Here is a 68,563-nt window from a genome sequence, read left to right on the forward strand (position 1 = left end):
ACTGAGCCGGCTGGACCACCCCTTAAGAACTCGCTTCTCCCTGCCCTTAGAAGGCCTTTATAGCCCCTCCCACCAGGAAGTTGAGCCCCGCCCACCAGGGGGAGGGGCGTGTGGTCGGGTAAGTCCCGCCTCCACGAGCAAGCTCTCCATCCTTACTGGCTGATGGGAAGGGACGCCCCTTCATCACAGTGCTGTCCCCGCCTCCGCCCGAATCCCGGGTTGGGGGTACTGCGCCTGCGTGGTGGAGCTCGCGTTTAGCGCCTCTGCGCGGTCCGGGTGGCTGGCGGAGACTCTATGGCGGACACCCGGGAAGAATCGGAACCCCTTCTGAACCGGGCCCGCGGCGGCAGCGGCCGCGACTGCCCAAGGGGCGTGCCCACTTGCAGCAACGTCCAAGAGGGCCCTGGTGAGCCACGGCCTGGGGAGGGGCCGGGCCGCGCGGGTGCGGCGCATCGGGGTCCCGGCGGCCGGTGTAGCGTCCCTGCTGTTGCTGAGGGCGCGTCCCCCTCCCCCGGCCGGGGTCCGATCGGGCCTTGCGGAGGGCTGGACGGCTGCGCCCTGCGGACCCCGGTCCCGGCCTGGGCATGGAGCTGGGAGCGCGGGGTCGCTGGGGAGGGGGTGTCTCGCCCTGCTCCATCGACCGGCTGGACAGAGAGGCCTCTCTCAGCCCGGTGGCAGCCAGCCCAGTCCCCTCTGTGGGCCTGGGGCCTCGTACTTTCCGTGGATCGCCTTGTTGACTCCTAGGAGGAAGTACTTCTGTTCTCCCAAGTTCTTATCGGGGAAAGTGAGGCACAGAGAGGGGCGTTCCCCTACCCAAGGTCACACAGCCAGGAAGTGGCCGAGGTGAATTTCGAACCTAGCTGGGAGTGAACTGTGAGGCTTCCCAAACCGGCGCGGCTTCCTGCCTTTGCCCTCTGCAGCTCTGGCCTGCCCTTCCTGTTTATCCACAGAAAGACTGCTGATTCTTGGGGAGGCCTGGGAGGGTGGAGGCCTTCCGTCCCTGTTACATCCCAGGGGCATTGGGTGCTGGATTTGGGAGGGAAGGGCCTCAGCCTTTTATGGAGGGGGAAACCGAGGCCCCGAGAATGTCCACAACTGGTGCAAGATCACAGCCCCGGGACCTGTAGCAGCTGCTCCTGTCCTGCATGGGATGCTCGTTAAGGGGCCACCTGGGCTCCTGCCTGCGGGGAGTCTGTACTGTGTGCCCCACTGTTGGGGTGGGTGCCTGACTGGAGATAGGAAACATGCCCACCTGCCCATCTCAGAGCCTGTCCCAGGGCAGTTCTCCATCCAGCCTGTGCCAGGCCTCCCAGGGCCCTGGACAAGAGACATAGGACATGGTGGTGTCAGGGGGAGCAGACTTTGTGTCTGGAGGTCCGGGTGCCTTTCTGGTGCTGCCACTTCTCGGCTTTGTGACCTTGGCAGGTGTAACCTTTCTGTTGTTGTTCAGTTACTCAGTTGTGTCTGACTCTTTCTGACCCCATGGACTGCAGCACGCCAGGCTTCCCTGTCCTTCACTATCTCCTGGACTTGGCTCAAATTCACATCCATTGAATCGATGATGCCAACCTTTCTCAGTCTCAGTAAAACGGAGATGGTCATTAGGGCTGCCCTGGAGGGGGGCCTTGTGAGGATTCAGAGAGAGTCTAGGTGCCCGGCCACATGGCAGAGCTGGTGCTCACTGGTGCCGATAGCCGTTCTGGGCGGAGAACTATGATCACTGCAGGTCCAGCCCCGGGAGAACGCATGGCCAGGCAGATGAGACCCTTACTGTAGAGGCAAGAACTGAGGCAGGCAGTGTGGCTGGTGTGGGGGGCACTCTGGGGAAGGCTGTTTGTCCTGACCCTGTGGCCTTGGTGAGGGCTTCAGAGAACACAGACAAGACACTCTGTGTTCTGGATTTCCCTGGCCAGGCTGTCCAGCTAGGCTCTGGGGACCCTTGCTGAGTTTCCCCCCTGCTCCCGTGCGGGGCTGCTGGATAGCACCCTGAGCTCAGGGTCTGTCTGGCCCTCAGCTGGACTCTCCTAGGGACAAAGGTGGGGGCAGGCTGCTGCTGGGTGCCCCTCGGGCCCCAGTGGGGCCCTGTGGTCAGGTCCTGATGCAGCCCTTCCTCGTGGACCATGACTGCAGGGTTGGGGATAGTTGTTTCCTCTTCCCCTTCCTGGTCAGGGAATGACCTTCTTACTGGTTATGGAAAAGTCAGAGGACAAGGGATTGCTAGGCTGTAGAAGGAGCTTTCAGAAGAATACTGATAGCAAGTGTTGATGAAGGGCTTACTGTGCGTAGCATCTTAGCTACAGTAACCCATTCAGCCTGCACATCAGTTCTGTTGTGTAGGGCCTGCAGGAACTGAGGCACAGCGAGGTGAGGGGACTCGCCAAGGGTCACACAGGCCCAGCCAGGGAGTGAGGGGAGCTGGAGCCAGCGGGGAAGGGGATTTATTCTGGGATGTTGGGGAGGGGAGGCCTGGGGCAGGGGGACCAGCGCGGGGCTGACGTGAGACACAGTGTTTGAACCGTCTTGTCCTCTGTGCTCTGACATCCTACCCTGGTGTGCCCAGTGGGGAGACGGGGGTGTGGACAGGTGATTGCCCACCCCCCCAGCCTGGGGCAATGAGTCCCTAGACTGCTAAGCTGCAGGATGGCGCTCCTGGTAGGGCCGATGGGGCCTGGGCGAGGGCGAGGAGGCTTTGGAGAGCTTGGCCTTGGTGGAGCCAAGTTCAGGGTGAGTGGCGAGGAGGGCACAGGGTGGAGGAAGCGGCAGGGGAGGAGATGGGCGGGCGGAGCGTGGACTCTCTCCTGGGGCGGGGGACCCAGGGGAAGCTGCCAGGTGCAGGTGGAAGGCTGCTGCAGGGGGGACAGGGCGGGAGGAACCCCGGGTGGTCTGGCGCTTCGAGGGCCGGGCGGTCAGAGTTGAGCAAGCCCCTTCAGCGGCCCCCAGTCCAGGTCCTGGAGCAAGCTCCAGGGCCTCTGGCTGCCTGTCTTATGCAGGAAGCTTGTCTCCTTGGGTCCCCTCAGGCCAAGCTCTGTCGCTTACCTGGGTTTTCGTGACACGGGGCCCTCAGGCCGCTCTGCCTCCCTGGGCGCCCCTCGACTGTTCATTCATTCAGTGGGTCGACAGGCGTCCCCAGCCACTGTGTGCCGGGCCCCGTGCCGGCCTGGGCTCAGTGGACGCAGCAGGGAGCAAAACCGAGCGCCCTCAGATCGCAGCGTGCCCGGGAGGCTTTCCGGGGAAGCAGCAGTCACCGCCCTCAGAGCCTCCCTGGGGGAACTCCTGGGCCCCTGGGGGGGAGCGTGGAGGTTGTCTGTGGGGGGCCCTGAGATGCTGACGGCCATGGTGCTTGTTCTCGGTGACATGGGAAGGTGATGGCAGAGTCCCGTCCCCTGTCCATGGTCCCCCACTGGTCCCTGGACCCCGCTGCACAGGCCCGGAGGACAGTGGCATGGCCTCCCTGGGGACGGCAGACAAGAGTCGACAGTGGTCTGGAGCGCTGCCCGGGTGTCCAGTGTCCCCTTTTCCGGGCACCTCTCTGCCTGCCTGTCTTCTCTCGGTACCCGTGAAGGGTGGTTTTGGCAGCTGCTGACCTCCAGTGACCAGACGTGAGAGTAGAGTCTTCGGCAGGAACGGTGACGGGCCATTTCAGCTCATCTCAAAGCCCCGCGAGCCGCTGGGGGGCTGCGTGCCGGCTCTGCTGACCTGGGTACCCAGGCTGCACCCCGCCCGCCCCCCGCGGCCTCTCCGGGGGTCTCCCCGTCGCCCTGGGCTGCAGCTCCTCATGCCTTTCTCACTCCCCTCTGTCAGGGAGCGGTCCCGTGCAGAGTGGCAGCGGCGCCCATGCTCACCAGGCGGCAGGCAGCATGCCCGGCCAAGGGGACCGACCAGGTGCGCAGCCCGGAGCTCCCTGATGGGGGCCTGGGGTGCCAGGCTGAGGTTGGAGCCGCCCGACTCTTCCTGCCCGAAGGCTCCTTGTAGTCGGTCCTCCCTGGTCCCCGAGGACCCCCGTCTCGGCTGTGGCTGCCTGGGCCCGGCGGGCCTGTGACACAAGCCGGGGGTGGGGGACACGATGGCCCCAGAAGGCCCTTCTTAGGTCTCCGTATCTGGTGGAGGGTCAGGCAGCATCTTGGGCTTCTAGACGTGACGCTGATGCGTCAGTGTGAGACCCGTGCCCTTGTCTGGCGGAGGGCAGGCTGGGAGCACCACCCTGTCTCACAGTCGAGGCAGCTGGGCTGCGGTGTCCTGACAAAGGCCGCCCGGAGGCCCGCGGTGGGATGGGGCGGGGAGGGGGACCATGAACACAGTCCGTGCCTCAGGCCGGCCCTGGGAGTCCTGCACTCGCCTTGGGGGCCCAACGGGGCGGCTGTTAACACCCCCATTGGACAGAGGGTGATGGGCACAGTGGGGGCTGCTCCTGTCCTGGGGCTGGAGCCTGTCGTTCAGACCCTGCCCCACCCAGGGCACAGGCATCTCATTCCAGAGCCTCAGAAAGGTCGTAGCCAGGTCCTCGCCATGATCTCCCCAGGAGTCCTGGGGTGGGCGAGCGTCTCCCGATCCCACTCCTCACCTGCTGTGTCCCCTCTGCCCACAGGTGCCATGGCCAGGCGGGATCTGTGCTTGGACCAGGCTGTGGTCCTCATCGAAGACGCCATCCAGGTGGGTGGGCCTGCTCTTGCCCTGGGGCTCGTGGGGGCGGGGTGGGCACTCCCCGCTGGCCCCTTCACCCTGCCGTCCTGGGGCCAGGCTGCGGTTGCTGGGCTGTGTGGTCATCGTCCCCGTGCTGACCGGGATTTGGGGCTTGGTCCTCTCCAACCCTCCTTAGGAGATGTGTGCCAGGTGCCTTTCTGGGTCCCCGGTCACTCATTTCGCCGATTCACCATCTGCCCAGGGCCTGTCATGTGCTGTACTGTTGTGGGTTTTTAAAGATGTCCAGAGGTGGCACGACCTTCCTTCGCCTGCAGACGACTCCCCGGGTTAATCCGGGAGATAGACTGTGGAAGCCAGCAGTGCTCCATGTGGGGGATGAGGCTGGGGGCATCCTGCAGGGTGACCCAGCTGAGGTGGGGTGAGGTCGGCCTTGCACAGATGTGAGGTGAGCCTCACGGGCAGACACGGCTGTGTCCACAGCTGTGCGTCCAGCAGGCCGGGGTCCGTCCACCGCATGGCCCCGGGGTCCGGCCCCTGGGCGTTTTCCCTCTGCCGGGGAACCTCGGAGCTCGGAAGGATCCGACCTTGCTGGGTGGCCACGAGCCCGCAGTGCGCGTGGAGCTGACTCTGTGATCCCCGGGCCGTGTCCCTACTGTGGATGTGTCGTGGGGTGAGGGGCTGCCCTGCGCGGGCTGTCCTGGCACTGAGGGGGCCCTCACCGCCCCGCGTGGCCTCCACTCCAGTATCGCTCCATCAACCACCGCATGGACGCCCGGTCGCTGTGGCTCCACAGGCGCTACTATTCCAGCACCAGCCAGTGGTAAGCGGGCACGTGCCCCACGGGGCTCCTGCGGCCCCACTGGGGGGGTTTCGGGGGGCAGGCAGGCTCCGCTCCCTGGGGTGGACCAGGAGCTGCCGTCTCCCCTCCTTACCGGGGCAGAGGCAGGAAGGGCCCCTCTGTGGTGAGGGCTCCTTTCCAGACTCTTCCGGCCAGCCGTGGCACCTGAGTTTGGACCCGGCGTGTGTGGTCTGACCACACGCGGGTGGCCCCGGAGCGGGAGGTGTGGGCCTCGGCCTTTGGACCCGCAGAGTCTGCCTTGTTGCCTTCCAGGCATCCGCCTGTCGGTCTGCTCTTTGGGCCCCCGAGCGTGGCTGGTTCGTGCCTTGGCAGTTTCGGTTCCTTTTCCAGGATTCTGAGCTTCACCATTTTCTTGATCCTGGCTTTGGCCTTCGTTGAGACCCCTTCCTCGCTCACGCGCACCTCGGACGTGCGCTACCGCCCAGACCCCTGGGAGGCGCCCTGCGGCCTGACCGAGGGCATCGAGGCGCTCTGCCTGCTGGTCTTCGTGGCCGACGTCTCCGTGAAGGTGAGGGGGCACCTCGCCCACCTTGCCCTCCCGCCCGGCCGCGGCTTCCCGGGTTCATTCTTCTCCCTCCCGGAGCCAGCCGCCTGTCCCCACCATGCACTTTGACCCGCAGGGCACAGACCTGCCTCTTGGACGGCCCCCCTCTGGCCCCCGCCCAGACCATTGATGGGGGTCGGCTGAGCCATGGCGGGTGGGTGCATGGCCTCACAGGACCCGGGGAGGGCGCAGCTCAGAGTCCGCAGTGCCACCCTGGGGAGAGACCCCTGCTGGACAAGAGGGCGCTGGAGGGGTCTTTCCACAGCCCTCACTGCCCCCATCGACCGAGGAGAAGCCCAGAGGGGCGGGGCCGGTGTGGGGGCGGGGCAGCTGCCCCCCCACCCTCCCAGTGTGCCAGCCTGACTTCTGTGACCCAGATCCTTCCAGAAGCCGGGGGTGGGCCCTGATCTGACGAGCAAGCTGGGCTGTGCCAGGGCGTCAGAGCCGCAGGGACTTGCCGCTGCTGGCCACTGCCTCCCGTCACTTCTGATTAACAGCCGTGATGCTCCAGGGGCACGTCCAGGGCTGAGCCAGCTGCACCCTGCCTACGGGCCCTTCAGGGGGCAGTTCAGCTTCTGTGGTCTGACCCCGAGGGGCACGGGTGAGCCTCAGTGTGACCGAGAACCCTGGGCAGTGTCTTATTTCTCCTTTTTTAGCCTATAATGTGGTTAGGAGGTCTGGGGGTTTTAACCTGGAACTGAAACTGGTGAGTTTTCATTGGCCTTTTTTGAACAGCCGGTCTGTTTGGGAAGTCTCGGAAGGTGGGAGACGGCGTGGCTTTTATCTGCAAGTGGTGAACTCTGGGGGGGTCAGTGATAGAAAGTTAGGTGCCGGCCACCCAGATGGCAAACCCACCCTCCCAACCTGGGCCGCTGCTCTGGTTCCTGGTCTTTTCCGGAACTGTCCCCACGCACAAGCCGCAGTGGTGACAGGACAGGCTGGAGAGGGTCAGAGCCGCGCCCGTGGTCATGAGCAGGCGGGGTGAGGCGTGTGGCCTCCCGCCCGCTCGGCACCCAGCTTCCTGCTCCGAGTCACGTGGGGACCACGTGGCTGCCCGAGGCTGCCCAGCGCCCCCCGTGTCCACACAGCGCAGGCCCCGAACCGCTGCCCCCGCTCAGCTGCCCTCTGTCTTGCAGAGCTACCTGATCGGGTGGGCCCAGTTCCGGAGGAACCCCTGGCTGCTGGCTTACCTTGTGGTGCTGGTCGTGTCTCTCCTGGACTGGGTCGTGTCGCTGAGTCTCGTCTGCCAGGAGGTGGGTGGTCAGGCAGCTCCGAGGGGGGCGGGGAGCTCTGGAAGGGGGTGGGGGGTGCAGCTGAACCGTGTGGGGTGCGGGGAAGAGCCCTGGGGCCTGGCATCCCTCTGGCCCAGCTCTGCGCCATCCGGCCCACGTCAGTCACCCACAGGCCGGAGCCTTGTCCCCACCTTCAGGCCCAGGGAAGGCGTGAGGCCCTGGGGGCGACTTACAGGGTCCTGATCCGCCCTGCCATCAGCAGTCCCGCCCCCAGGCGCACTGCCTGCCCGGAACACTCAGAGGCAGCGCCCTGTGATTCGATAGATCCGAGCTCATAGATGTTGGTTTGGGGGCGTCTGTAGCCCTCAGGGCCGGTTGTGGGCACAGAAGCCCGGTCAGGTGCTTTGGTCGAGAGAATTTACCATAGGGGCTCAGACAGGGCTTGAGGAACCAAGAAAGCAAGAAGGGGACCGGCGACCCCAGCTCTGAAGGCAGCAGCCCCCCCCCCCCCCCCGCACTGGGGCGGGGGGAGTAAAGAAGAGACTGAGGCTGTGGCACTCGGCGGGGGGGGGCCCGCCCTCTGGGGGGTGCTGGTGCCTCCAAGAGGCGCGGCGGCGGCTTAGTGCTGGGGGGGCTGGAGGCTGACCCCAGGTGCTGCCAGTGGGAACGGCACGTGGATGGAGGCCAGCGGGCACCCCCCCCCCCGCCGCCCTCCCGCCCAGTGGAGCAGCCAATGCGGGTGTCAGGGGTGTCAGGGGGGGTCCCCAGCTAACAGCAGGGCTGCAGGGTGGGGGGGGCATGGTTCCCCCTGAAGCCCCCTCTGCGCCCCCTCCACGTCCCTGCACGAGGACCCTCCTCCCTCCTCCCTCCTCCTCCTCCCTGCCGCCCCCTCCCCACCAAGGAGAAGGCTCGCCTCCTCCCCAGGGGCAGAGGCCAGCCCAGTCGCCGCCGGCTCCATTTCTGAGCGATGGTCATTGTGTCTGTCAAGTGTCACCGAGCATTCTGGGTGAGGGTCTTCGGTGAAATCAGGAAAGAGATAGGCACGAGGGCCCTTACAGTGCACACCGTCCATGTGACCAGCGGGGAGGACCGCGCGGCTTGTGTGCTGGGGGGCCGGGGACCCGAACTCACACTTGCAGTCTCCCTGCCCCAGTCCCACATCCCTGGGCCGTGTACACAGGGACCTTCACTCCTAAGGGGCCCAAGTCCGTGGCGATCCTGCCTCTTTATTCCTGGAGTTTTGGGACAGTTGTTCATCCTGGATGTCCCTCGGGGGAGCCGACACAGACCTCCCTGTCCCTCTGGGCGGCAGCTCCCCAAGCCTGCCATAGTAACTGGAGCTCTGCGCCCTGCCCACCAGCCCCCAGTCCTCTTCACAGTTGTGGTTCAAAAACACCCTCCTCAGGGGTGGTCCTGGGAGAGGTGGGGGGGCAGGGTACAGAGTCCATGCCTGCCTGCCCGCCTGTCTGCTGAGGACAGCTGACTGCCTTGCTTGGGGAGGGGCTGGCAAGTCCCCCCAGGGGCCACATGGGGGCTGGCGCTGGGCTTTGCCAGTGGCCAGGGTGGGGGTTTCTGTATTGTTGGCCCCGAGCATGACCCCCATCCCCATCCACCCACGCTGCAGGGGGCAGGCGGCCAGCTGAGCAGAGGTGGGGGTGAGGGTGCCCAGCGTGGCTGCCAGCTGGAGGTGAGGGGTGGGTGCCTTGGGCTTCCGGGCGGCCGTGGAGGGCTTGGGCAGGGAGGGGAGGCCATCAGCTTTGTGTTTGTGAGACCAGCAGGTGCCTGCTAGGACATGTCTGGAGTTGACAGCTTGGGTTGTAGATTGAATGTGGAGGGGCTCTTAATACTGTAAGGATAGACCAGTTCCCTGGGCCGTGAGGCCAGCGAGACGGGAGGAGGGGCTCGGGGCGTCCAGCACGGGGTCGGGCAGAGAGCGGGTGGCCCCGGTGTCAGGTGGGGGAGGCGCCTGCCGGCCAGGCAGGAGGACAGGAGGTGATCTTGGGCTCAGAGACTCGATGGTCACCGCGGGCCGGTGCAGAGCCCTCGGGCAGGAGGGTGGGTCGGCCGGAACAGGAACTAGGAGCAGATGAGCAAAGGGGAGCGTGGCTTTTCTGTTGTGAGTGGAAGGTGTTGAAGCACGCGGTGTGTGTGCACGTGGGGAAGGGGTAAGAGCTTTGGGGGCTCCGAGGGGCCAGGGTCCTGAGCACAGGGACCCTGCCTCGGGTGTGACAGGACGGGGAGAGGAAGGGGTGGGTGTTGGTGTGCGTGTGTGCGTTTGTGAGTGTGGGGGTGTGGTGTGTGTGTGTGAGTGTGGGGGTCCAGAGTGTGTGTGTGAGCGTGGAGGTGCGGTGTGTGTGTGTGTGTGTGAGCGTGGAGGTGCGGTGTGTGTGTGTGTGTGAGCGTGGAGGTATGGGGGTGTGTGTGTGAGCATGGAGGTGTGGTGTGTGTGTGTGTGAGCGTGGAGGTCCAGAGTGTGTGTGTGAGCCTGGAGGTGCAGTGTGTGTGCGTGTGTGTGAGCGTGGAGGTATGGGGGTGTGTGTGTGAGCGTGGAGGTGCGGTGTGTGTGTGTGTGTGTGTGAGCGTGGAGGTATGGGGTGTGTGTGTGTGAGCTGGAGGTGCGGTGTGTGTGTGTGTGAGCGTGGAGGTGCAGTGTGTGCGTGTGTGAGAGCGTGGAGGTCCAGAGTGTGTGTGTGAGCATGGAGGTGCGGTGTGTGTGTGCGTGTGTGAGTGTGGAGGTGCGGTGTGTGCGTGTGTGAGAGCGTGGAGGTCCAGAGTGTGTGTGTGAGCATGGAGGTGCGGTGTGTGTGTGCGTGTGTGAGCGTGGAGGTCCAGAGTGTGTGTGTGAGCATGGAGGTGCAGTGTGTGTGCGTGTGTGAGCGTGGAGGTCCAGAGTGTGTGTGTGTGAGCGTGGGGGTATGGGGTGTGTGTGTGTGAGCGTGGGGGTATGGGGGTGTGTGTGTGTGTGAGCGTGGAGGTCCAGAGTGTGTGTGTGAGCATGGAGGTGTGGTGTGTGTGTGTGTGCGTGTGTGTGAGCGTGGAGGTCCAGAGTGTGTGTGTGAGCATGGAGGTGCAGTGTGTGTGCGTGTGTGAGCGTGGAGGTATGGGGTGTGTGTGTGAGCATGGAGGTGCGGTGTGTGCGTGTGTGAGCATGGGGGTATGGGGTGTGTGTGTGAGCATGGAGGTGCCATGTGTGTGTGTATGTGTGTGAGCGTGGAGGTATGGGTGTGTGTGTGTGTGTGAGCGTGGAGGTCCAGAGTGTGTGTGTGAGCATGGAGGTGCGGTGTGTCTGTGCGTGTGTGTGAGCGTGGAGGTCCAGAGTGTGTGTGTGAGCATGGAGGTGCAGTGTGTGTGCGTGTGTGAGCGTGGAGGTATGGGGTGTGTGTGTGAGCATGGAGGTGCGGTGTGTGTATGTGTGTGAGCGTGGAGGTATGGGGTGTGTGTGTGAGCATGGAGGTGCGGTGTGTGTCTGTATGTGTGTGAGCGTGGTGGTGCGGGGTTCCTGCTCAGCTTCTGTCTGTCTGGTCTATGTGGGAGGCTGTGACCCAGAGCATATGAGGGGCTGGGGGCCACAGATTGAGGAGGCCTGGGACAGCCCCCGGAGGGCACGACCGCGGCTTCCCAGGCAAATCCAGGGATGCCCGCCCTCTGTGAGAGCAGGGGTAGGGGGACTGGGGAGACAGGCTGGTCACCCCCGGCCCTGGTGCTGGCGCGTCTGGGGGCCTGGGGGCCCTGGGTTCCGACCTGGGCTTGGAGGGATGTGGAGGTCAAGGTCAGGCGAGCAGGCAGCCTGGGGACAACCAGGGCCGGGGCTGTCCTCACAGAGCGTCGGGTCTCTGGGCCCGTCCTGGGGCCGTGCTCAGGGTCGCGGGTGCGGGTCTCTTGCAGCCCCTGCGGGTGCGCCGTCTGCTGCGCCCCTTCTTCCTGATGCAGAATTCCTCCATGATGAAGAAGACGCTCAAGTGCATCAGGCGCTCACTGCCGGAGATGGCCAGGTGGGCGCTGGGCCATGTAGGCCCTGGGTCAGGTGGGCGCTGGGGGACAGGTGGGCGCTGGGTCAGGTGGGCGCTGGGGCCAGGTGGGCGCTGGGGCCAGGTGGGCGCTGGGGGACAGGTAGGCGCTGGGTCAGGTGGGCGCTGGGGCCAGGTGGGCGTTGGGGCCAGGTGGGTGCTGGGGCCAGGTGGGCCCTGGGGTCAGGGGGGCGCTGGGTCATGTGGGCGCTGGGGGGGTCAGGTGGGCGCTGGGTCAGGTGGGCTGACAGGGCGGGGTGGGGATTTCTGCTACCTGCTGGGGGCTGGGGCTCACTTCCTCTGGCCAAGGAAGGGGGTGCTTGTGGGCTGGCAGGCATTTGGGGGTCTCTGTCTCGCACCTGAGGCAGCCCTCTTAACGGCCTTGCCTTGACCCCTGCCCCCTGCTCCGTCCTGCATATGCTTCCTGCCTTGACTGCGACTGCTCAGTTCCCTCTGTCCCCGGCCCCCCACCCTCTCCCCGCACCCCCGCCCCCATGACTCACGTGGCTGACCCCTCACCGCTGGCCCAGGTTGATGAAGCAGCCTTTCTCCTCTGCAAGCCCCGGGGGTCCTTGGAGCCGTCTCTCCTGGGACAGGCTCGCTCGGGGTGCACGTCTCCTGCCAGAGGGCACGGAGCGGCTGAGCAGGTGGCGGGGAGCGGCAGGGAGCTCCCTGCTGGGCCAGGTCAGCGGAGCCGGGGCCCCGTCTGCCCGCGCTGAGTGCCGATCTCCCCACCTCCCCCAGCGTCGGGCTGCTGCTGGCCGTCCACCTGTGTCTCTTCACCGTGTTTGGAATGCTGCTCTTCACCGGCGAGAAGGTACGGCGCTCTGCTCTGCTTCGCCAGGCAGCACCCTGCCTGGTCCCCCACAGGCCACCCTCTGTCAGTCCCCGGGCTAGTTCTCGGTCAGCAGAGACAGGTCCCGTTAGGCTGCCTGCCTGCCTGCCTGGTCCCAGGAAGTCCTCCCGCTGTGTCCTGCTGGGCATCTCTGCCCCCGGCCTCCAGGCTCTGGCTGCTCCCTCCACGCCCTACTCTCCTCAGCCGTTCACGGACCCTCCTTCTCTGCACCCCTCATAGATGGAGGCCTCTCAGACTGGCCATCAGGGCGGCCCCTCTCAGCCCCTGCCTGTTTCTTCAGACGGGACCCCTTCCTGCCTGGACTCCTCCGCTCCCAGCCCCTCACTGCTTCCTGGCCCCCGGCAGCTTCTTGCTGGGTGGGGGTGTCGTCTGTGTCACTCTGTGTGCATGCTGTGTGTGTGTTTCTGTCTCTGTGTGTGCATGCGTGAGGGTGTCTGTGTGTGTGTGTAACTGTGTGTGTGTGCTGTGTGTGTGTTTCTATCTCTGTGTGTGCATGCATGAGGGTGTCTCTGTGTGTGTGTAGCTGTGTGTGTGTTTCTGTCTGTGTGCACACATGGGGGTGTCTGTGTGTGTGTGTGCGTGAGACTGTGTGTGCTGTGTGTTTCTGTCTCTGTGTGTGCATGCATGGAGGTGTCTGTGTGTGTGTCTGTGTAACTGTGTGTGTATGCTGTGTGTGTGTTTCTGTCTCTGTGTGTGCATGCATGAGGGTGTCTGTGTGTGTGTGTGTGTGAGTCTGGGTGGCAGGGGCAGCTAGTCTGGGAGGTGGGACCAGTAATGGTATCTTAGGACCCATGTGTCTGTCCAGTGTCGTTGCTCTTTATGGAGCGCAGGATAGGTGGGATGGGCGAGGGTGCACCTCCGGGAATGGGGGGAGGAGTGGGCCTCTGACCTGGGAACACGGAGGGTCCCGAGGTGTCCGTGGAGGGCTGACCCTTGGGTGGCAGCTAGGAGAGTGGCCTTGCGAGGCTCCCTGAGTGATGAGGTGGTTTTCTGTGCCTGGGCGGGCGCCTTTCGCCCACACTGTGTCCAGGCACACGCGTGGCCGGTGGAGTGTGACTGGGAGCAGGCTGGCTGGCCCCTGCCGGGCCCTCTCGGCCCAGGCTGTGATGCTGCCCCCCAGGGTGGTGAGAGCTGTTCACTGTGGCTCCAAGCAGGCCTGCCCCCATGGCTGGTGTCCGTGTGGGGCATCCCTGGACACTGGCTCTCGGGCCCGAAGGTCCTGAGTGCGGTCTGCCCGGCCTGGAGCTCGGAGCCCCCTGGTGGGAGATGGAGAGATGGGCCCTGAGGCTGCGCAGCCGTGGTGGGAGGTCCGGGCTTGTTGGGTCTGGGGCCTGGGCTTTGCGGCCCGAGGCCCGGTTGCTCCTCAGTGCCACTGCGTCTGCTTCCGCAGGATGCCGGGCAGGACCGGGAGCGGCTGACCTACTTCTTCAACCTGCCTGAGGCGCTGACCACCCTCCTGGTGCTGCTGACCACCGCCAACAATCCTGATGGTGCGGGGGCCGGGGGCAGGAGCGGGCCAGGGGGTGGGCGGGGGCACAGGGCTGGAGCTGAGCCTGACACTGGGCGTGGGGGCCCCCAGAGCCTCTTTGTCGAGAGCTGGTGATTAAAGGTGGAGCCCCCGCCTCCTCTTCCCCATCTTTCTATTTTCTCGTGTCCCTTCTCTCTCCTGCTTCCACCCTCTTCTTCCCCTTTCTTCGTTTTCTTTCTCTGTTCCTTCTCTTCCCCTCGTTTTCTGAGTCCTGAGAAGCTAGAGGTGGACGCTCTTCTTGGTGGTGATGGACCGACCTGGGCTCAGCGGGCGCCTGGCGGCCTCCTCCTCTTTGAGGCCCAGCCCCGCTGTGTGTGAGGCCCTGGGTTCTCTGGCGGCTGTGACATTGACTGGGTCAGGGTTGCTGATGGGGCCTCTGTCTGCTCGGGCTGGGCGTGTGGCCCGGAGGTGGGGGGGTTGCGGTTCTTGGGCTCAGCTGTGGCCTGGACAGCCTGGCTGGGGTCTTTCTTCTTGGGCTGGGGGTGGTCACCAACTATAGAGACCCTCCCAAGAGGTCAGCCGCTGGCTTCCATACCTGGCGAGAGCTGTGCCTGGGACCCTGAGCACTGCCCCCACATGTCCTGTGTGTCCTCCAGTCACTGGGGGAGGGCTGGGCTTCGTCTGCAGGGAGTGCTCACACAGAGCATCCTCCTAAGGTGGCGAGTTCCCTGTCCCCACGGGTGTGCACGCAGAGGTGTGAGGGGGCAGAATTTGGGCAAGAAGTGCTTCCAGGTCCACCGATACAGGGCCCTTCTTTCTGTTGAAAAGACAGTGATATAAGACGATGAAGGGGATCAGCTAGATGTTGGGATTGTGAGTGTTTTATTTTCTCTGATTTCTTTCAGTGATGATTCCTGTGTATTCCAGGAACCGAGCCTACGCCATCTTCTTCATAGCCTACACCCTGATCGGTGAGTCTGGGTGGGTCTGCAGGGGTCACTGGGGCAAGCTTCTGGGTGTGTTCCCCAACCCTGTGGCCTCCCCTCTGTGTGACCTCTGCAGTTTTCACTCCGTGACCACCGGTGACCTGTCCTCAGTGCCTGCTAGGCAGGCCAGGTGGCGCCCATCCATACACGAGGGCCTCGGGCCCCTGCCCTGCTTGCTCAGCCGGCTTGCTGCTGACGGGCTGGGCCCGTGTCGACCCTCGGGGCCCCAGATGCTGCTGCTCCTCCAGACCCTGCCCCCTGCCCGCATGGTCCTCGCTGACCGTTTGGTCCCTGCTGACCGTGGCCTTTCCTCTCCCCAGGGAGCTTGTTTCTGATGAACCTGATGACGGCCATCATCTACAACCAGTTCCGGGGCTACCTGATGGTGAGCTGAGCTACCCCCCTGCCCTGCTGTGCCTGGAGCTGCCCCGGAGGCCTGGCAGGGAGCTGGCCGGCGGGGTGGCCCTGGGGCTGCGTGGGTGTGTACGTGGGTGGGAGGGCGGGGCCTGTGGTGGCCTCAGCACTGCCCCCGCCTCCCTTCTATGGGTGAGGGGGACTGGGCCCATCTTCCCTCTCTGCCCCCCAGGGGGTGCTGGTCCCACAGCCATCCCTGGCCCCTTCCCCGCCCCACCTCCTCTAGGGGGAAACTGCAAGAAGACTGAAGCTCCCGGGGCAGTGACCACACCCCCCACCCCCCATGTAGGTGGGCCAGGGACCCCAAGTCCCCTGAGAAGGGATGCGTACCTTAGTGAATTTCACAGCGGTGGCTGCCGGCAGGGCCTGGCCCTTGTCGTCTGTGACTGCCGCCGGCTGCCCATGGGGCTAGGGGCTGCTCCCTGGGCTGCGAGTGAGCTGGGGCTGTCTGGGGCGAGGGGCAGGGTGGCCAGGGACAGCGCTGGGCCAAGCCCCTCAGCCCCATCCCCTTTTCAGATGTCTCTCCAGACCTCACTGTTGCGGAGACGGCTGGGGACCCGGGCTGCCTACAAGGTCCTCTCGTCCGTGACAGCAGAGGGAGAAGCCCACCCCGAGCGGTGAGAGCGGGGGTCCCGCCCCTCCCCCGAGGCTGCTCTGGGAGGGGTGTTCATGGCAGGGTGTTTCCTGCGCTCCCTGCTGGCAGTGGGTTGCAGGGCTCCTTTGGAGTCAAGCATCCCTGGGCGGGTTCCACGGTCCTAGTGTCCGAGTTAACTCATGTCCTTGTGACCCACTGGAGATCCTGGTTTGGCAGGGGCCACGCACTCTGGCCTGTCCCCAGGCGCCCTTTGCATACCCGAGCTGTGACTTGGGATCCAGGACAAGAAAGGCCTGGGACACACGTCCACTCTGCCCCCCACTCTGTGACTGCTTGGAGGCAGTGTCACAGAGCAGCTCCGGTCCCCACCGCTCACTGGCCCCGGGCCTGTGGGTCGCACGCTCTAGCATCCTCAGCTGCTCCTCTCTAAGGCAGGATCACAGGGTCTTGGGATTTTGGAGATAGGAAGACCATCAAGCGCTCCTTCCTGGGGAACTTGTCACTGCCCGGGTTGCTCTGGCCAGCAGTCAGGGCGCCTTAGGGGGCTGAGTTGGCTGGGCTCACTGAGGGCATCTTCCCCACAGACTTGGGGTGAAGCCTGAGGATTTTCTGAAAGTGCTCCAGAAAGTCCAGCTGGACAGTGACCACAAACAGGCCATCACGGAGGTACTGGTCCCCCACCCCCACCCTGCCTGTGCCCCTGGGCTCCCTAGGTGACGCGGGTGTCACTTCAGATCAGCCCAGCCGGCCTGGTCCTGATGGGTCTGGGGGCGGCTCCCTCCCTGCCCTTGGCCCGGCTGCCCAGCACACCTGTGCCTTCTTGCTTTGCAGAAGCTGCATTCCCGCAGTGGTGGCCTGCTGTCAGCTGACGAGTTTCAGAAACTCTTCGACGAATTTGATAAGAGGGTGATTAAAGAGGTAACTGTGCCCGGGCCAGGGGCACGTGTGGTTAGCAGGGAAGTCCTTGGTGTCTCTTGCATTGATCACCTGGTTCACTTTTAGTGACCGGCGCTGGGACTCACCTTCCCAGGGATTCTGGCCCCTAGGGTGTTCGTGGGAGCAGAGCTGGTGTGGCTCTTGGAAACTGGGGAGATTTTGTGACCTCATGAAATTCCCAGACCACAGGGACTGTAGTCCTGACCCAGAGGAACTTCCCAGTTTTCTCCATTCTTCATGACAGACTTTTCTCCTCTTCTCACATGTCCTAACCCGGGAGGTTCCTGAGTTTGTCCAAAACCTTTGTCTGTTGGCCTTGACACTGATTTTTAAAGTTAGCAGGTGGGCTTCAGCATCCAGCTTAACACTGTGTCCACAGGACCCTGGCCCGCCTGCGTTTTATGTGGCAGGTGCCTGGGAGGCGGCGGGGAAGGAGGTGCAGGGAGACAGCCGAGCTGTTCCCAGGCAGACTGTGGGGCAGCGGAGGGGGCTGCCACTCAGCCACCTGGCCTTGACAGGGCTGAGCTGGGCTCGAATGGGGATTGAAGAGGTGGAGTCCGTCGTCTCCCGTCGATCGGACCCCTCGCAGCTCAGTGTCACCGCTGAGTCAGTCAGCTCAGCTGCTGTAACAAGTATCACAGCCTGTGCGTGTGTGTGCGAAGTCTGGAGGTGCTTAAATACCAGGGCTTACTGTCTCCAGTTCTGGAGGCTGGAATCTGAGATCCAGGCTTGGGCAGGGCTGGTTCCTCTCCTTGGTGTGTGGACGGCCGTATTCTCCCTGCGTCTTCATGTGGTTTTCCCTCTGTTGTGTGTCTGTCTCCTGATGTCCCCTTCTTATAAGGTCAGCAGTTCCTGTGGGATTAGGACCCACCCCAGGGACCTCATTTTAACTTAATTGCCTCTTGAAAGACCCAGTTTCCAAATACAGTCACATCTGAGGTCCTGGGGATTAGGGTCTCAAAATAGAAATTTGGGGGGATGCACCTTAGCCCACAAGTGTCTTCTCCCAGGTCTGTGGTCAACCTCCATGGCCTCAGGCCCCAGTCAGAGGTGGTTTTCCCTGAGAACATGAGGCCTTTGCAGGTCCCCCGGAGGCAAGTCCTGATTGGTCTGGAGCTATGGGTGCTGTATCCTCGGCCCCTGGGTTGTCAGCAGCATCCTCATTGCAGGACCCATGGGGTACGGGAGATGGTTATAGGGACAGACAGGCGGACACTTGGTATGTTAACATACATTACACCATCTGTGTCCAGGTGCCTTGAAGGAAATAGTATGTGCCATCAGGTGCAGGTTTTATAGAAACTGTGACGATGGTTTTCAAAGGATAGTAAACCTGGAAACACCTTTCTAGATGATGGTCTTGGGGCAGGAGGTTTGCCAGGCCCAGGAGGCAGCTCTTGGCAGTTATTGTTTTGATTTGCTGTGATCCAGCCCTTTTCTGGGTGCAGCCTGACCTGGGTGAGAAAATGTTGGGAAGGTGGACTCCTCTCTCAGGGTTCGCTGGGCCAACCAGACCTTCCCTGGGCTTGCTAGCTGGCCTGTAGGATGCTGCTGGGTCCAGGTCGTCCAGGACCAACTCTGCCTTTGTCTTGAGTCAGGATCTGATATCAAAAGGAGGTGCTGTGGTTGTGTTGGTGGCTGATAACTGGTCGCACATGCAGGCCACGCCCCTCCTCTGACCACACCCTCTGCTGGCCACGCCCCTCTCAGACCACACCCTCCTCTGGCCACGCCCCTCTGGCCACACCTTTCCTACTGTGGTTCAGGAGATGCTCTCTCTTTCCATATGCTCTAGATCTAAAGTTCAGAACTATGATTTGAGGTGGGAGTTTGGGTCCTAGAAGATTGGGGAGCTGTGATGTCGTTGTCTTGGTTTTATGATATCCCCCCCACCGCCCCCGCCACTGCTGACTGCAAGCCGGCAGGCAGGTGCTTCAAGGATTGTTAGCATATGAAGGCTTGTCCCAGATCCCCTGACAGGCTCTGGTTTTAGAATCACCGCTGAAGAGAGGTGTTCTCTAGGTGGCTGATAGCAGGAAATCATGAGCCTTCATGAGAGCCCTCCCATGTATGGTCACCTTCTGTCCATCAACCAGGCCTTGGTCCAGTGCTGGTCAGTTTGTGCTAATTGGCTGCAGAGAAGGTACCATGCCAGCTTCTGAAAGCCTGTTTCTCTTTTACTTTTTTTGGCTGTGTCACACGGCATGTGGGATCTTATTTCCCTGACCGGGAATTGAACCCGTGACCCCTGCAGTGGAAGCCCGGAGTCCTAACAACTGGACCACCAGGGAAGTCCCTGTTTTTCTTTTAGTAAGATGCTTTTGAGGTTAAAAACATAGTGGGCATTCATTATAGATAGTAGAGAAAAATAGAAAAACCCACCAGCTGTCCACCTTCCAGGAAATTATTTCACGGAAATCATTTCAAGGCTTGTTATTTCTTAATAATGATGTGATATATGAATTCATTCCTCTTGTAATAATTTAACCTAACGGATAATGCTGATGTCTCTTTTGGCCAATATATCAGTCTGGGTTCAGGCAGGAGACGGAAATCACGTAGAAGTTTAACATTGAAAAGTATTAACTGTGATAAGAGAGTCACTGTAACACATGGGGAAGCTCTGTGGTCCCCGAGGGTGGAGGAAGATGCCTGGGGAAGAACAGACCTGGGAGGGGACCCATTCCCCAAGGCCAGGGTCTGGACGCCTTTGGAGAAGTTGTGGTCCAGACCCCAGGGGGACAGAGATGTTTGCTGGTTTACCTGGGCTGGAGCTGGTCTGCAGTCACTAGGCAAGCAGGATACCACCGTCTAGGGTGCAGCAGGCGCTGGCCATGAGCAGAGCATGTGAAGCGCAGAGGGAATTGGACACTGGGGGCGGCTGGCGACCTCTGGGCACCAGTACCCACGTGGAGGATGTTCTTATGGGGTCAAGCTGTGGCTGCAGGTCACCAGGGAACCGTGTGTCTGAGTGTGGGGCTGGGTCAGAGCTCCACAGGTGTCCTTTCCCCATGTGAGGTGTGGTTATTGTGACAGAGAAGCCAAGTGTTCAGTTTGATCAGATTTAAATTTGAATCAAGTGGCCACGGGCAGTGAGTGGCCCCCCCGTGGGATGGCCCGTCTCGCGCTGCAGTGACTGCTCTGTGCCTCTTGTCCTGGTGCACAGGCGGGGGCCTCTCTGTGGGGAGCGGGCTGGTGTGGGTCCCTGGGGGGGAGCGGGTTGGTGTGGGTCCCTGGGGGGGAGCGGGTTGGTGTGGGTCCCTGGGGGGAGCGGGTTGGTGTGGGTCCCTGGGGGGGAGCAGGTTGGTGTGGGTCCCTGGGGGGGAGCGGGTTGGTGTGGGTTTCTGGCGGGGGGGAGCAGGGTGGCATGGATTTCTGCCGGGGGGGGGGAGCAGGTTGACATGGGCGTGCAGGGTCTCACGGGCATCTTCATGGTGTATTTGTTGCCCAGCTGCCCTCTGATCAGGCTTCACTCCAGTCTGGTGATGGTGTGTGAGTTACCCCCGTTCTGTGCTAAGTTTTCATAGTTATTAGCAAGTAATTTATACGTATATTTTCACATGACACTTGGCATACATTTAAGACGACTGCATGCTTGTCCGTCTTGGGCTGCTTGCAGCATCAGTGCCCTTCTGGGTTATTTCCATGTCTCTCAGTGTTAGACAACTGTGATGATCATCTTTGTGCATAAAACTGACACCATGTTTGAGAAGTTTTCCTGAGGCTGGAGAGTCTGGGTTGGGAGGCGAGGTGGGAAGACTGAATCCCAGGAGAGAGGGGTTGGGTGTCTCGGTCCCCCGTGGCCGAGGCCAGCTCCATCATGTTTCTGAGTGTGCGTGTCCCCCCAGCACCCGCCGCGGCCGCAGTACCAGTCTCCGTTTCTGCGGAACACCCAGTTCGTCTTCGGCCACCACTACTTTGACTACCTGGGCAACCTCATGGCCCTCGGAAACCTCGTGACCATCTGCGTGAGTGCGGGTTTGCCCTGGCGTTGCTGCCCGCCGGCTCTCTCACCGGCCCCCGGGCTGAGCCGCTGACCGCTCTGGCTCCGCAGGTGTTCCTGGTGTTGGACGCGCACGTGCTGCCCAAGGACCGCGACGACTTCGTGCTGGGGGTGAGCTCTGCAGCTGCGGGGCTGTCATCCAGGGTGATGGGCCGTGCGGGGGCAGAGGGCACAGCCTCCCCACCTCGGGCCCGGGTCCCTGGGAGGCAGGGCCATCCTGGTGCTTCACATCGGAGTCTGTGGAGCAGGGCGATGTAGGGCCTGGGGGTCGAGGGCCTGTCCGATGGCCGGGGGAGCCTGGATCGGGGGGCACAGGTGTGCCAGTTGTGGTTGAAGCTGTGCCTGGGGTACACGTCCCCTGAGGAGGGGCTGTGGACCAAGAAGGGGGTGCTGAGATGCCCGCGTCTAGGGGGCTCAGGAAGAGCTGCCCAGAGGGGTGTGAGGAGCAGCAGAGAAGTGGGAGGGGAGGGTCATGTGGCCCCAGCGTGGGAGGGGGTGTCTGTGTGCCACGGGTTCACCTTGTGCAGCAGGGCGGGACCCACGGGGCCCTGTGGACAGAGGCGCATGGATCTCGTTGGTCCTGTTGTGGGCGGGGGACGTTGGGGGAGCTTGGGGAGCCGGGCGGGATCCGTGGGGCCCTGTGGACAGAGGTGCATGGATCTCATTGGTCCCGTTGTGGGCAGCGGACATTAGGGAGCCGGGCGGGACCCACGGGGCCCTGTGGACAGAGGCGCATGGATCTCATTGGTCCCGTTGTGGGCAGGGGACGTCGGGGGAGGTCGGGGAGCCGGGCGGGATCCGTGGGGCCCTGTGGACAGAGGTGCATGGATCTCATTGGTCCCGTTGTGGGCAGCGGACATTGGGGAGTCGGGCGGGACCCATGGGGCCCTGTGGACAGAGGCGCATGGATCTCGTTGGTCCTGTTGTGGGCAGGGGACGTTGGGGGAGCTTGGGGAGCCGGGCGGGATCCGTGGGGCCCTGTGGACGGAGGCACATGGATCTCACTGGTCCCGTTGTGGGCGGGGGACGTCAGGGGAGGTCGGGGAGCCGGGCAGGACCCACGGGTGGCACCGGGACTGAATGCTGGGCACGCTTCTCCTTTTCAGATTCTCAACTGCATCTTCATCCTGTACTACCTGCTGGAGATGCTGCTGAAAGTGTTTTCTCTGGGCCTGCGGGGATACCTGTCCTACCCCAGCAACGTGTTTGATGGGCTCCTCACCATCGTCCTGCTGGTAAAGTCTGAGACGGCTGAGGCACAGCCTCTCGGGGGGGTGGTGTGCACTCCGCCTGTGCACAGGGTCTCTCCGCTGCCCCTGAACCCCAGGGGACCGCGGGGCCTGGGGCTCCCGCCTCCGGTGACAAAGGGGCTGGCTCCCCCAGGCTCAGCCGCCTGGCGGGTGGCTACAGGAGGCTGGTTCCCGCTGCCTCTGTGGGTCGTCGGGGCTGGGGCAGGGTGAGGGCAGGCTGCCTCTCCTGACACCCCAGGGAGGCCTGCAAGGAACCTGCAGACCCTGCCAGCCAGCCCAGCCCCACCAAGGACAGTGGGGCCTCCGCGTGCGTGAGGGACAGGCAGAGTCTCAGGCACTGGGGGTCTTGGGAAGTGTTTCCCCAGATCCTGGGGGAGTGAGGGGTCGCTCCTGGTGTGCACATAACAGTAGTGACATTAGTGTGATATGTACTCGAGTTTGACGGATCAGAGCTGTGGGCCGCCAGCAGCAGCAGGGAGGCAGCTGAGAGGAGGGCCTTCCGGTCCATCCTTGATCACAGTTTCTCCCGAGCCCGGAACTCCGAGGCCCTCCCAGCCCTGCCCTCCGCACGTGCAGCCCCACTCCCGAGGCCAGGGCATCCTTCTCAGTAGCTGGATGTCCCCATGTGGCACCAGCCAAGGGGGCAGGACCAGCTGTGGTTTCTCCCCAGATCCCCTCGGGGCCCACGTGTTAACAGCCACCAGTGGGCCTGCCGTAGCAAGCCTTCTTCTCTTTTGTGATTAAAGGTTTTGGAGATCTCCACTCTGGCTGTGTACGGCTTCCCACACCGGGGCTGGTATGTGTCACGGAGAACCCGGGAAGGCCTGGCTAGCGCCCTGGGGAAGGGTGTGTGTCCGGCCTCCAGCCACTGGTGCGGGCTGCTCTAGGGCTGAAGGCCTGACTCTCAGGCGAGTGGCCACAGCTTCTGCCCCGCCGAGGCCTGTGGGGTCAGGCGCCTTCTCTGCTCTTGGGGACTCTGCGTTAAAGGCCTTGTGGCCGCCTTCAGGACGATCGTGTTCCCAGAGCTGGGGTGGGAGGCTCTAGAGGTGCCCCTGCGATGGGATCCGAGGCCCAGGTGTGCCAGGGGCCGGAAGCAGGGAGGCCCCCGCCATCACTTCCCAGCCTGGGCACCAGTTCACCTCCGCATAGACGTCAGGGTGGCTCAGGGCTCGCTGAACTCACGCTGCCCCCAGTTCTGGCCACATGGAGGTATGGACATTTGGCCAGGGGTCCCAGGGCGCCTTGCGGCGTGGCGTGTGGCAGCCTTGGGGTCTCGCTGCCCAAAGCACAGCAGCCCTGGTGAACTCGCGTGCTGACCTCGTGCCCTCAGGGGGCCCTGGTCTCGGTCCGTCGGCTGGGCTGCCTCTGTCTTCGTGGAGCGGTTGGGAGTTGTCTGACGAGGATGGGCTGGATGAGTCCTGCCCCTTGGGGTCTCGGGAGGGGTCTGTGTCGAGGAGGATGGAGGCGGGGGCAGTGGAGCCTTGGGGCCTGCCGGGAGGCTGTGGGGCCAGCTCTCTGTGTTTCTCACGCGTGCTGAAAACCCACAGGGTGCTTCCGGTGGGAGGTGGTGAGGGGTGCATCCTGGGTGAGAATGGGTTAAATTTAAATAGAAACGAGAGCACAGTAAGGCCCATGAGGGACATGTGGGGGACAGGGTCACAGCCAGGGGCAAGGACGTCTCTGCCAGCTCTGCTGGGACCGGAGCTGGGCGTCTGGAGCCCCAGGGTTCTCCCGTGGGAGATGGGGTCATGCAGCCCTGCACCACGTGGGGGGCTGTGCCCTGGGAGGTGTTGCTGTGAGCGCCCTGGGTCGCGGGCGTGGGTGGCCCAGGCTCTGCCCTCCCATCTCCATGGAGCTCTCACGGTCGGCGGCGCCTGTGGGGCGACTTCCTGGCGCCCCTGGCTCTCTCTGCGTCTCTGTCTCTGGACCACGAGCTCTCTCGGCGGCTCCTCGCCGGCCAACCCATGTCTGCGTGTCTCTGCAGGAAGCCGGCGATGCTGGGCCTGCTGTCGCTGTGGGACATGACGCGGCTGGTGAATGTGCTCATCGTCTTCCGCTTCCTGCGCATCATCCCCAGCATGAAGGTACCGCCTGAGCCTGCCAGGCCTCCCTCTGGGGGCGGGCGCGCCTGAGGGGCAGGGACCAGGGCTGAGCACCGTCCCACCAAGTACCTGGGATCCCTCTGCATGCGCCCCAGCCTTGCGTCTTGGCTGGGTGATGCTGGAGGCGGTTGGGAGCATAAGGGCATCCAGCCCAGATGGCATGGGGCTATGGGTGAGACCTGGGGGTGGTCTCGTGCTCCTTGGGGTCCCTGGCCTTTGTGGGGAGCCAGTGTGCCCCCAGGCATCCTGAGTTTCTGAATGGCCTTGGCATGGGCTGCCGGCGGCTACTGGTGCCCCTTCTGAGGACCCCCAGTGCAGGAATGGAGTGGCCTGTGACCACCGTCTCTGAGCCCTGGTTTCTCATAATGTTCCCACCAGGAGTAGCCCCAATTTTGGGTGGAGGGGTGCGGTCTGGGTGTGCCAGCCCAGCCCCTTCCCTGCACGGGGTGGGGGTGTCTCTCCCGTCTGCTTTCCTGAGCATTTGCAGGAGAAAAGAACCTGAGGACACCTACGTGCCCCCTTTCTGAGTGTCCGGGTCCTTCCCCTGTGTGCGTCCTGCCAAGCTGTGCACCTCGCCTGGCCGCGGGTGACCCATCGTCACCCAGCGCTATTTCCCATCTGAATGGGGTCCTGGGTGCAGAGGACTGTGGCCCTGAGCCCTCTATACGTACACACACCTGTGTGACCCTACACATGCAGTGCACACCGGCACGTGATCACACACACCCAGAGCACACACGAAGTCATACACATGTATGTATAATCACACCCCCATATAATTACACTCATCGTCTCACATACACACACATATGCATGCACACACCAACAGATGCATTTGCGTGTAACTGCACAATTATACACACATGTATGCAGCCACACACACACATAATCATACAGTCGGGCACAATACGAGCACAAGTGTATATATACACGTGTGTGTGCTCATACACACATACATGATCATCTACTCACATGCATGTACACATGTGTGTATAATCACATGTGCCCACACGTACAGTGGAGTTCCCACGTGCTAGCGTCCGGTGTCGTTTCTCCTGACTTACCAAGTGGGGAAACTGGCTGCTTGGAAAGCTGGTCTCTGGGGCTTGGATTCACATGTACCATGGTCCCCAGCTGGGTCTCTGCGGCCCCATACCTCAAACCCCGTCACCCAGGGCCGACTGGCTGTCTCCAGGTTGGCCTTTCTCCAGAGCCTCCAGACCCGCTTTTGTGGGCCGGTGGGCGGTGTGGGCCAAGGCCCTGCACATCGTGGCTTCACCAGCGGTTGTGGAGGCGTCTGCACATGTAGGGGTGTGTGTGGGGGTGGGCGGGTGTGTGTAGTTGTGAGAGTGTGAGGGTCGGTGTGGGTGTAGGTACAGGTGAGGTGGGTGTGCATATGTGTACAGGGGAGGTGTGTGTGTGTGTGCAGGTGATTGCAGGTGTGTGTACAGGTGATGTGTGTGTGTGTGTGCAGGTGATGTGTGGGTGTGTGTGCGTTGATGTGTGGGTGCAGGTGTGTGTGCAGGTGATGTGTGTGTGCAGGTGATGTGTGGGTGTGTGTGTGCAGGTGCGTGTACAGGTGATGTGTGTGTACAGGTGATGTGTGGGTGTATGTGCAGGTGATTGTGTGCAGGTGTGTGTACAGGTGATGTGTGGGTGTGTGTGCAGGTGATGTGTGGGTGTAGGTGTGTGTACAGGTGATGTGTGTGTGTGTGTGTGTGCAGGTGATGTGTGTGTGCAGGTGTGTGTACAGGTGATGTGTGGCTGTGTGTGCAGGTGATGTGTGGGTGTGTGTACAGGTGATGTGTGGGTGTGTGTGCAGGTGTGTGTACAGGTGAGGCGGGTCACGGCTCTCTTGCTGTCTCAGCTGATGTCCCTGGTGGCCAGCACCATCCTGGACCTGATCAAGAACATGCGGGCCTTCGGCGGGATCCTGGTGGTGAGTCTGGCCGCCCGCGCTGGCCTCTCTGGGGAGTGAGGCTGGGCCACTGGGCAGGCAGCCGGAGCTCCGCGTGAAGTGGTGGCCTTCAGAAGGAGGGTCTCTGCGTTCGGGTGGCAGTGGGTGACTGAGGCCCTGGAAACCCGGGGGGGGCGGGACGCTGGAGAGAGTAGCTGGGGTGGTCTGGCAGGAGGTGCGGCCCGACCACACTGCCTTCCTGGGCCAGAGAGCCTCTTGGTCACTTTCGAATCCCTCGTGTGTCCTGGGCTCTGGGCCACACTGAGAAGATGAAAAACGTTAGAGGTACCAGGGGCCCCAGAGGCCCCAGAGTGGTCAGTCATCCTTGCTTGAGGATTTGGGGAACTCAAAGCCACTTTTGCCGAGTCTCAATGTCCCCTACCCTGGGCCAGGCCGCCTGCCCCCACCACGTGGCCCCGCTGGATCTGGGCCTTGAGCAGGGGTCCTGGGTGCTGCTCCAGGCACGAGGCCTGGTAGGAAGGAGAGAGGGTGATGAAGCCCTGCTGTTGTGGACGCCAGGGGGCTCCGTGGTGCCCGGGGCTGTCATGGGGTGCTCAGGGGACCTGCTTCATGCACTGCCCACAGACCCTAATCTGCCTCGTGGAGAAGCAGGCCCAGAGAAGGGCTGGGTTAGCCTGGGGGTGCGCCTCATCCTCTGCCCCCCCGGGCACATTAGCGATGGGTCAGGGGCGGCCGGCAGCCCCTTCTCTGACTGTGGCACACAGCTGCCCAGGGGTGTGCCTCAGACGCCTGCTGATGAATGTGGGGAGGGCAGTGGGCTTCTCCCAGACGGACATGGCCCTCTTCCTAGGACCTTCTGCAGCCTCGCTCCCCAGCTCTCCATGGGGCCCACCTCCTGCCTCACCTGCCCTGGAAGAGGGTTCACAGCCCCAGTTCTCCCCCTGGGCCCCCGTGTATCCCCAGGGCTTCCCTCTGGGACAGATCGGTGGCCAGGAGGGGTGCCTGGGAGCAGAGTCCCCGTGTCCCCTGGGAGGAACCCCTGCTGTCACGTGGCCCCTAGCAGGCCTTGCCTGGCTGTGTGGGGTCCCCCCACAGGCATGCGATGCCGACAGCCCGCCTGCCTCCCCAGGTCATCTACTACGTCTTCGCCATCATCGGCATCAGCCTGTTCCGGGGTGTCGTCGTGGCTCCTAGAAACAGCAGGTGAGCTGGGTTCTGGGGGTGTAGGGGGAGTGCCTCCGGGGATGCTGGAGCCGGGGTGAGGCCTCGGAGGTGGTGTGGGGTCAGCTCCCCAGGAGGGACCTCCTGGGTCCTCTTTCTTCCTTGGTCTCCCTGCCTCTTCCCCCCCCCCAACCCCCACTTTAGTAGCCCTCTCTACAATCTGCACTGAGGGTGATCCCTGACCCTGTGCCCCTTTATGGACCTGCAGCCCAGGCTGCTTGCTGCAAAAGGGGTATCCAGGGCTCGGCCTAAACTGTGTGGCCCTCCCCTGGCCGGCCTCTGCCCATGTGTCCACAGCACTGGCCTCGCTACCCTTGGAACATCCTCAGTTGGCGGGAATGTCCTCTTTGTCCCCCTTTCTCAAGGGCCCGCTGGGTCCATGCGGAGTAGGGGCTGAGGCGGGGCTGGGCACCCGACGTGTGTCCCACCATGGCCCCCACACTGACCGGGTTGTGCCTTCCCACCCCTCCCCGCAGCCTGGCCTCTGACAACGGTTCCGCGCCCTGCGGGAGCTTCGAGCAGCTAGAGTACTGGCCCAACAACTTTGACGACTTTGCAGTGAGTCCCGCGCCCCCTGCCCCTCGTATCCCACCCGCCGCCCCTGTTCCCGCGGCCTCCTGGAAGCCCCGTCTGCCCCCCGCAGGCTGCCCTGGTCACTCTGTGGGACGTGATGATAGTGAACAACTGGCAGGTGTTCCTGGATGCCTTCCGGCGCTACGCGGGCCCGTGAGTGACCCGGCCTGGCCGCCCTGACCGCGGCTCTGCGCGGGGTGCGCGTCTGGGTCTTACCTCCTGGGGTCGCAGGGCATGTGGGGCAGCAGGTGGCTTCTGGGGGGGCCTGTGACCTGGGGTGAAGGGGCTCAGCCCGGCGCGCTCAGACGGCCCCGGTGCTGGGGTGGGTCCGAGCCCCAGCCCTGCTCTTCCCGGCCGACTGCCCCTGAAGGCCGGGCGGGCCGGCCTGGGGCTCGGGGGAAGCAGCCACGTGGAGCAGGGAGCGCTGGGCCCAGAAGGCGGCCGCGCTGGGCTCACGGGCGCCCCCCACAGGTGGTCCGAGGTCTACTTTGTGCTGTGGTGGCTGGTGTCGTCCGTCATCTGGGTCAACCTGTTTCTGGCTCTGATCTTGGAGGTAGCGGACGCCCCGGCCCAAGCTCTTCTCGGCTGGCGTTTCTAACTTGCTGAGGTGGAGCTTGGTCGCAGAGCCCGCGCTAGGTTCCCTGGCCCTGGGGTGCGGCTCTGCCCTCCCTCGGGGAAGCTGTCCCCGAAGGCTCCTGACCTTTGACCCGGGGGGTGGGGCTGGAGGAGGGCCTTAAGGGAACGGCTTCTGTAGGGGATGGGGGTCTCGTCGGGCCTCGGCCCGTGTCCAGGGGGAGCTTCTCAGCCAGGTCGGCACGGGAGGGGTCCACGCAGGGCCTGGGCCTACCCGCCACCCGTCCCTCCCTCCATCCTGCCAGAACTTCCTTCACAAGTGGGACCGCCGCAGCCACCTGCAGCCCCTCACGGAGGAGCGGGAGGACACCTCTGAGATGACCGAGGAGCTCCCTTTCAGGTGCGCGGGGGTGGGCGGGGCCGAGAGGGAGGGCGGGGCGTGGGGTTGGAGGCGGGGCCGAGGGGGCGTGGCGTGGGGGGTCGGAGGCGGGGCTGAGCGGGGGCGGGGCTGAGCGGGGGCGGGGCGAGAGGGAGGGCGGCAGTGGGCAGGCGCTCCTCTTGGGACCTCCCTGGCTGCCTCTGCTCCTGCCGCGAGGCTAAGTTCCTCTCACCATGAGCTTACGAAGGGAATAAGGGAAACCTCGGCCCCTCTTCCCCATGGTAACCTGGAACTTGTTCCTCTGCTGGCTCAGAGAGGCAGCCGCACCGCCCTCCCCGAACGTCTGTGTGTGTGTCAACTGCACAGAGTGGGCTTCTCCCGGCCTTTGAGGGACTCCCCGTAAACATCCCAGAGGTGGACCCAAGCCCCCTGCGGGTGGTTCCGCGCAGCTCCTGGTCCTGAGAAGCCCTGACGAGGCCTCTCCGTCAGCCCTGCACACCTGCTCCCCTGCAGGCGCCCAGGGCGCCCCGTCCATCGTCTCCCCTGTTCCGCAGGGACGTCCTGGAGGAGCCCACGGAGGAGGAGCTGGTGGAGAAACTGAGCCGCCACCCGCACCTGCAGCTGTGCAGGTGACGTCCGGACGCTTTCCGGCTGCAGTGGCCGGCGGCCAGGCAGCCTCGGGAGGCTCTTGGGCCCGGGAGGAGGCGGCCGCGGCCCAGAGGAGGGGCCTTCCCCTTGGGCAGACCTGCTGCGCGGACCGAGGCTGGACAGGCGCAGGCCCTGCTTCGCAGCCGAGCAGGACCACTCCGCAAGCCCCTCGGGCGCTGTTCGTGCCACCTCCCTTTATGAGCTGCTTCCGAGGGACTTGCTTTTCTAAATACAGCGGGGACCACTGACACGTGTGAAAGGAGACGGCCCGGCCTTTGCCTCGGGCCCTGCCTTTTCCGTGGTGCCTTCGCTGCTGGTGGCCTTCAGGGACCAGGGGCCCCCACAAGGCCCACACTGGCCAACTGGCAGCTTTCCGGGGCATTAAGCTTGGGATCCTGGTTTTACACAAGAATCTGGACTGTTGTTTTATTATTTTATGGCTCGTGTGAATGTGATCGAGTGTGTTTCTTTCTGGGTGAGAATGCCAGTCATCCTTGTCAGTAGGCCTCAGGAAGCGCGAGGTTGTTGCCTACTGGAACCAGACTGCTTCTGTGGAGCGGGGGCTGCCAGGGCTCAGCCAGTTGGAAACCAGTGCTGTGGCTGGACCAGTCCTCACGGTTCTTACTGTGTTTGCAAGAAGCCTTTCAGTAAAGACCATCAGGAAACTTTGAAAAAAATAAAGATTTATTACCTACAAGACCTGGAAATTGCCTAGTGCACCTGGGCCTATACAGCGAGGTCACAGGTAGAGAGAGACCATGGGCCTGGGGTTCTGCTTTTATTAGAATTGAGGGTTTCAGGGGACTCACTCTTGGTTGGTGGATTTAAAACATAAGAGCAGGAATTTAAAGTGAAGGAAGAAAAAAAGTGGCCCAAATGGTCAGTTATCAAAATCAAAGATGTCTAAAAAAAATCTCAGAGAAGAAAGGTGGGCAGTGTGTTTAAGATACTCTGTTTGAAGTGGATGCCTCTGCAATCAAAGCTTAAGAGAACTATTGCCCGGGCTTTTGCTACCCCAGGTATGGTTGTATAGGTTGTACACTGCACAAGAGTACTCGGCTACAAAGGTGTGCCCTGGCATTGGCTGTCTACCCCGTAAGAGGGACCCTCTCTCTAATTTGCATAAAGACACATCAAAGTCAGAGATGGCCCTACTTTGTGTGTGCTCACGGTGTGTGATGGACTGTGGGGAGGAGGAGGGGAAAGTGAGCAGTGCGCAGGCCACGTTGCCACTTGGTCCATCGTAGATCCGGATTGATAAGTGGGATGCTCATTTCAAGGGCAACCTCCAGTGGTTGGTTGGTGGTAGCTCCCAGAAGGTCTGTTGAGAAGGATTGGAATCTTCCTGGGAAGGAGTGCTGGGATCTATTAGTGATGTCTGCCATGAGCACCAGAGAGGAAACCAGGGCATGTATGCTGACTCCACTGCAGGAAGGGATCCCAGTCTTCCCCAGCTTGTCTGGGAAATGGGATGAGAGAAAAGTTCAGCTAAAAAAAAGGAACTTCTAAAATGCCTGCGAACCCCAGTGCTTGAGGTGTTCTAACTCCTGGTAGTGTTTTGCGTATTCAACTGCATTGTGGTTCCTGACCCCAGAGTTTATCTGAAATTTTGGGTATTCATCTGATGCTCCTCAGGTTTGGGGGACCTTTGCGGGTAGTGAGGTCTCTCCCAGGCTTGCTCCTCGTGCAGTCTGCCTTCCTGGAAGGCTGGTTTTGGGGCGGGGAGACCTTTGCCGAGCAGTGGTTTAGAAGTCCTACTCTGCTTGGTCGGCTGCCCTGTTTGCTGCCTGTATTTCCACCCCACCTCAAGGTCTGAGCGCCATCTAGTGGTGGGCTCAGGTTCAGTTGACGGTCAGCTTGGCACTGTGATCCCTGGCTTAACCAGGTGGCGCAGCAGTGAAGAATCCACCTGCCAATGCTGGGCTTGATCCCTGGGTTGGGGACATCCCCTGGAGGAGGGAATGGCAACCCACTCCAGTATTCTTGCCTGGAAAACTCCGTGGACAGAGGCGCCTGGCAGGCTAAAGTCAGGCTAGAGTCGGACACGACTAAACTCACTTAACTTGCACACACACGTGATCCCCAGGGGATAGCTCATTGTTTTCCCCAGACCTCTGGAGACCTGCTTCTTCTTTGATCCTCTCCTGGTACAAGGCTGGGAGCCCAGCCTCAGTGGGTCGCAAGCCTGTCCACCCAGGCCTGGTTCTAGTGGGCGGTGTGCCCACTGTCCTGTCCTCAGGCTGGTCCCAGCCCTGATGGTCTATCACCTCCCCGCTCCATGGCCTGTGTGCGAAGAAGCCTCTGTAGTTATGCTGTCACACAGCAGATAACCCAGACAACCCACGCTGGGCTCGGGGACAGCGCTGTTCAGAGAGGCTGGCTCTGCCCAGGGAGGGAGTGACTGAAGCTGGAGCTGGTCCCACTGTGCTGGTACCCTTGTGGCCACTGGCTGGGGTACCTGTGCCTACATCATTTCCCTGCGTCAAGTGATGTCTGCTTCAGAGCATTTGTCCAGAAGAGAACTAGAGCTGAAGTGAAGGCTGATCTGGGGCCAGAGTCTTGTCCAGCTGGCACGTGCAGCCCCCATGTTGGGGGGTGGGTCTCACTTCTCGCCCCACCCAGCTTGGGACCACCAGCTGCCTGGAACTTTGTCTGTGAGCTGGTTTCCTGATCTGCAGGGAAGGGCTGGGATTGGCAGGATCAGGTTCACACCTGGGCAGCTCGTTCAAGAACTTCCTGTGATTCCAGCTTCCTGCTGGAGGTGCTGAGGTCATGTCTGTGACCTCCCAGGACAGACGATTTCAACACTTTAAAAATATTTATTTGGCTGTGCCGGTATTAGTTGTGGCATGTGGCATCTTGGTTCCCTGACCAGGGATCAAGCCCAGGCCCCCTGCATTGGGAGTGCAGAGTCTTATTCACTGGACTACCAGGAAAGTCCCAACCTCAAAAGTTTTGAAGAACAGCTAGTGATAATAGAATGGCTCCCAAACTGGGTCGCTGTGAGGTTTCTGTATGCACTGCAGGTTCTGTGGTCTTTGCAGGAATATCACAGAAGGAGTGCGTTCTGGCAGCTGGTGTGCCACTGTTCTACAGCTGATGGCCAGTCTTCCTGTTTTTGGGTTGGTGGATGCTAGGCTGCCTGGTATAAAGTAACTCGTTCTCTGTGATGAATAAGTGGGGAGGAGCTTTGACCCCATGTGAGTATCCTGTTTCTCACTCAACTTTCTTCTCCCGCCCTGCTTCCATCTGTGTGGATCGTGGTTTCTTTTATTCAGTGGGTTATAGTCTGTTACTGGATTTTATTTCAAGCCCAAATCATCATTTTGGCCGGGGGAAAGGCCTTTGTCCTAGATTTTGTGTCTGTTGGCTATGTACCTACCATCCTTTGAATATTTCTTTGCTTTCTGGCATGAAAAGCTATTTCAGGCCTATCCTGTACCTTCTTTCCCCCATCCCTGGTATGAGCCATTTCTCCAAGGACCCCTGTTCCTTTAAGTAGGACCAGGGTGTGGCTCTGAGATGTGCTCACTGCTGTTGAGGTGTTGCTGCACCCAGACTGCCTCAGTGGACAGAGCCAGGGAATCGATGTGCCGTCTGTCTGCCTGCCTGTCTGTCTCTCTCTATGTTTGTCTATCTCTCTAATCTATCTCTGTCTCTATATATCCATCTCTCTGTTGTACTGACCACCAAACTACACCAATCCCTCTGATTTCAACCAATGTCTCCGATTTATCCCCTTCCACAGCTATTAAGCATTTTTCTCTAAATGATTCCCATTTCCCTTAATCTGTGCACCCACTCGATCAGTTTCCCGGTAAATAACCATTCTCCATCACCACTGCCACCCTGTCCCCTCAGAGAAGTCCTCCTTACCCCACCTGGTGCTCTGTGGACACCCCCGATCAAAAACCTCCAGGAAAGAGCTTTCCTGATGGTTAAAGACGTAATAATAGAACTATAAGAAATGTAACTTTATTCACAAATAAGATTGTCTACCTAGAAAATCTAAAATTATCAAACATGGTAAGAATTGGTCAAGATGGTTTGCAATAAGATTAATATACTGAAATCAATTGCTTTTCTAAATACTAGCAACAAACTGTGCTAAGTTTATTTTAAAAGGCACCATAAAAAGTACCACTTGAATCAGAGTAAAATCTTCAAGGTCCTTAAAGGTGAACTGAACAAGAGATGTTCAAGGCCTGTACAGGAGAACGATGCCATTTCTTTAAAATCCGCGATTGTCGGCTTGAACAGAGAGTGTGCTGCCTTTCTTTTGCTGGGAATCTGACTGAAGAACTGATTGAAAAACTGACATGAAACTTACATGCAAAAAACACCTAAGTTGCTTCTGTATGTTTCTCCTGGGGCTTCCCAGGTGGCGCTAGTGGTAAAGAACTAGCCTGCCAATGCAGGAAACACGAGACCTGGGTTTAATCCCTGAGTTGGGAAGATCCCCTGGAGGAGGAAATGGCAACCCACTCCAGTATTCTTGCCCGGAGAATCCGGTGGTCAGAGGAGCCTGGCGGGCTACAGTCCACGGGGTCGCAAAGAGTCAGACACGACTGAACGACTGACTCAACCACAGCAACAACAACATTCTCTTGCTGGGAACACACTCAAGAGAAATAGCCTGCCCACATGAGACAGGGGGTAAAGTGTCCAACAAAGCAAAGTGAGTCCCGATAGAATGTGTACACGCTGTGGAATATTATATAGCACTGAACACGGATGAACTCCAGCCACAAACAACCTCATGACCAAGTCTTAGAAACTCAGTGTTGAGAAGACTCCCTGCAGCATCATATTATTTATAAAATTCAAAACCACAGTGAAACACTATAGTATGGGCATGTACACATGGGCAGTAGGATGACTTAAAAGTGAAATGTGAGGGCCAGGGGAGGTTGGCTCCAGGGAGACGAGCAGGGTGAGAAGGCCCGTCTGGATGACACGGGCGTGTAATTGAACTTAAGTGCAACCTGCCAGGCTCCTCTGTCCATGGAATTCTCCAGGCAAGAACACTGGAGTGGATAGCCATTCCATCTTCTCCAGGGGATCTTCCCAGACCGGAGATCAAATCCACATCTCTTGCATCTCCTGCATTGGCAGGTGAATTCTTTACCACTGAGACACCTGGGAAGCGCTTTATAATGGACACACATTTACAAATATTCTTTTTTTAGAGAAAAATATTTATCTGTTTGGCTGTGTTGTGTCTTAGCTGCTGCATGCGGGATCTTATTACTGCAGCACGTGGTCTTGGTGGTTCTGCGGCATATGGGATCTAATTAATAGTTCCTTGACCAGGGATCCAACCACATCCCCTACATGGCAAGGCGAATTCTTAACCCCTGGACCACCAGGGAAGCCCCTACAAGTATTCTTTTATATATGTGCCACATGTCATGTTAAAATATGATGAAGAAAGAGCGAAAGAGGAGGGGAGTGGAAGACACAGGGTGGGGGAGGCTCCCCCCGGGGATTTGGCTGCCCAGGGGAGCAGAGAGAATGGGGTGACATTTGGAGGGCAGTGTGGTCAGCTTTCTTTTTTTGTATAAAGAAAGCTGAGCGCCAAAGAACTGATGCTTTTGAACTGTGGTGTTGGAGAAGACTTTTGAGAGTCCCTTGGACTGCAAGGAGATCCATCCACTCCATCCTGAAGGATATCAGTCCTGGGTGTTTATTGGAAGGACTGATGCTGAAGCTGAAACTCCAGTACTTTGGCTATCTGATGTGGAGAGCTGACTCATTGTAAAAGACCCTGATGCTGGGAAAGATTAAGGGCAGAGGAGAAGGGCACGACAGAGGATGAGATGGTTGGATGGCATTACCGACTCGATGGACATGAGTCTGAGCAAGCTCTGGGAGTTGGTGATGGACAGGGAAGCCTGGCGTGTTGCAGTCCATGGGCTCGCAAAGAGTCGGACAGGGTTGAGTGACTGACCTGCACTGAAGTGGGGTCAGGAGGTCAGTTGTTTATGTGGGGAAATTGTGTGGTCAGCCGAGGAGCACCCAGCGCCACAGGAGCGAGGACAGGAGTGGCAGCCGTCATGGCTGTGAGTGCGGGACAGACCTGCCCCCTGGACGTGGGCAGAGGGAGGCGGTGAGGGCGTGGGGGCCAGCCAGGTGTTCCGTGTGCCTCGGGGGTCCTGGGCAGCATCAGGGAGTGTCCTCCAGTCCCGCAGGCCCAGGGTCCTCGTGGGAGCCAGAGCGGCCACGGGGTTCCTCTCCTGGGCCCCTCCCACAGGCTGCACCCCAGCCACAGCAGCTGGAAGGGGCCTGAGTGGAGGCCCGACCCGCTGCTGGAACTTCAGAGGCCAGCCCCAGCCAGCGGGCTCGGGGGGCCCGGACCCTCAGAGGCCGGCCCCGGCCGGCGGGCTCGGGCCTTCATGTGGTATGCTCCAAATCTTGTCTTTCACCAAAACAGCCAGGGTTTGGTTTCCTGCCTCTCTGATAATTGGTGGTTCTTATCAAAACGTTAGACCGATTCCTTGCTTAAAACAAAAAAAGTGGGAAGGCAGGTACCCGCACTGCTCTTAAAAACCAAAGAAGGGGGCGTGGGGCGTGTGACACCCCTCACATCAAAGTGGCCGGCAGAGGCCACATCACCCAGCTCCTCCTTTCTGCCCCCCGATATGCGGCCGAGTTGTTCTCCTGGGAAGCAGAATCGGAGCCAGCCTGGGCAGCCGGCCCACACCTGCGGGTCCCGGCCGCGGGCCTGGATCCCACAGCAGTTGCCTAATCCGTACCTGGGCCCCGCAACACCTGTCGCCAGGTGAGCCAGACTTGCCAGACACGCCCTCCAACTTTGCTTTTTCATCACGGTTAATGGGCACGAAGATGTGTGGGGAGACAGGAGCCTTGGATACCTGCAGCCACGCCGAGCAGCACCCGTTTCTGAAGCCTGGTGCCTGACGAGGACTGGGCATCGGTCAGGGGTCTCGGCCACCGGCTCTGACCTCCTGAGGTCTCAGAGTCCCCTGGAGGAGGCCTGGTTAGCACCAGTCCTGGGCCCCACCCACATGCCATCTGGGGGCCTGGGAACCTGCACTTCTAACAGTTACCAGGCGATGCTGCTGCCGGTTCGGGGACCACACGTAGAGAACTCTCCTCCCCATCTCCAGTTTGCTTTCTTTTAGCAACAGGCACCCAGAGCTGTTGATAAATTTTTATTTTTTCAAATTAGAAAGTTATTTATTTATTTGGCTGCGTCTGGTCTTAGTTGAGGCACACAAGATCTTATTGCGTCATGCGGGATCTTTTGTTGGAGAGCCTGGATCCTCTAGTTGCAGTGCTTGGACTTCAGTAGTTGTGGCGTGTGGGCTCAGTTGCTCTGAGACAGGTGGGACCTTCGTTCCCTGACCAGGGATTGAACCCACATCCCCTGCATTGCAAGGCAGACTCTTAATTACTGGTTGCTGTTCAGTTGCTAAGTTGTGTCTGAAGCTTTGCCACCCTGTGGACTGCAGCACCCCAGGCTTCCCTGTCCTTCACTGTTTCCTGGAGTCTGCGCAAACTCACGTCCATCGAGTCGGTGATGCCCTCCAACCATCTCATCCTCTGTCGCCCCCTTCCCCTCCTGCCCTCCATCCTTCCCAGCATCAGGGAAGTCTCCATGAATTTTAAAAAAGCAACCTTTTGGGAGGAGGCCGTTATAGAGAGAAACTCTTCCTGGGTGGTCAGAATTGCCCAATCCGTCCTCTCTGGGCAGAGGGCTCAGGGAGATTCCAGCGCAACCGGACGTGTGTCCTGGTTGGGAGGGTCCAGGCTGCCAGTCCTTGGCTCAGGCCTGTGTGCAGACCGTGGGCAGCTGGCTGGACTCCGAGGGCCCCGCCCAGTCTCGAGGGGTGTGGTGGGTGGGCAGCAGCCCCACTAAAGGCCCCTGGGTGCAAAGTGGGGAGAGAGGGGGTCCAGCCTCACGCCCCAGCTCCGCAGTCCTGGGACCCCCTTGCTGCCCCCCAGGGCTCCCCCTGCCCACAGTGGGGTGCTTCCACTCTCTCCTCCACCCTCAGGGCCTGAGGTGTTGGTGTGCGGCTGATGCTCAGGCCGGCTCTGAGCCTCCTGGCAGCCCGTGGGAAAAGGGAAAAGGTTTCTGCCGGAGGAGGCAGTGGGCTTCTTGCTGGTGAGCTGGGTCCCTCACCTGCCCGGGGGTGGGGGAGTGGCATGCTGGGCAGGGCTGGGCTGGGTGGGAGAGCTGCTGGGTTCCCACCGACTCCCAGCCTTAGACCAGACCCTCTCCTGGGAGGTGAGCCCCTACCCACAGTAGCCTCCCCAGGCTTGGTCTGGTCATCCGTGAGTTTCAGGGCTCGGGGTGGGAGCCCACGGGGTGACGACGTGCAGTCGCCTCCCATCAGGTCTGTGCATCAGCGCGCACAGTAGGTGTCAGCGTCGTGTGTCCCTCAAGGGACCCTCCCAAGAATCAGTAACTGCGATCATCAGGAACCAGGAGAACCACCGTTGGGGGGCTTGCTCCCTGCAGGCGCTTTTCTGAGCGCTGGCTTGCTTCGTCCTCAGACGTCCTTGGCTGTGGCCCCCCTGGCAGGGGGGGCAACCTGAGGCCCAGAGAGGTTGGGTCACTTGCTCCTGGTCACACAGCAGGTGACGGTGTCGCCTCTTCTCCTGGGCTTGTCTCTGTTTCCATGCCCCATCCGTCAGCGTGCCTGCTAAGTCGCTTCAGTCGTGTCTGACTCTGTTCGACCCTGTGGACTGCAGCCCCGCATCTCCTCTGTCTGTGGGATCTTCCCGGCAAGAATACTGGAATGGGCTGTCAGGCCCTCCTCCAGGGGATCTTGCCGACCCAGGGATGGAATGCGCGTCTCTTGTGTCTACCTGCATTGGCAGGCGGGGTCCGTCCGAGCCGCGTGGGAAGCCCACACATCACGGGGAGGATTCAGAGAGCCGGTGCTGCAGCGTCAGACGCGATCTGCAGGACTGGGAGGGTGAGCACGGCCGCGGCGGCCTCCATGCGTCCCCACAGCAGGTGGGAGGCAGCTCGCAGGTGACAGGGCGAGATCCGGGGCACAGGCTGGGGTGCTCGTGACTTTCTCCCGTCTTGGCCGCCGTTCAGAGGAGCCTGGGGCAGCCGGAGTCTCGGCCTGGGTGTGCGCCCCGCCAGCCGCCTGCCGCGACCTTGACCCTGGGCTGGGCTTCCTGGGGCCCTGGTTCCCTCACTAGGAAAGGAGGTGGGCAGGTGGCTAGAGGAAGCCCCTGTGCCAACTCTGCTGCGGGACTTACCCCGCAGGCGCGTGGCTCCACCTCTGAGCTCCTTGGAGGCGGGGCTCACTGTCCCTCTTTGCAGGTGGGGAAACTGAGGCAGAGTGCATGTCCACCTACTGGTGGCAAGGCAGAGTGTGGGCCCAGGGCTGGCCTGGAGCCCAGGTCCCCTCAGTCCTCTGTCCTCACAGCTCTGGCCACGGTTTCCCAGGCTGTTGGCTCCCGGGTTTCTGGCCCTTGGCTCAAGCGTAGAGACTGTGGGTCTTGGTGGATCCCTGACTTCTCTTGTGTCCTCACTGTCGATGGGCCGCTTGGTGAGCACCCTGTCACCCTGAGCGCGGGGGCGGCCGAGGCAGGGAGGGGCTCGGGTGTGCCCCGCCCGGAAGGGCTGAACCTTCCATCCGGAGTCCCCCTGCCCCAGTGCTGGGCACCTGGTCTTACCTGGGGCATCACCTGTACTTGGATGCTTCCGAGCCTCCCCTCCACCCCCTGGGGATGGGTCACCTGGGGGTAGGTCACCTCCACTCCCAGGCTCCTGGGGTGGGTTACTCAGGCCCACGGACAGTTGAGCCTCTCCGAGATGTCACGGGCCCCCTGTTTAGAAGGGATGGAAGGTAAGACTCTGGCTCTGAGAGTCAGGTTCCGAAGTCCTCCTGGGTGTCCCACCATTCAAGGCGGGGGGCACGGAGGACCTTGTGTGCGAGGGCAGGATGCCATGGGCGGTGTGCCCTCCTTTCTCCTGCCCCATGGCATCATGGAGAGGGAGGGGACACCGGGGTGCGCCCAGCACCGGGGCCTGAACCCCGCGGGCGGCGGCTGAAGCTCTGCTGTGTGTCGCCGCTGTCTCCCTCCCCGGCTCTTCCTTCCTGATTCGTGGATGCAGGCCAGACCCCGAAGGAGAACCGGGGGAGGGGGCGTCAAGGTGAAGGGCACGGTTTCCCGGGGGTGACAGTGGCACCAGTCCGGGGCTGACGTCCTGGGGGCTCAGCTGCGTCCCTCCTCCCTGCCCACTGCCTCCTGTGACAGGCGCCCTGCCTGTCCTCCGATAAGATGCTTGCTGCCGGAGACTCTTGTCTTCCCAGGGGTGCCTTTGGACAGATCTTCAAGCACTTTCACCCCAGGGTCCCTGCGCCTTACCCCATCACTCACACCTGGCCCCGGAAAGCCTCAGGTGTTCCTGCCTCTCCCTCCCCACTCCCCGACCCCACTGGAGTCTGGGGTTGCCGCCAGACTGCCTTGGCATCAGTGCACGGCCCTCAGTCGTGGGGTGCAGTCCTCCAGTGGCCCCGAGCCCTGGGACAGGGAGTGGTGTTGGCAGATGGGAGAGGGGTGTGAATCCCACCTCATCCCCCGCCAGGCACCTTCTAGTCTCAGGTGGACAAGGGAGCGTAAGAACCCGGGAGCTGGCTCATCGGCACCGTTGTCGATTCTGTCTGTGTCCAGAGCGCTGTGGCCATGGGAGCCCCAGCTCTCAGGTGCAGGTGGAAGCGGCATTTGTGGTGTCCCCTGCAGATGTGTCTGCAGAGATGCAAACTGGGAAATTCTTGGGCCAGTGAGGCTGTCCTTGGGATGTTCAAACACAGGGCTGAACACCTACCCTTCTCCGCGAATTCTGCCCCGACTGTGGGAATGTAGGTGCAAACTGCTTCAAAATGAACCAGAAAGTTCTAGGTTTGATAGAGGGCTCCGGTCTGTAGCACGTGTGGTGCCAGGGCCCTTGGGCGCCTGCTGAACCCATAGCCTAAACAACAGGGGGACGTCCCTGGTGGCCCAGTGGTTAAGACTCCACTCTCCAATACAAGGGGCTAACAGATCCCCGGTTGGGGAAGTAAGATCCCACATGCTGCACCCGCAGTCTTCAACATGTCTCAGGGCATGGTCCTGGGTGACACCCAGTGCAACCCCCAGCGAGACTTTTTAAAAAAGATTTTATTTATTTTTTTGACTGAGCCGGGTCTTGGTTGCGTTGTGTGGGGTCTTCTATCTTTGTTTCGGCCTGCAGGGTCTTTAATTGTGGCTTGTGGACTCTTAGTTGTGGCGTGTGGGACCTAGTTCCCTGACCCGGGATCAAACCTGGGCCCCCTGCGTTGGGAGCTGAGTCTTAGCCAGCGGGGAGAGGACACCCAGGGTGGGTGACTTTCGGGGCTTCCAGGTACTGGGAGCCACCTGAACAGCCTGCCCTGGGCCCAGAGACGCAGGCCCACCGGTCAGGCACGCTGTTGCACGGTGTGGGTGAGCGTTCCAGCCACCCGTGGGTGACCTGCCATCCTGCTGTGGTCCCTGAAGCCTCGGGGGGCTGGGCGGCCTCCCAGGGGGTCCACTGATTGAGGGGGAGGTTTGCCGATCCACAGTAAAGCCCAGGAGACGGTCTGGACTGGAGGTCACGCAGGCTGCGGCTGGACTCCAGCCCCGCGGGACCGCGCTCTGTGACCAGGCCTCTTCCCTCCGGTCTCAGCTGCCTGGTGTGTGAAGTGGGACTGGAGTGGGCTCCTTGTCTGTCCGCCGGAAGGCGGCTGAGCTAGCTCAGGTGCCAGGAAATGCAGGTTCCTCCTGCCGCCCCTGCCGGCAGGGAGCTGGGGGCCTCACGGGTGATTTGCATACAGGTGAGGCCCTGGGTGCTCCGGGCAGGGCCAGGTAGGACACACCTGGAGAGGCGGCAGTACCAGAGCTGGCCAGCAGGGGGAGGCAGAGCCCCAGCAGCAGGGGTCCCTGGAGGCCAGGCCTGGACCACCGCCCGGACCCCAGCCCAGCTCCAGCCCCAGGCCCGGCTTAGCCCGGAGCAGGCTCCCCGGTCAGGACCTCCCCCCGCCTTCTGCACAAAGGGTCTCCTCTCGCAGCCTTCCTGGCCCCAAGGCCTGTGCTGGGGCGGACACTGCCTCCATTAGGGCTCACTTATCACTATTTTAACTCGTCTGAGGACCAGTGAGGTGGCAGGGATGTGTCGGGGCCAGTGCTGGGCACACAGGAAGCAACTGCTGAATTGCAGGCCAGGGGGCCTTGGCCTGAAAGTGGGGAGACGTGTGACCATCCTCGGGGGGCCGGGACATAGCCCAGGCCGCTCTGGCTGCAGGGACTCCTCTGGGTACGTCTGGAGTGACCCTGGTGCCAGCCCCACCTGCCAGCCCCTGTGGAGGCACCTGGACCCCGTTTCCCTGGTGGGGGCACGAGAGGGGGCACCTCTGTCGCCTGCAGCGAGAGTCTGGGTGCTGGGGTGGGGACAGCGTGGGTTCCTCCGTCACGGCTGGGAAGACCTTGTTCTTCTAGGGATGCTCGATTCACACGGCCCCATTTCCCCAGGAACCTGGGCCTCAGGTGGGCTCTGCCATGACCCCTGGCCTTGGGTGTGACCCCTGGCCTTGGGTGTGACCCCTGCCCACAGAGCCTTGAGTGTGTCTCGGGGCCTTTGCACAGGCCATCGCACCCCACCCCTCCCGACTCTGACTCTCTGGCGTTCCTCGCCCTCTGGTGTATCTTTGGGGAGTGTCTGTCTGTTGCTTGCCTTCCTTACTGGAATGTAAACTCTGTGAGGGCAAGGATGTTATCGTACCCACGGCCGAGTCCCCAGAACACTGCTCGGCGCAGAGCGGGAACTCTGTAAGTCAACCTTTGTTGACAGAATGGACAGAGAATGAATGAATGGACGCCTGACCCTGTGCCCCCGCCTGGGGCTGCCCAGTCCAGCCCCCGAGCTGGGGTAGGGGGTGGGCAGTGAGGTGGGATGGGAGGACGAAGCTCCTTCTTTGCACCGGTTGTTCTTCCTGGCGCCCCTCTGTTGGGTGGGTGGGGCGGCCACCCAGCCCACGCAGGGTCAGGCAGGGTCAGGGGCGGCCAGGAGGGGACAGGTCCCTGGTTGCGTACCATAGCTGCGTGTCCGGTGCTTGGCCTGGGCTCTGCTCATCTTCCTGCTGGAGAGGCTAGCTGTCCCCTGGGTCCCGTCACACCTGGTTGGCAGAGGGATTCAAGTCTGACTACTTTGGGCCCGGAGGTGCAATCCAGAGACCTCGGTCGGGGGAGGTCTGAGCGTCTCTGGCTCAACTCTTGTTCCTGCCGCTGGAATGGGGGAGGGGGCTCTGAGGGGCGGGGGCCTGGCTCAGTGGTGCCCAGAAGGCACCCAGGGTGCGGCCAAGACAACAGGCCACGAGGAAGCAAGGGGACCATCCCTCCTCTTCTCCGTGCAGGGCCTGCCCTCCGTGGCTCCAGGGACACGGACAAGGGGGCCAGTGACAGGGTCCAAGCTCATGACCTTGGAGAAACTGTGAAATAAGCCTCTGGGGACCGGACCTGCAGCAGCGCAGACCAGTGCATGCTGGGGGCGTCTTTTTGCTCCCATGTGCTTATGTGTTCTCATTTCTGTCTTATAGAGGAAATAAAGGGGCTGAGAACATTCCAGAACTACCCCTCTCCACCCCCAGCATTAACATCCCCACCTCCTGTGCGTGCCTGGCCGGCTGCTTCCAGAAACCAAAGTGTTGGCCACTTATTTCGGGGATTGTCCAGGGGTAAAGGTCACCCCAGTGAGACTGATTTTGGCTCAGGACGAGGCAGACATTGTTACTGTCAGAAATGTTTGAGGGTGCCATGAGGCTGGACTTGGGGAAAACGGGCCTATTCCCGTCCAGGCCTGAGGGGCTGGCAGCGGGTACGGGACTGGCTGATGCTGGGGCCCCGGGGAAGATTTCAGAGGGCAGGGCGTCCCCGTTCTGGGAGCAGGCTCACTCATTAGAGGCCTTTGGCAGTGTTTTGAGACGCGAGGAATGTGTTTGGGGGCGCTTGGGCCTGGATGGTCTTGCTTTCCATCGGGCACATAGTTCTGCTGCATAACTGAAGGGCAGAGACTGCGGGACCACGGCCGCGAAGCTTCGCAGGACCGGAGCTCTGCCCCGGCCCGTCGGGGGACCGCAGCCGGGGTGGGGGTGGCTCCAGGCTGGACCTCGAGGAGGGCGGGAGGCTGGCGCAGGCTGGAGAAGGGCCCCTTCAGGCCTCTAGTGGGAGGAGCAGGGGTCCCTGGCTGCATCTTGGGTGCCTTCTGGACACCTCTGAGCCAGGCCTCCACCCCGCAGAGGCCTCTTTCTGGCTCCGGGGGCAGGAGCAAAAGTTGAGCCAGACCCTCCCCAAGGGTCTCTGGACTGCCTATGTGACTTGGCACCTCTGGGCTCAGAGTAGCCAGACTCAAGTCCTTCTGCCAGCCAGGTGAGACTGGGCCCAAGGGACAGCAGCCTCTCGGTTACGAGGATGAGCAGACCCCAGACCTGAGGACCGGACATGCAGCCCTGGCCGATGACCAGGGCCCTTCCCCTGCTGACCCCGCCCAACCCCGATCCTGCCTGGGCTGGTGGTCACACCCCCCAGCCAACAGTGGGGACCTGGGACCCAGGCTCCTCAGTGCAGAGTTCTGATACCTGCTCCTCTTTTTCCAGAACAAACCCCACCCACGTCCCCCATCAAGGGTCACGTGTAGGGTGGGAGCTGCCTGGCCCCTCTGCCTGAAACACGGGGTGCTGGGGTGCTGGGGGGAGAAACTGTAATAGAGAGCCACAAGAAGGTGGCTTCAAACGACAGAGGTTTATCCCCCCGCAGCCTGGAGGCCAAAGTTCTAGACCAAGGCCAGGCTCCCTCTGGATGTTGGGGGGGAGGGTCCTTCCTGCCTCTCCCAGCTTCTGCCCTAGCCATCCCCCGCAATCCTTGGCTCGTGGCCGCGTCCTGCTAAACTCTGCCTCATCTTCACGTGGCCGTCCGTCTGTCTGTGTCCTCTTTTCTTGTAAGGATGCTAGTCATCGGCTTCAGACTCACCCGACCCAGGGTGACCTCATCTTATCTCCTGTTTTCAGATACGGTCATATTCTGAGAGTTGGGGGGACATAAATGAAACCTGCAGAGCTTCTGGTGGCCGCGTGTTGGTCACAAAAGTGGACACAACCTGGGGGGCTTCAGGAATCAGGGATAGAGTTTGGTGCCTGATGTGGGTTCCAGCGCCGGCCTTGCCTTTAGGTTGGGGCATCACTGAGCTCCCTTGGCCTTAGTGTCTTTGTCTGTATAGTGGGTCTGCTGTCCTCCTCCTCCATCGACGTCAGGCTTGACCCTCTGAAGGAAACAGAGAAGACAGAGAAGAAATCGTGTCAGACCAGGAATGGCATCCTCGAGAATGGCTGAGGGGCCCAGTCCTGCCACTGGTGGCCACGCAAACCCCCTGTCTTATCTGCAAGATGGGATAACAACCGTGCCCTCTTGGCCAGCCTGCAGGGATGACAGAGCAGAGACCAGTGGGAGGACCCCCGTCACCAGTACCTGCGCTTGTCCCCCGGCCCCCCTGAGTGCCTTGGTCCAACATGGGTTTTATCGGCATCACGAATGTGAGTGCCAACAGCTTGAACCTGGGTGACTATGGTAACACTCAGCACCTCTGGAGATGGGCTGTCCTGGATGGGTGGCACGGGAAATGAGGGGAGGGGGAAAGGCAGGGTTTCTGGCATCAGCGACTTCGCAGAGTCTTTCCTTGGACACTGGGCTGCGGGAACGCTGGGCCACGTGGCGTCCATGCCCTCGGTGTAACCAGCGGAAGGTGAACGTGGGCCCTGAGACTGCCAGGCTGCCCCCACTGCATGAGGAGACGCAGACATCTGTTTGCACCCAGCCTCCTTGTTCAGAAACAGGGCCCCATGGAGCAGAGCTCACTTTGTGTCGGGTTCCCGGGACCCCTTCGCGTTCACATGACTGGCTTTCCTTCTGGTGAAGACGCCTCGTCAGCTGGCAGGGCCTCCCTTCTCGCTGGCGTCCCAGCCCCTCACTCTGGGGCTCTGTGTCAAACAGCTAATGATCCCAACGGAGCAGTTCTAGGGGAGCTCTTGTTTGCAGGGACCCCCTCCGTGGGTCTTGTGTGATGGGGGTTTCGTGGGACCCCCATGTGGTCACCGGGGTCAGACGTCCCTGGCTTCACCCGGCCCCTGGTGCCCTGCGGCGTGCTTACCTGGCCTAGAGAAATGGGGACGCGCAAGAGGGGGGCTTTTGATCTCAAGAAGGCTGGCGCTCTTGCCAAGAGCCCCCGACGGCCCCGCCTGGCTCAGGCCCAAGCCAGCCTCTCGGAGGGCGGTCCCTTCCAGAGACATTTGGGAAACACCTTTGACAAATGGCTTCATGCAGGGGCCTGGAGGGCCGACCCCGCCCCAGGGCTCCTCCTTGGCTCCCCGCCTCAGGTCCCAGGACACAGGACCAGCTGGCGGGTTCGGATGTGCGCCAGGCCCCACATTCCTGCGTGGCCCCTGAGACCCCCCACCTGCAGCCCGTGCCCAGCTGGGCCAGCCGGAGCCCTCCGGGGCTTCAGGGCCCTTGGGATGGGAGGGGCTGGGCTTCCCCGGGGTGGCAATTTGGAAGCATGCTCGAGTAGAAAGAAAGGCCCCGCCACCTGCTCTGGGGGCCGCGAGGCTCCACCCAGTGACTTGTGGGCTCTGGGCGTCCGAGCTGCGGACTGGACCTTAATTTACTTGCGTCCCGTTCGGCCCAGCGGACAGTCGTCGCCAAGGCCATCGCGAATGTTTCCTTATGGCTGGCTTTAAGGAAGCGTTTGCACAGGGAGCGCTTTCCCACAGCCCAGGACAATGTGGTGGCCTTGCCAAGGATCACTTCTGCCATCCTCGGCTTTCCTGTGGCTGGAGGTGGGCCTGGAGCCTGGCCAGGCCCGCGCTGCCAAGCCGCCTCCATTGATCATGATCAGGATGCGTTTGATTAATATCTGAAATGGAGAAAGAGGGGCCGACGCCTGGCTGGCACTCGGAGGCCCCCACTCTGCAGGCAGGGCCCGGGGGCCGCCGGCTGGCGGGTGGCGGGAGTGACCGCTCCCGTGTGACCCGGCCGCCCGACCCTGCTCCCGGGCCTTTGAAGCATTTCCAGGCCCGGCTTGGAACGCCCTGTGCGGAGCTGCGCATTTCCAGTCCATCCGGATCTACGGAGCCAAAGCGACCTGGCCAAGCCCCCGGGGCCTGCTGGCCCAGCCGCCCGGGGAGGCTTCTGTGGGAAGCCGCCTCCGGGCGATTCTCGGAGCCTTCTCAGGCCTCCTGCCCTACCCCCGCCCAGGGACTCAGGCCTCCTTCTCAGCACTGTCCAGCCTGGGGCTGCTTGGAGGCCAGCTCCCGGGCCAGCCCTTGCCAATGAATGATCCGGAAGGTGACAGAGACAGCGTCTGGCTACGGGGAGCCTGGCCTCAGAAAGGCAGGGGAGACAGGGGCCTGCGGTGACGGGGCTTTCAAGGATCACAGCCTCCGGGCAGCAGCAGGACCAGGACCTTATGGACGGTTCAAAGGGAGAGTTCAGGGGGAGGGGGGCGGGCTGGGGTTGGGCAGGGTCCCCGGGACACCTGGAGACTCACGCCCAGAGCACGAGCTCTCTGTTCCATGAGCTGGTGGGTGATGCCTTGAGCGAGCCCCACGTGTCCTTGGAATCAGAGGACTTGAAGCAGGAATGGCCTTCGAGGGCCTCTGTCTTGGATCCCTGCAGTTCGGGAAGCCGAGACCCAGTGAAGGAGAGAGTACCCCAGGCCATGCTGCTCAGGAAGACCCTGCCCCGTCTGGCCAGAGGTCATTCCGGGAGGGTCCTTGGGCCCCCCCACGGCATGTGGCCCAGGGCCTGGGACACTGTTTGTGCTGGGACTGCAAGGACGGCTCTGCCATCGACACTGCAAGCGTGAGCTGGGCCTGGGATTTGCTCAGCCCCACGTCAGCACCACGGAGACATTACTTTGCTGACAAAAGTCCGTCTAGTCAAAGCCATGTTTTTTCCAGGAGTCATGTACAGATGTGAGTGTTGGACTATGAAGAAGGCTGAACATCGAAGAATTGATATTTTCGAACTGTGATGTTAAAGACTCATGAGATTCCCTTGGACTGCAAGGAGTTCATCCTAAAGGAGATCAGTCCTGGGTGTTCATTGGAAGGACTGATGTTGAAGCTGAAACTCCAATATTTTGGCCACCTCATGCGAAGAGTTGACTCATTAGAAAAGACCCTGATGCTGGGAGGGATTGGGGGCAGGAGGACGACAGAGGATGAGAAGGTTTGCTAGCATCACCGACTCGATGGACATGAATTTGAGCAAATCCTGGGAGACAGAGGAGGACTGGGAAGCCTGGGGTGCTGCAGTCCACGGGGTCACAAAGAGTCAGACGTGACTGCGTGATGGAACAACGATGCACCAGCACCGCGCCCGTCTGGGATCTGTGGTGAACGCGTCCGGCGTGGCCCCTGCCCAGATGCTCCTCTGGGCAACTTGGCCTCCTTTACCTCAGGCCGCATCCATGGGGTGGGCCTCCTGCGGCCCCCACTCCTCAGCGCTGAGGGCAGGCCCCACCTGGTGATGTCGGCCCTCACCACCACCCATGTACCTGTGAATGTGACACTATTTGGGTCTATGATGGGTCTCTGCAGAGGTAACCAAGTCAGCAAGCATCCTTATAAGAGACAGAAGAGGAGAGAGCAAAGAGGGAGGCAGCCCTGCGAAGACGCGGCCGAACCTGGGCGGACGAGTCCACAGCCCAGGGGGGCCTGGAGCCCCAGAAGCTGGGAGAGGCAGGAAGGGTGCCCCTCCGGAGCCTTTGGAGGGAGCCAGCCGCTTCTACACCTTGATCTCAGGCTCTGGCCTCCAGGTTGGCAGAGCGTTGGTTTCCTGCTGTTTCAAGCCCCGGGTGGGGTTCCTTGTCGCTGCCACACCAGGACTTGCACACGCTGCCTCTCACCCGCTTTTCAGGCTGCGGCTTCATCCCACTTCTGAGAGAGGGGCGCCCTGCTGCCCTCCCAGCTCTGCACCTACCTAGGCACCCCGCCCCCTCCCCCAAGCGGCACTCTGGTCACCCATGGATCCACGGGGACTCACGTCCTGATCACTATTTGTTCCTGCCGTTAAGCCGCTAAGTCATGTCCAACTCTTTCCAACCCCATGGACTGCAGCACACCAGACTTCCCTGTCCATCACCAACTCCTGGAGTTTGCTCAAATTCATGTCCATTGAGTTGGTGATGCCATCCAACCATCTCATCCTCTGTCGCCCCCTTCTCCTCCTGTCTTCAATCTTTCCCAGCATCAGGGTCTTTTCCAATGAGTCGGCTCTTTGCATCACATGGCCAAAGTATTGGAGCTTTAGCATCAGTCCTTCCAATGAATATTAAGGGTTGATTTCCTTTAGGATTGACTGGCTTGATCTCCTTGCTCTCCAAGGGACTCTCAAGAGTCTTCTCTAACACCACAATTAGAAAGCATCAATTCTTTGGCACTCAGCCTGCTTTGTGGTTCAACTCATATCCATACGTGACTACTGGAAAAGCCACAGCTTTGACTAGATGGACCTTTGGTGGTAAAGTAATGTCTCTGCTTTTTAATATTCTGTCTAGGTTGGTCATAACTTTTCTTCCAAGGAGCAAGTGTCTTTTAATTTTATGGCTACAGTCACCACCTTCAGTGATTTTGAAGCCCAAGAAGATAAAATCTGCCACTGTTTCCATTATTTTTCCATCTATTTGCCATGAAGTGATGGGACTGGATACCATGATCTTAGTTTTTTGAATGTTGAGTTTTAAGCCAGCTTTTTCATTTTCTGCTTTCACCTACATCAAGAGGCTCTTTAGTTCCTCTTTGATTTCTGCCATAAGGGTGGTGTCATCTGAGGTTATTGCTATTTGTCTTGGCAATCTTGATTGCCAGCATTTTGCATGATGTACTCTGCATATAAGTTAAATAAGCAGGGTGACAATATACAGCCTTGATGTACTCTTTTCCCAGTTTTGAGCCAATCTGTCGTTCTATGTCTGGTTCTAACTGTTGCTTCTTGTCCTGCACACAGGTTTCTTAGGAGGCAGGTAAGGTGGTCTTTTATTCCTATCTCTTTAAAAAGTTTCCACAGTTTGTTGTGATCCACACTGTCAAAGGCTTTAGCATATGTAGTTCATGAAGCAGAAGTAGATGTTTTTCTGGAATTCCCTTGCTATCTCTATGATCCAATGAATGTTGGCAATTTGATTTCTGGTTCCTCTGCCTTTTCTAAATCCATCTTGTACATCTGAAAGTTCTCAGTTCACATATTGCTGAAGCTTAGCTTGAAGGATTTGGAGCATTACCTTGCTAGCATGTGAAATGAGCTTCCTCTGGGATTGGAATGAAAACTGACCTTTTCCAGTCCTGTGGCCACGGCTGAGTTTTGCAAATTTGCTGGCATATTGAGTGCAGCACTTTCACAGCATCATCTTTTAGGATTTGAAATAGCTCAACTGGAGTTCCATCACCTCCACTAGCTTTGTTTGTTGCAATGCTTCCTAAGGCCTGCTTGACTTCACGCTCCAGGATATCTGGCTCTAGGTGAATGACCACACCATCATAGTTATCTGGGTCAGTAAGACCTTTTTTGTATAGTTTCTCTGTGTATTGTTGCCACCTCTTCTTAATATCTTCTGCTTCTGTTAGATCCTTTTTTGTCCTTTATTGTGCCCTTCTTTGCATTAAATGATCCCTTGGTATCTCTAGTTTTCTTGAAGAGCTCTCTAGGCTTTCCTATTCTGTTGTTTTCCTCTATTTCTTTGCATTGTTCACTTAAGAAGACTTTCTTATCTCTCCTTGCTACTCTTTGGAACTCTGCATTCAGATGGGTGTATCTTTCCTTTTCTCCTTTGCCTTTCACTTCTCTTCTTTTCTCAGCCATTTGCAAGGCCTCTCAGACAACCATTTCGCCTTTTTTTCATTTCTTTTGCTTGGGGATGATTTTGGTCACAGCTTCCTGTACAACGTCACGAATCTCTGTCCATAGTCCTTCAGCCATTCTGTCAGATCTAATTCCTTTAATTATTTATCACCTCCACTCTATAATCATAAGGGATTTGATTTAGGTCATACCTGAATGGTCTAGTGGTTTTCCCTACTTTCTTCAACTTAAGCCTGAGTTTTGCAATGAGGAGCTAATGATTTCAGCCACAGTTAGTTCCCTATCTTGTTTTTGCTGGCTGTATAGAGCTTCTCCATCTTCAGCTGCAATCTGATTTCGGTATTGACCATCTGGTGATGTCCATGTGTAGAGTCATCTCTTGTGTTGCTGGAAGAGGGTGTTTGCTGTGACCACTGCATTCTCTTGGCAAAACTCTGTTAGCCTTTTTTCCACTTTATTTTGTACTCCAAGGCCAAACTTGCCCATTACTCCAGGTATCTGTTGACTTCCTAGTTTTGCATTCTAATCCTCTATGATGAAAACGACATCTATTTTGGGGTGTTACTTCTAGAAGGTCTTGTAGGTCTTCATAGAACCGTTCAACTTCAGCTTCTTCAGCATTAGTGTTTGGGGCATAGAATTAGATTACTGTGATGTTGAATGGTTTGATTATTAAATTAATGAGTGAATGAATAACTACCTCACCCATCCATCCATCCGTCCACCCATCCACTTATCTATCAATCCACCCATCCATTTATCCACCACCCATCCATCCATCCAACTATCCATTCAGCGACCCATCCACCCATCCATTATCCATCCATCCAACCATCCATCCACCCATCCATTATCCATCCATCCATCCATCCATCCACCCATCCATCCATCCATCCATTCACCCATCCATCCATCCATCCACTTGGCCACCATTTACTGAAGCTTCCGCTGGGTTCCAGGGCTGTGGATACAGCTGAGAAGAGGACAGACAGACATGCCCGCCTCTCCCAGTGTCCTAGCGGGGGTAGGCGGGTGGAGAGGAGAAGAGGAAGTGTTCAATGTGTCTGGCGGAGGAGGGGGGGATTCAGGCCATGGGCACTGCTGTTTTCAGTGAGTCAGCAGAGTCCTCTCTGATGAAGGGCTATCTCAGCAAAGGCTTGAAGGAAGCATGGGGGGGAGCCAGGTGGAGACCTGTGGGATGAACCAGAGCAAGCAGCCTGTGCAAAGGCCCTGAGGAAGTCTTAGTGGGGGCGTCCAGGCTCACCCAGGGGGCTACGTGGGGGGCAGAGGCACTCAGGGGAGGGAGGGGTTGCAGGCCAGCACAGGGGCTTTGTGGGCAAGGGAGGCAGGGAGCCCATGCAGGGTTTGAGTGAAGGGGGGATATAGACCGATGCACATTTTAATGCTCACACTGACGGCTGGCAATCCATGGTCCGTGAACTGGGCAGTCAGAGGTGAGTGTCCATGGGGCTGCTCATGACCCTGGGCTCCAGGATTTTTCTGAGGTATCAGAGCAACCCCTTTAATCAGGCACCGTGAACAACCAAAAGCAAAGCTGGGAGTCGCGTCCATTTCCTTGTTCTCTTCAAGGTGGGGTCAGGCTCAGCACCAACCAGCGGCTGAGACGTAATGATGGGATCACGGTCGTTGTGTTTACAAGGCTCTGCCGTGTTTAAGGGTGTCTCTGGCCCAGCCTCCCTGAGGAGCAGCTCTCCCTTCAGAGTCTCAGACAATCAGTGTATTAACACATGTGTTCCCTGTGTGTTGAACGTCTCCTGGGTACCAGGCACTGCACTGGCACATGTTACCAGGCTTAATCCTCACCACTTCCCTACGGGAGGCCCTTCCTACAGATGAGGAAACAGAGGCTCAGAGGAGACCATCCACCTGTTCGTCTATCCATCCATCCATTCATCCATCCACTCAACCATTCATTTAATCATTCATCCGTCCATCTATCCATCCCTCCCCCTGTATTCTGTGGCAAGCAGTCTTCTAGATACTGAGGATACAGGACAGACCTGATCCCTGCTCTCACCACTGAATAGTGGCTGGAGACACGGAACACTTTATCCCACAAATCGTAATTACACTGGAATTCGGAGGCTCACCAGGTCGGAAGATGGAGTTCCCACTGAGTGGATAGCCATGGCCTCACCCCCTGCAGTGGTCAGGGTGGGCTTCTCTGAGGAAGGGGCCTGTAAGCGGGATGAGTCGGGGAACCTGGTCAAGACAGTGGAGCAGGCAACAGAGTATGCAAAGCCTCAGGAGATGGAAGGCCTTGGGCGGTGGGAGAGGGTGGGCAGCGGGGATACCGCCCGGCCTTGGATAGGGGAGCCATCTCCTGCATCTTCTGACCATGCTCACATCCTCAGGGTCCGTCAGCCCCTCTGGGGGCGTGGGCATCTCCAGGTCTGTTTCACAGTCTTTGTTCTCTTAGCAGGTTACTCTGAAAGGGGACCTTAAGGTTGAGATGGACACTTGGAGGCTTCAGATGCTGAAGCAGTTTCTTTCAGGCCAAGTCAGCTGAAGGAGCACGTGGGCCTAAATTTAGGCTGAGCTGGGTTCACACGCTCACAGCTCCCCTGTCTGTTAATGGTACAATCTGTTCGGACCTTTGGAACATTCCTCAGCTTTTATTGAAGGTAGGAAGAGTCATTTCTGGAATTAGCATTTAAATTGGCCCAAGTCAGCAGCTCTGCGGGAAGCCCTCTCCTCAGGTGTCCACTGCTTCAGAACCAGAGGCCGGAGGATGCCCCGCCGTCCTGTCCAGGGGCCGCATCCTGCTGCTTACCTTCAAGGGACAACACGCGTTCTCTTTAAACGACTCCAGGCCGTCTCCCCAGGACGACAGCCTGGGAAAAAATACGTGTTCCCGAGCGGTGCCCGCAGCGGAGGGGTTCGCGGCCTGAGAGGGGAGGTGTGAGCCGAGGGCCTGGGAATCTTCTCCAGATAAGTGGTCTGCCCCCAGGCCCTGGACCCACACCTCCACCCGCGGCTCCTAGCACAAGGCTGTCTAAAGGGGAGACAGCAACGTGCACTCCCAAGCTGTCACTTCTAGTCTGGTCCGGGCCAGACATTTACACATTTTATGGCCCTATTAGTCCTCAGTCTTTTGGAGAGGGGTGACCGGTTGATCATTAACTCTTTGCTACGTGTGGCATCCACATTTTGGCCCAAGATAGCTCAGGCCAACATGCTGATTCCGCCTACCCATTGGGCCATGGCTGGGTGAGCCTGCCTTCTTGCAGCGGGTGGAGCAAATTCTCCTGATGCCAGGGGCTGGGGCCCTGGCCGTGCCCTCCCCAGCCCTCGGGCACTGGCATAAAAGTGTAATTTTACTTTCTGGCAGTCCCGCGGCCCTGTGAACCCTCCCACCCCCTCATCTGCCCAAGGGTGTGAGCACCCAGCCCTGGGGAGGCACAGAGGCTCTGGTTTGGTGGTCCCCACTTCTGCTCATCACATCCTGCACCAGGATGGGGCTGGTGTCTTCTTTGCAAGAGCGCATCCTGGGGGCCTGGTCTGGGACACGGCTCTGTGTTCCTTGAATTCCGTCTTAGATATTCTTTCCCTGCAAGAAATTCCTGCCAAAGGGCAAACTTTGGTTGTGCCTCCCAAATCGGTTTCTTGAATATCAAGAGCTGGGCAACTTGCCAGGGGGCAGGTGGGAGTTAGGGGGTCACGCTCGTAATCAGATGCTCATTTCTTACAGCCACTGAACTTTCTAACGACTGTCTGGAAACATCCTTTTCTTGCAGAGTCCAAAGGCATGGCAAGATGTTAAAACATGCACCACAGTGAGGGAGATCCCGGACCACGCCAGCTTGTCTGCCAGCCCCGCCTCCCAAGACGAGCGCCCCCCCCCCCCACTCAGCCCCAATCTGCGTCCCCTCCTGGCCTTGGGGGCCTTGGGACCCCGCTTCCTCTTCTGGGCACTGTGCCCTCCAGAGACACTTCTAAATGGTAGATGGCCTCCCTTACCCTGTGCTTAGAACTTTCTACGTTTCCACCAAATGAAAGTCTAAGAGAGGGCTCAACTCCTGGCTTGATCCTAAATGGCCCCTCCTTTTTCTGGCTTGCCCCCGGGCGACTGTGAAGACATCCCTGGACGTGGCATCTCCCTCCCTGCTCTGTTCACCCCTGGCCGAGCCGGACGCCCTGTCTTGGAGCAGTTGCTCTGATGTCGTGGCCCTTCACTGACCTCCTGGCCCTTCACTGGCGGACCTCCCTGCAGAGCTGTGCTCACCACGCTCTAGGCTCCTTCCGCGGATCTTCCCGTTGTATGGGGGTCCCCGATGCCCTCCCGTTTCTTTGAGTTTCAGGCCCAGAGTCGGCTCCGAGCACTGCTGTGGAGAAGGGGCGAGCACATGCGTGAGAGGCAGTGTGCAGGGCCCCGTCCTCAGCCTCTCGATCTCCTTGCAGCCCGAGGGACTCAGGCTCACAGCATAGACGGTGCGGACGGCACACACACCCCCTCCTGTGGGAAGACCAGTTCAAAGGCAGTGGTGCCAGAGGCGAGGGCGCACATGCAGAGGCAGACGGGAGTGGCCGAGAGCGAAGGCAAGGGAGCAGCCGGATGTAGGCTGTGTGGCTTTGAGCAAGGTACCTAACGTCGCTGTGCCCAGCTTTCTTCTCGTGGATGCGGGAGATACAATAGCATCCCTGGAGGGACTGGCAAGTCCCTGCCCACTCAGTGAACGGGCAATGAGGAGGCCTGGGTGGTGGCGGTGAGGGCCCAGATCCGGAGTAAAGAGATGAACCTGACACCTGGCAGAGGTGTGATGTCGCTCAGTCGCAAAGTCGTGTCTGACTCTTTGTGACCCCATGGACTGCAGGACGCCAGGCTCCTCTGCCCTCCATTATCTCCCGGAGCTTGCTAAAACTCAAGTCCATCAAGTTGGTGATGCCATCCAACCATCTCATCCTCTGTCGTCCCCTTCTCCTCCTGCCTTCAATCTTTCCCAGCCTCAGGGTCTTTTCCAGTGAGTTGGCTCTTTGCATCAGGTGGCCAAAGTATTGGAGTTTCAGCTTCAGCATCAGTCCTTCCAAAGAATATTCAGGGTTGATCTCCTTTAGGATGGACTGGTTGGATCTCCTTGCAGTCCAAGGGACTCTCAAGAGTCTTCTCCAGCACCACAGTTTGCAAGCATCAGTTCTTTGGAGCTCAGCCTTCTTTGTGGTCCAGCTCTTACCCCCATACATGACTACTGGAGAACCACGGCTTTGACTGTACGCACCTCTGTCACAGGGGTGTTACGGGACAGTGCTGTTTGGTTCCTGCTTGGCCCTCACGTACTCTGGGAGGGCGACTGTGTCAGCCACGGGGTCCCCGTTTGGGTCTCCTCACTGCTTGCTGGGTGACCTGGGGCCAGAACTGGCCCCTCTGGGCCTCTATCCCCAATTTTCCTGTGGGGGAGGGGGCTGCCTCTGAACTACTGGGGGGCTGCCTGGGAGCTGCCCTTGGTGATACAGCAGGATTTCTCGGGCCTCTTCTAGGGCCTGGGGCTGGGTGGTCCCTGGGGCCACGCCCCTCAGCCACTTTGCGACCGCAGCGTGTGGCCGTCACTCACAGCCTCCAGTTCCTCTGGAGCCGATGGCCCTGATTTACAGAACACTCCCCACCTGGAAATGTGGTCTCCACCAAGGATCACCCGTGCCGAGACAGACCCAAAGCATTTCCTTTTTTTTTTTTTCAAAGCATTTCCTTTTGTAGGCACCGAACTTTGGCTAAGAGACAAAAGACCCTAAACAGAAAGGCTTTCATCAGAAGGGCCCTCAAACAGGATCGCCCCACAACGGATCCAGCAGGCTGCCTTCCTGGTTTCCAGCCTCAAAACATCGCTTTGAGTTAGAAACACATGTTAATTACAACACACCAGAAATTCATACCTTGACAATTTCTTTTTTTCCCATTTGTGCTAACAAGAGGAGCATTTTCGTAATTGAGAACATGTGCTAAAGAACCATTTTGTCAATATTCACATACTCTGCTCTCTGGGGGTGATTCACTCTCACTAGCTATGAGACCCTGCAAGGTTGTGGCAAAAAAATAAAAGCAAAACCAAACAAAACCAAGTACTCTGTGCATGGCCTGGCCATAGGCAGTTCACCTCTAAGTGTCGCTGGAGAAACCTGGGACCAGCCTTGTTCTAGACAGACAGGACCGAGGGGCACTGGGCGGGCAGCCACAACGTGGAGAAAACAGGAGTGCCCGTCACCTGTCTTTATCAAGCGCTTTTACCAGGAGGCCGAGCCAAGGGCGTTATCTTATTTGCGTCTGTTATCTTATTTAATTTAAAGGTGGCCAAACACCCCAGTCTGCCCCACAGTCCCAGTTGATGCCGGTCACTGGGCGTCATCATGAATTGTCCCTTGAAAAGTGAAAACTCCAAAGGGTCCCAGTTTGGATGATAATGACCACGTGGCCTCGTGCGTGCAGGGTCCCATCTTGTGAAGGAGCACTCAGAGGGTCGGCCCGGTGGAGGAATTTGCCCAAGGTCATCAGTTGACTTCCGGGAATTCAAGTCTCAGAAATGTTCATTCAAGTCTGTTCTTTATGTCAGCATCTCCATTGCTGCCCTGCAAATAGGTTCATCAGTATCATCTTTCTAGATTCCATACATATGTGCTAATATGTAGTATTTGTTTTTCGCTTTCTGACTTGCTTCACTCTGTATAATAAGTTGTAGGTTCATCCACCTCATTAGAAGCATATACTCTACCAATATGTAAAATAAATAGCCAACGGAAGTTTGCTATATGACCCAGGCAACTCAACGTGGGGCTCTGCGATAACCTAGAGGAGTGGGATGGGGAGGGAGGTGGGAGGGAGGTTCAAGAGGGAAGAGACATATGTACACCTATGGCTGATTCATGTTGAAATATGGCAGAAAACAAACCAATCTTGTGAAGCAACTATCCTTCAATTAAAAATAAATAAATTTTAAAAAAAGTCTCAGAGGTGGGTTCTGAAGCTGGGTGGGGCCGACCCTCCAGCCCTCCCTGTAACCTTGGCCAGCAAGTCCTTCCCAAACGAGGGGGGCCTCCGAGGGCGCTGGTGCGGGAAGAGCCCAGGGCGGGGTCCCCCACTGAAGCCCCACCTGCCCGGGAGCCCATCCAGCAGCCAGCAGCCGGGGTCCCAGGAAGAATTCTGCAGAGAGAGAGCTTTTTCCCCTTGAAGGGATAAACAGCGCACACGCAGACATTCCTGCGAATCAGAGGTGTGCCAAGTGGGGGGGGTGGGCAGGGCCCCTTGACCGGCTGGCCGCCAGCAGTCCAGGCACATGACAGCTCTGCGAGCTGCTGGCACCAATTCAGGCTGGGCGCGTGCAGTGGGCGGCGGTGCCAGGGGCGCGAGCGTGGCCTTCCACCAGCTCGGCACCCCGACCACATGACGGCCGCTGCTTCGGGGCCGGCCGGCGCGGCCGAGGCCCGGTGCCCGTACACTTGCCATCTCTGGCTGAGAAGGCTGGGGGGGCGGCGTCAGAGAGGCGTTCAAGTGCTGGGTCAAGTTCAGGAGCTAGGCTCAGGGTCCGCACGGCTCCCAGCGCGCCACGGGGAAAGGCGCTTCACAGACTCCCTCGCCGGGCTGTTTTCAGCGGCCCCGTGGGGGAGGCCCACCCACTGTTCCCATCTGGGATAGACTTACCTCTCGGGGTAGCACGGGGCTCCACCCTGGGGCTGCCTTCTAGAGTCCCGGCCTTGATGACCCGTCTTCCAGGCCCTGCGGCTGCTGTGTGCTTTGGTCTTTCAGAAATAGTAAAAGAAAAGCAGTGAGCCTTCATGTGTATGTATATTTAAAAGATGGGAGATGTGTGACTGTCCTGGGGCAGCCATACATGTTAAGTGACCACAAACTGGATGGCTTAAAATAACAGAATTCGGTTCTCTGCCCAAAGCCGGAAATCAAGGTGTGCCGGGGTTGCACTAATTTCGGAGGCCCTGGAGGAGGCTCCTTCCTGCCTCTTCAGCTCCTGATGGCTGCGGGTGTTCCCGGGCTTTCCGCTGCATCCCTCAGATCCCTCCCACCATCGTCACATGGCCTTCCTTCCCACCTCTTTGCCTCTGTCTCTCGTATGGACCCCTGCCAGGATGGTCTCATGTCAAGACCTTTCACTCTGCTGGGCCCACAGGGGTCTCACCCATTTCACACCCCAGCGGCCCTCTGCAGTAGCCGTTATTCCAATTTTAAGGCTGGAGAGGCTGGGGTCTTAGGAAACTCATGTAAGTTCAGGCCATCCAGCCGTGGAACTGAGATTCAAAAGCACAGAGCAAGATCTCAAGGGCCTGGCTCTGAGCCTTTGGGACTTGATTTCAGTTCATGGGAGGCTGAAGAGGCTGGTTTGGAGCCACTGAACCAGCTCATTCATTCATTCAATTGCTCAACCACAGACAACGTTCATTCCTTCATTCATTCAGACACCTCCCACCTGCCAGGCGCCTCTTCTTGCGCTGGGGATGGCGTGGACAGGATAGACTGAGTCCTGTTCCTGTGGCTACGTTCTCACAGGCCTGGGGACCCGTCCATTAGCGAAGCCCTCCCAAGGGCACTCAGCGCAGAAGCAGGACGGAAGGAGGGCAGCCTATCTGGAGGGTCTGAGGGTCCCCCGGGGCAGCGAGTCCCCTGTGGACTGGCTCTGCATCTGGCAGCCACATGTTCACTCTGTGACCTTGAGCAGAGGTGCAGGGCTCTCTCACCCTCAGTTTCCTCATCTGTACAGTGGGGACACTGGGTCCTGGCTCAGGGCCAGTGTGAGGATGGACTGGCCCTCATGGGCTCCCCGGCCTTGGCCTGACTTTCTCCTCATCGTTGTTGTCATCGTTGCTAAGTCATGTCCGAATCTCTGTGACCTCATGGATGCCAGGCTCCTCTGTCCATGGGATCCTCCAGGCAAGAATACTGGAGTGGGTTGCCAATTCCTTCTCCAGGAGAATCTTCCTGACTCAGGGATCGAACCCACGTCTCCTGCACTGCAGGCAGAGTCTTCACCACTGAGCCGCTTTCTCCTTAGTTGGCTTCCAGCTGAGGGATACCAGAAGTGGCCTGGCCATGTCCCTGTCACTTTCCCAGTGGACAGGGGTGAGAAAGGCCACGGCTGGGTGGAAACAGGCTGCGTGCACCGGCCAGGGTCCCAGGCCGGCCACGAGGGCGGCTCAGGGACCAGCAGGGACACTCAAGTTCCTTCTGCTGCAGGGCCCTTGGTCGAGTGGCCTCACCCTCCTGCCCACTTGGGGAGGGTGAGTCCCCTGAGCTGGCGGGGCTACCAGGCCATCCTGGGGTCTTCTGAAGGCCAAAGTCTGGGTACCCGGCTGGCGTGGGGAGGTGGGCACTGGGCTGCTTGTCAGATGGCAGCTGGCATGCGTCCCCTTCTGGCTGAGCTGGCACCATGGATGGGGGTTTGCCTCGCACGCGCTGTGTTAGTTCCTCAGCTGTTCTAACCAACTTCCCACAGGCAGAAACTTCTCCCGGTCCTGGAGGCTGAAAACTGAGACCCAGGTGTGGGCGGGGCTGCTTCCTCCTGAGGCCTCCCTCCTGGGCGAGCAGACGGCCATCTCCTCCCCGTGTCCTCACAGGATCGTCCCTCTCTGCGTGTCTGTGTCCTGACCTCCTTAACAGGACCCTGGTCCTGTGAGATTAGGGCCCACCCTAGTGACCCCGTTTGACCTTCATTACCTCTTTAATAGCCCCATCTCCAAATGCACTCACTTTCTGAGATCCTGGGGGTCGGGATCCTAACACATGCATGTGGAAAGGGGCACAACTCAGCTCAGAACCTACCTTTTGGAGGGAAGTCATCAGGATGCAGAAAGGGAGATGCTTGCCCTGGAAATGTGGTCCGGGAGGCCTTCCCCAGCTGCTCGCAGGGTGAGGGGGTGACGCGTGAGCTGCGTGTGGCCCCTGTGGACCCACCAGGATCACCAGGATCACGTGTGCTGCCATGAGCTTGAGCCCCGTTGGGGTCGTGGGTCCTGTTTGGGGATGTAGAGGGAAGAAAGTCAACAGCAGAGGGTTTCTTGAGTGGTATCCCCATTGTGGACTCACCAGAGTCCCTGCCACCTGATGGGGATGCCCTCTGCCGCTCTGCGGGGGTCGGACACCGGAGGGGCGGCACCAGACTGCAGGCTGCTCGGCGGTGGGCGGGGCCTGGGAGCCAGAACTCCAGGTTCAGTCCCCTGCGTCCGCTCCCTGGATCTGCAAGAACGTCCCTCTGCCTCAGTTTCCTCATCTGTCCAGTGAGTCTCAGTGGAGGGGCGGATGGGCTGACGCCTCGAGTCTCAGGACGTGGTCTGCCCTCAGGCACGGGGCAGGGGAAGTGGGACGGTCCTTGGCTGTCCTGGAGCAGTGTTCAGACACGCGGTCCGGTGTGGACGTAGGCACCTTCAGCTCACCGGCCTGCCCTCTGCCTTCGCCTCCCCTCCTCCTCCTGGGGGGCCTCCAGGTGGCCTCACTGCGAGCACAGGTGAAAAGTGAAACTCAGGGTTCGGACCACAGGCACCCGAGTGGCACGTCGGTGTGCAAGCGTGTGCATGAGCATGAATGACAAGGTGTGTGGCACACACGTGTGCATGCATGGCCACGCGTGTGCTTGTGGGTATGCACATGTATGTGTGCAAGTTTGTATAGACTTGCAGTGCATGTGTGAGCACACGTGCATCTCTTTTTAAAAAAATATGTGTTTGTTTGGCCGCATCGGGTCTTAGCTGCGTCCTGTAGTAGCTTTCACTGCTGCGCGCGGCCTCTCTAGTTGTGGAGCATGGGTTCAGTGGTTGCTACCTCAGGGCACATGGGATCCTAGTTCCCTGACCAGGGATTGAACTCCCATCCCCTGCATTGTAGGGTGGATTCTTGACCCCTGGACCACCAGGGAAGGTCCACGTGTGTGTCTCTTCACGTGCATGCATGTGGGCGTGCGTGTTGCTGGTTGCGTGTTCTGTAAATCATAACAACCCTCGGTGCGTGTCACATCTTTTGTTGCTGCAGTGGTCACTTCCAGAGACTCGTGTGTGGCAGGTGCGGGTCGGCTCTGCTTCACAACCCTGCAGGGCAGACGTTATCCCCACTTTACAGATGGGAACACCAAGGCTTGTGGAGGTGAAGGGCCCTACCTGGGATTCACACCCTGACTCCAGAGTCTGCAGACACTCTAGTTCGGTGCCTTCTCCCCTCTGGAAGGTGGGTCTCTGGTTCAGCTCCCCCACCCGCCTCCACGGAGGAGACTCGCTCCTCTTTGCAGATTCATGCTCCCACATCCTCCACTGGTCCTGTGGGGCTTGGGGGAGCTCCTAGGTGGCTTGGTGGTCAGATGGGTCCACACGTCTGCCAGGCCCTGCCTGCAGACTCTGGCTGTTTCACCTCCTCCTGCCGTGGGCCTTGGGCAAGATGGCCAGTTTCCACACCCATCACCTAGATCTGAAATCCGGTGACTCCAGCAAAACCCCTACGTGGTGCCAGGGGCCCAGAGATCTTGTCTCACTTGGTCGTGAGCTCAGGGAGGTAGGGATCATTGTCCCATTTTCCAGATGGGGATGCTGAGGCTCAGACAGGTGAGAGGCTGCCCTCAGTCACAGAGTCAGGTGGTGAAGCGGGTTTCTCTGACCCCACATCTGGTGGGGCTTGTCTCGTGGCCTCTGAGTAGCCCAGGCTGCCCGGGAAGTTGCAGGGCTGAGCAACAAGCAGAGTTCAGTTTGCGCACCAGAGCGGCTGAGCCAGCAGCGCTTGGCTGGGAGAGAGGGCGCCGTGGGAGCCCCGCGTGACCTTGTGGAGCGCCTTCCCCTCCTGGCGAGCGCCTGTCCTCCTTTGCGGCAGCTCAGCCCGTATCTGGCTGGGCCTGGGTGATGACGCCCGAGGGCTGGTTACGGGCTGCTGTTTACCCCGGTTCTGCATGGAGGGTTTGACCTCAGGCCGGCTCCCCGCCCACCGGCCTGCTGAGCCCGCCCCCTCTCGGCCCCAGCTGACGCATGGCTCTGTTATGTCTCCTGCAAACATTCTGGAACCCTCGCCCTGCAGCGGGGCTCTCGGAATTGTCAGATGACAGGGCAGTGCTCTGTACCCCAAGTGGAGGCGTTTGGGTCCCCCGAGAAGCGTCCATCACTCTCCCTCTGTCTTTCCATGGCAACAGTGTGCTCCTGTGTCTGTGACCCCAAAAGTGCTACTGATGGCGACTTCCCTGGTCCTACGACTCCAAGCTCCCAACGCAGGGGGCCCGGGTTCGGTCCCTGGTCAGGGAACTCGATCCCACATGATGCAGCGAAGAGTTCTCACGTGGCAACTGAAGATCCTTTACAACTCCCTGGACTGGACACGCCAGGCTCTTCTGTCCATGGGATTCTCCAGGCAAGAATACTGGAGTGGGTTGCCATGCCCTCCTCCAGGGAATCTTTCCGATGCAGGGATTGAACCAGCATCTCTTAGGTCTCCCGCATTTGCAGACGGGTTATTTACCACTATCGCCACCTGGGAAGCCCCCAAGACAGGGTTCAACCTTCGGGTCAAGACGATTCCCTGGAGAATGAATTGTCAGCCCATTCCAGAATTTTTGCCTGGAGAATCCCCAGGGACAGAGGAGTCTGGCGGGCCACAAAGAGTTGGACTTGACGGAAGTGACTTAACATGCATGCATGCACATATCCAAAATACTATTTTTAGCACATCGTCAATATCAAAATCATTAGCAAAATATCTTGCATTCTTTTGCACACCTTTAATTCTCCGAAACCCTGTGTTATTTTTACAGACAGGACTTCTTGGTTTGGATGTTTCATGTTCAACATCCTGCCAAAGTAGTTGAATCTAAAAAAATCCATGTTACATTGATTGGGTTTTTAAATTTAAATTGATTGAAGTGAAATACAATTTAAAGAACATTTTGAAGTCTCACTAGCCACATGTCAAGTCCAGGGCCATGTGTAGCCAGAGGCTGCCATATTGGTGGCCCCGGTCTGGATATCGCCTGGTCCTCCCCTTACTCATCCAGATCCCCTTCCCTGTGACCTGGGCGGCCTCTGGCTCACCTGTGACACTCATCTGTTGGAGGTCTGGGTCCCGGGGACATTTGAGGGGTGATAAACTGGGATCTTGCGAGGCAGGCAGGGAGGGAACTTCACCCTTTGGAGCCTGATCTCCCAGCTCCCCATCCCCCACACCCCCTCCCCAACTGTAGCTCGGGATCTGGGTCCTTGAGCACGTCACCTCCCCTCTCTGGGGCTCAACGTCCCCTCAAGCCCTGCTTTTTCATCGCTGACACCTATAACTCAGGGACGGCAGCTTTCCTTGTTGGCCTGCATACAGATGGCGCTTAATAGTGGCTTAGTGCCTGAACAAGGCAGGTGCTGGTCTTGCCGCCCGAGCTGCCCACCGCTGCCTTTTCTTTCTCCCGCCACAGGTGGGACCCCTGCATCCCGCTCGTGGGTGACGCTGACCGGACCCCGGGGCCGGCCTCTCCCTGTGCCCAGATGCACTCCTGTCATCCGGACGGCTCCCCTGGGAGGCAGGGGCCACATGACACCACTTTGGGGGTGAGCAGACCAGGGCACAGAGAGGTGAAGCCACTTGCCCAGAGTTGCAGAGCTCGCGAGGAGCAGAGACGGGACTTGACCCCAGCGGAGCCAGCTCCCACCCTCCTGGGAACCGCTCGCTGAGCCGGCGTCTCCTCCGACAGCCGGGGTCCTGGTTCCAGTCCTGGCTCCGCAGTCTCCTGGTCCTGGCCTAGATTTCCCCCAACCATACTGTGGGTGGGTCGGACCTTCTGACGGTCAAGTTTCCTCTGGCCTTCAGGGTCTCTGCCTCACTTCTTACTTTATGTTTTGTGAGTTGATTCGGCTTTGGTGATGGACCCAAGGGAGGGCCAGACCAGGTGGCCGGGAAACCACATCCCACAGCCCAGCCCCTGTGGGGGGCGAGGCCCTGCTCACGGCCTGCTGAAGGCTGGGCCAGGAGGCTCGCCTGGCTGGATCCCGCGGCTCTGCCTCTTGGCACCGTGGCCATGCAGCTGTCGGGGCTGGCCGCGTGCGGTCACCAGGCTGGCGCGGGTGGCCAGGCGGGGTGGGGGAGTGGGTGTGTGTGCCGAGCGGCCCCATCACTGCCAGCGGCTCTCGCGGGTCCTGCCAAGTGGCCGTGGAGCCGGGCCCAGGTGCCAACGTGCTTGGTAACCGGATTGCTATTTGAAAAATTAAAGTGGTGTCAAGACAATCTCACCTCCCCGCTCCTATCGGGAGGCTGGAGCCGGCCGGGTGGTGGCCTGTTTGTGCAGGGCGGCCTGTGGGAAGGCGCCCTGGGGACGGAGCAGATTATCCGGAGAGTATTATCCAGCCAGCGCCTGGGCGGAGGCAGAGGCAAACAGAATCGCACGCTTGGGCCCGGCCTGACCTTGTACAGCTGCTGGACCAGGCACTGGCCAAGTGCTTGCCCGGGACCTACTGTGTGCCGGGTGCTGGGGGAGGCAGCAGGTACGAGGGTGACGTCTCTAGGGGGCCCAGGGACCGGACGCAGGAAACCATTCCAACTTCTTTTAAGATCAGAGCTTAAGAAAAAAATGAGCTGTTAGGTTGAAGAAAATGTTTAAATATATGTACTGGGTTGTGCAGCGTTTTTGTGAAATTCGTGTCTGCCTGGAACTCCAGAATGAGATGCTATGTGGAAACGGGGTCTCTGCAGAGGTGATGAGTGACGACCAGCTTCTGCTGGAGTAGGGTGGGCCCGGATCCAATGACTGGTGTCCTTACAAGAGGAGAAAACACACAGACACACAGCGAGGCAGGCTGGACCCCCCAGAGGCGGGAAGAGACAGGAAGTGTCCCCCCATGCCCCCGCCTCAGAGATTTCAGAGGCAGTGAGGCCCTGTGGACACCTTGAATTCGGACTTCCGGCTTCCACGCTGTGGGGGAATAAATCTCTGGTTTGCAGTGGTTTATTGCAGCAGCCTTGGAAAAGTAACCCGGGGGGTGCCAGTGGTAAAGAATCCACCTGCCAATGCATGAGATGCAAGAGACACGGGTTGGATTCTTGGGTCTGGAAGATCCCCTGGAGGAGGAAACAGCAACCCACTCCAGCATTTTTGCCTGGGAAATCCCATGGACAGAGGAACCCGGTGGCTATAGTCCATGGGGTCGCAAGGAGTCAGACACGACCGAGCCTTGAACAGCAGGAAAGTAACAGAGTGCATAATATTAATTTGCTCTTAGTCCAACAATGTTGTAAACAGAAATTGTTCTTATTATTTTTTAAGGAAAGAAGGAACCCTTGAAAGCAAAATTCCCTGAGGCCCTTGAAAGTCTTAATTCAAGGTCACAAGACTTGCCCTTCTTCTGGGACCTGAGGGCTGTGAACTGTGAACTAGGGAAGGCGGTGGCGATGGGGCGCCTTGATCGAGGGGGCAGGCACGGAGCGGGAGTGAGGTTGAGGGGCGCACGTGGGACCCCGGAGGGAGAAATTCCAGCCCCTGCTTGGCTGTCTCCCGACTGTGTGACCTCAAGGAGGGGTATGACCTCGCTGCCGACGTTAGCACCTTATCTGTTAGCACCGACTTCAGAGTCTGAGTAAGGCGCCGTCTGAGCCCGGTCACCACGGCCCGGGGTGTTCCTTCTGCAGAAGCGCAGGTTTCAGAGTCCGGGGCGGCAGGGCCTGTGGCCTTTTCCCCTGCCTGGTCGTGGGAGAGGAGCCGGGAGGGCGTTCCATCCTGGCCGAGAAAGAGCCACCCTCCCTCCGCGCGTGTCCTGCCGTTGAGCTCGGGGCCCCTGTCTTTGCAGGTTCTCCTCCTCGTGGTCAGCTCGGTATCATGTGGGTCCTCGCCAGAGGCCCGGGAGGCCAACCCTTGCTTCTCCCACCCAGATGGCCCTTTCTCTAGGGTGCCGTATGTCCAGATCTGATGTCCCCCAACCTGCCAACTGTGGGGACCCGAGCAAACAGATGCCAGTTGGACCCCAGCATGAGCTGGACGAGGCCCCAGGACCGACCCAGCCGCCAGGGTGGTTCGGAAAGGTCCCCACACCAGGACAGCTTGGCGTCTTGGGATGCAGGCTGTCTGGCCGTCAGGGAGAGACACCGTCCAGTCCCACAGCCACCGGCGCCCGGGCAGCGAGCCGCAGGGACAGGGGCTCTGGCCGCACCCGTCCCACGTCCCTGCACTTTGCCCGCATCATCGCCATGAAGCCGCTCGGAGAGACTCGGGTGTGGACAGGATTTCAATTCTCACCTCACAGGGAGGGAAGCACAGATGGGTGGCTGCAGCAGGTGGCGCAGCCAGGGTGGGAAGTCCAGGCAGAGGCCACTCAGAGGGAGCGGGGACGGGGCCGTCCTCTCACCCAGATGTCTGGACCTGCCGGACGGCTGAGCCCGCAGGGGCCCCGGGCTCAGCGCTACATTCCTGCCTCTAGATGGGGCATTCTGCCTGTGCTATTCCCACGGCTTGAAATCTGGAGCTGAGTGTTCATGGGCCGGCTGCTCAGGGGTTCCTGATGCCCGGAGGAGCACGGATCAGGTTGGGTTGGGTGCAAGGTTTTAACTCCTTCCTACAGATACCTGCATGCTGTGAAATGCAGTGTGGACCCTCCGATGCTCCAGGTTGGAAACACAGCGCCTTCTCTACCCTGCCGCCACCCACCCCGCCCTCCCAAATCCCTTCTGGATGGACCTGGGATGCCATCCTGAGTCCCCTCCCTCCCGCCTCTAAACCTTAGCCCCCTTGGGACAGGGACAATGCTCACCTCTGTCACCTCTGGGGCCTGATGAATAGTTCTCAGGAGGAAACGGGCAGCCATGCGCTCTGGTCTGGGACAGGGTCGTGGGGTCAGGTGAAGCCGGGAGTTTCCTGAGGACAGGGCCTGCTCCGTGTGGTGCCTCGTATCCCCCAGTCCTCCTTTGTGCTCACGTCCTGGGGCCTTTTCTGTTTTCGTGGCTGTCGTTGGAGGAGTGAGTGTTCATGGATCAGTGAGACCGGGTTCCCTTCTGACTCGTCTCCTCTCCTTGTGAGCCTGGGCAGGTCAGTTCCTGGCAGCGTCCTTCTAGAGAGCAGGCTCAGCTGGCAGCAGGCTCAGCTGCCCCTGGGGTCGGCCTGACGATGGCCTTGGAGGTCTGGGGTGCGGAGGGTGAATCTCAACTCCATGGCATCCGTGCTGGGGGATGCCAGGTGACTTCACTTCTCTAGGCCTCAGTTTGCTCACCTGTAAAATGGAGAGAACACAGGACCCATTGGAAACCTGGGCAGAGGGGACCCTGCAGTTCAGTTGTAGCATCTGCTACACAGGACATGCTTGTCCCCTTCTTCCCACTTTATTCATTTCAGTGAGAGGGTGATGACTTCTGGAGGGGATGTCACTGGGCTAGAAGTTTTGCCAGTTTGATGCCTTTTGATAAAAGTATTCAGGGTACTCAACCACCACTGCAATCAAGGCATAGAGCTGTCCCATCACCCCCATCCTTTCTGCTGGTCTTTTGCAGGCAACACTTTCCCCACCCCAGCCTCTGGAAAGCACAGATCTGGTTTTTGTCCCTATGGTTTTGCCTTTTCCAAGGTGTTTAAGTGGATTGTGCAGCACACAGCCTCTTGTGTTTGGCTTTATCACTTAGCCTAACACATCTGAGATTCGCCCAGGATGACATGTGTGTTTGCAACTAGTTCCTTCTTATTGCTGAGTATTACGTGATTAGAGCATGAACACTGAGTTGTATGAACAGACTACAATCTGCTTTTCCATCCACCAGCTAATGGACTTTCAAGTTGCCCCCATTTGTGGCTAATATGTGTAAAGCTACTACAAAGATTTGGATCCAGGTTTTGGGTGGACATGCTTTCCTTTCTCTTGGATGCATACTAGAGCGGGGTTGCTGGACTGTACGCTAAGTGCTATTGTTGTTCCGTCGCTGAGTTGGGTCTGACTCTTCCAACTCCATGGACTATAGCATGCTAGGCTCCTCTGTCCTCCACCACCTCCCAGAGTTTGCTCAGACTCCTGTTTATTGAGACGGAGATGCTATCTAACCATCTCATCTTGCACCACCCCTTCCTTTTGCCTTGAATCTTTCCCAGCATCAGGATCTTTTGCAATGAATTGGCTCTTCAAATCAGGTGGCCAAAGTATTGGAGCTTCAGCTTCAGCAACAGTTCTTCCAATGAATATTCAGGGTTGATTTCCTTTATGATTGACTGGTTTGAACTACTTGCTGTCTTACCTTTCTTTTCTGGTGAAGAATCTCTTCAAATTTTGCTCAGTAAAAAAATTTAGGCTGGTTTGTCTTATCATTGAGCTGTAATATTCTTTCTTCATTCTTGACATAGACCTTTAACAGACATGTATTTTTCAAATATTTCCTCCCAGACTGTGGCTTTTTACATTTTATTAACAGTGTCTTTGAAAGCTCAGAAATTTTTATTTCCATGAAGTCCAGTGTATAATTTTTAAATGAGCTCTTTTTTTTTTTTCCATTTTAAGAATTCTTTGCCTAACCTAAAGTCACAAAGAATTTCTGTTT

The 68,563-nt window shown here is 59.4% G+C and overlaps 1 protein-coding gene across 7 annotated transcripts; it reads left to right on the forward strand.

Moving 5' to 3' along the window:
* The first annotated feature begins 220 nt into the window (after positions 1–220).
* On the forward strand, positions 221–29,902 carry TPCN2 (two pore segment channel 2). Of its 7 annotated transcripts, none has more exons than XM_070457789.1 (25): positions 221–406; positions 4,586–4,650; positions 5,385–5,461; positions 5,831–6,008; positions 7,181–7,297; positions 11,162–11,268; positions 12,028–12,100; positions 13,530–13,629; positions 14,513–14,578; positions 14,914–14,978; positions 15,524–15,624; positions 16,187–16,268; positions 16,434–16,520; positions 20,387–20,506; positions 20,593–20,652; positions 21,648–21,776; positions 22,538–22,587; positions 23,776–23,875; positions 25,716–25,832; positions 26,941–27,014; positions 27,509–27,590; positions 27,676–27,758; positions 28,077–28,158; positions 28,484–28,578; positions 29,112–29,902. In XM_070457789.1, the coding sequence occupies exons 1-25, from the start codon at positions 295–297 to the stop codon at positions 29,188–29,190; spliced, it is 2,301 nt and encodes a 766-aa protein (XP_070313890.1). In that variant the 5' UTR covers positions 221–294; the 3' UTR covers positions 29,191–29,902. The 7 variants fall into 7 exon arrangements, with proteins under 7 accessions (XP_070313890.1, XP_070313893.1, XP_070313895.1 ...); XM_070457790.1 differs by having other exon boundaries at positions 222–406; positions 25,761–25,832; XM_070457793.1 differs by having other exon boundaries at positions 385–406; positions 5,122–5,461.
* The last annotated feature ends 38,661 nt before the right edge of the window (positions 29,903–68,563 follow it).

The sequence above is a fragment of the Odocoileus virginianus genome, chromosome 28, assembly GCF_023699985.2.
Source record: "Odocoileus virginianus isolate 20LAN1187 ecotype Illinois chromosome 28, Ovbor_1.2, whole genome shotgun sequence".
Taxonomy (NCBI): domain Eukaryota; kingdom Metazoa; phylum Chordata; class Mammalia; order Artiodactyla; family Cervidae; genus Odocoileus; species Odocoileus virginianus.

What these genes read in the sequence shown, in the direction of transcription:
- TPCN2 (XM_070457789.1), top strand. Translation starts at nt 295, where the DNA reads ATGGCGGACACCCGGGAAGAATCGGAACCCCTTCTGAACCGGGCCCGC. An exon ending in TCACTGCCGGAGATGGCCAG is followed by an intron (nt 11,269 to 12,027) that starts GTGGGCGCTGGG and finishes CACCTCCCCCAG; the next exon opens with CGTCGGGCTGCTGCTGGCCG. An exon ending in CCTTCGGCGGGATCCTGGTG is followed by an intron (nt 25,833 to 26,940) that starts GTGAGTCTGGCC and finishes CTGCCTCCCCAG; the next exon opens with GTCATCTACTACGTCTTCGC.